At 35.7% G+C, this 72089-nt stretch overlaps 4 protein-coding genes and 1 pseudogene across 8 annotated transcripts; 3 read left to right on the top strand and 2 right to left on the bottom strand.

Moving 5' to 3' along the window:
• The first annotated feature begins 1673 nt into the window (after positions 1 to 1673).
• Positions 1674 to 24672, top strand: LOC113098717 (AMP deaminase 2-like). 4 transcript variants are annotated; one of them, XM_026263752.1, is made up of 19 exons: positions 1674 to 1947; positions 3351 to 3454; positions 8481 to 8611; positions 10121 to 10251; positions 11088 to 11156; positions 11228 to 11333; positions 13694 to 13880; positions 13960 to 14101; positions 15250 to 15339; positions 15413 to 15542; positions 17038 to 17232; positions 17313 to 17444; positions 18324 to 18487; positions 18579 to 18705; positions 20475 to 20638; positions 20718 to 20838; positions 21502 to 21675; positions 21757 to 21867; positions 22476 to 24672. In XM_026263752.1, the coding sequence occupies exons 2-19, from the start codon at positions 3367 to 3369 to the stop codon at positions 22689 to 22691; spliced, it is 2478 nt and encodes an 825-aa protein (XP_026119537.1). In that variant the 5' UTR covers positions 1674 to 1947; positions 3351 to 3366; the 3' UTR covers positions 22692 to 24672. The 4 variants fall into 4 exon arrangements, with proteins under 4 accessions (XP_026119537.1, XP_026119538.1, XP_026119536.1 ...); XM_026263753.1 differs by lacking the exon at positions 3351 to 3454 and having other exon boundaries at positions 1679 to 1947; XM_026263751.1 differs by lacking the exon at positions 1674 to 1947 and having other exon boundaries at positions 3064 to 3454.
• An 8345-nt stretch (positions 24673 to 33017) lies between these two features.
• LOC113098693 (interferon regulatory factor 6-like) lies at positions 33018 to 40043 on the bottom strand (annotated as a pseudogene).
• Positions 40044 to 40772: 729 nt separating this feature from the next.
• On the bottom strand, positions 40773 to 43680 carry LOC113098694 (guanylyl cyclase-activating protein 1-like). Its single transcript, XM_026263722.1, has 4 exons — positions 43395 to 43680; positions 41509 to 41658; positions 41336 to 41426; positions 40773 to 41257 (listed from the first exon to the last, which is right to left on the bottom strand). The coding sequence occupies exons 1-4, from the start codon at positions 43590 to 43592 to the stop codon at positions 41118 to 41120; spliced, it is 579 nt and encodes a 192-aa protein (XP_026119507.1). The 5' UTR covers positions 43593 to 43680; the 3' UTR covers positions 40773 to 41117.
• Positions 43681 to 46441: 2761 nt separating this feature from the next.
• LOC113098708 (gastrula zinc finger protein XlCGF49.1-like) lies at positions 46442 to 53847 on the top strand. 2 transcript variants are annotated; one of them, XM_026263741.1, is made up of 3 exons: positions 47218 to 47277; positions 47494 to 47600; positions 52382 to 53847. In XM_026263741.1, the coding sequence occupies exons 2-3, from the start codon at positions 47525 to 47527 to the stop codon at positions 53062 to 53064; spliced, it is 759 nt and encodes a 252-aa protein (XP_026119526.1). In that variant the 5' UTR covers positions 47218 to 47277; positions 47494 to 47524; the 3' UTR covers positions 53065 to 53847. The 2 variants fall into 2 exon arrangements, with proteins under 2 accessions (XP_026119527.1, XP_026119526.1); XM_026263742.1 differs by lacking the exon at positions 47494 to 47600 and having other exon boundaries at positions 46442 to 47277.
• A 5676-nt stretch (positions 53848 to 59523) lies between these two features.
• LOC113098705 (zinc finger protein 239-like) lies at positions 59524 to 70084 on the top strand. Its single transcript, XM_026263737.1, has 3 exons — positions 59524 to 59606; positions 65005 to 65238; positions 69137 to 70084. Exons 2-3 carry the CDS (start codon positions 65190 to 65192, stop codon positions 69964 to 69966), a joined length of 879 nt encoding a protein of 292 aa, XP_026119522.1. The 5' UTR covers positions 59524 to 59606; positions 65005 to 65189; the 3' UTR covers positions 69967 to 70084.
• The last annotated feature ends 2005 nt before the right edge of the window (positions 70085 to 72089 follow it).

Genomic DNA, 72089 nt, shown 5'->3' with positions numbered 1-72089 from the left:
GAGTACGTTCAGCAAGTCATATCATCAGCTGCTAAATTCAGATCTGTGATCGCTTGCTGGCGCTGAGCCAGAGGCGTCTTTACAGCGCTGTGCATTAACCAATCACACAAGATTCTGTTGAGCTTTTGAATGCAATGGCCAATCAGAGTCGCTCAGATGAGTCATCGCTAAAATGCCAGTGCTTCCTTCACTCGCTCACTGACTGAGTACCTCGTTGTGGCGAATTCTCTCGTCAGAAACAACAAAGTGCAGATGTGTGGACGAATCTATAATTAAGATATTGATTTCACAGTGTTAACAGTTTCAGTGATTTTAATGGGTGTTTCTGAGAGTGATTGAAATCTACACTGTCAGTGAAAATGATCTTTAATAATGTAAATGTTATTTGCTCTTTCTGAACAATGAAAGATAAGTAGCAATTTTTATATCACATTAACTTTCAATGTTAAATTCACATTTAATATAAAGTCAGTCGTATTAAAAATATGTTATGGCATGACACCTATATCTGTTACTTAAGTAAACAGACAGGGTTTTATAATAAATTACATAAATTGGAGTAAAGGTTGATGAAATGTATACATTTATACACACACGCATACATTACATACATTTTCTCTATATATCTAAATAAAAATAGGCTCCGTATATATGACCTAAAGTAAATCGTAACTAACTACTTGAGTAGATTTTTTATCCGATACTCTTTTACTCTTACTCAAGTAACTATTTAGACTAGTACTTTTACTTGAGTAAATATTTTTAGAAGTACTTTTACTTTTACTTGAGTACAGTTTTTGGGTATTCTACCCACCTCTGGCTATACTTCAAGTAGGCCTATTAGCTAATAATAATAGTTAATTAAAAAACACAGAAACTCTGGTTAAAACCCACCAAAATAAAAGTTTGGTCTAACTCAAAGAAATTCTGTAATAAATTGCTTAGTAAAATATACTTAAAAGATATACTAAAACATTATTTTAAAGGAATATCACACAAGTTTTCATAGAAGTTTCAATTTAAGCTTGCCAAAACAATAAAACCATATTTTTCAAAAACAATTTCTAAAAGTACATTTGTATTTGTGCCTATAATGTTTATTTATTTATTATTATTGTCAGCTAATAAAACCTATGCTTCAGGACCATATTCATATAACATCTAAGGTTAAATGTAGCTCTTGACTGGTTGAGTTAGATGGTGATTAACACTAAACAGTAGAAAATCAGTTGAGTCTCCCCAGCTGGAAATGTCATTGGCTGTTAAAGTATTGTGTTTCTTATAATGAATTGACATATTGATAACACTGAACCTTTTATAATGCTCTTAATTACATGTCGATGCATACTGTATGCATTAGTGAGTGTTGTGGTGCTTATGGGGTACGGTCACTTATTCCTTATATGAACTGTTTCATATGCAAGACATTGATTGCATGAGATTAAGTTTGTAAATGGCAGCCTTTGTCCTTTTGCACATATATTTATCATCAAACTGTGATAAATGTGACTAAATTCAGTATATATACGTCTGCCATTATGTTGCCACCCCTCAAAAATTCCTGCTCCCTTCTCGCCATCCCATCAATATTTTTCTGGATACAAGTTCGATGTACTGTTTTAAAATAACCCCTGTACACCAGCGACAGTAGGTTCTAGTAGAATCATTAAATCGCGTTCTGATTGGTCGCGCGTCAAATGTGTCGCGGTCCCTTTAAATGTGACTCCATCTTTCAGTGAGTTCTGATCAGTTCCTGAACGCTCAGAATCTACTCCGAGTTTATCAACGAGTTCAATCTGGATTAACGGGAGAACTCAAGCAGTTATTCCTCTGACATTAAACAACTAAACTACCCATCATTAGACGGTCATTACCACTGATTATCATCATCTTTTCATCAGCAGCAGAGTTTGGATAAAAGCGGATCATAATCTACAGACATGTCGAGTGAGTTCATGTCTAATCATACAGCAGAACTCTGTATAACTATGTGTTACATACATACACACTTATAATACAAGTAAAATGATACACACAAGAAGCAATACACACAAGATTAATACACTGTAATTTCCGCTGTTTACTCTCGACTCAAGCTCATCTGTGAATCTGTAACTTATGTTGTCATTGTCTGGCGCTGTTTGCGCGACTCGATTCGCGTTAATAATTTCTCCAGTACCAGTTTTTAGACGTGACTCTGGGCCACAGCAGATCAGAGGAGCCGAACTGAACTGTTTTCCGATCAGGCGAATGTTTAACCAGGTCAAAGTTCTTCAGTTTCATAGCGATGCAAGTCCTGATGAACCACAGATCTGATAATCGCTTCCTCTTGAACCAAACTCCCGCTATCAGCGGTATGACGTACTTCTTATTGCGCTGCGTTGACTGCTGTGTCGCATCCCTGTTGCCAACTCTCGCGAGACAAACCAGCAACCGCGACATCAAAAACAAGCACATTATTATCTGATGTTTTATTACCTTTACTATTATTTATTATCAATTGTGTATATCCAATAAACGAGCCTGGAACATATTAAACTGAAGCCACTCTTTTATTTGGATCTATTATATTCTTTTCTATTTTCTCACTACTTGTTTTCTTTTAAAACGAGTCTCTAATACTAGCATTCTCTATTATTTTTCCATTTTATCTACTCGTTTTCTTTTTATTTGTAAAAAAAAAAAAAAAAAAAAAAATCGAAAAAACATAATAATTTTACAACACTTACATATTTTTGCCTTTCAGTTGGTTTTGAATGCTTCTATTGTCCTAAGTCATTTTGGATAAAAGCGTCTGCTGGATGCCTAAATGTAAACCTAAAAGAAAAACTTGGATACATAATAATTAATAAGTAATAGTAAATATGCCGCATGTAATTCATACTACATTCTGTTTGCATACTTCCAAACTACTGCAGTATATGAAACCGTATCAAAGTATGCTTTGAAAAAACTTCGCATTTTTAATATTTTGTCAGTTTATTTATTTCTTTTTAAAATCTTAATTTTTGAATGCACTTTTTTTTGTTGATTTATTTGTGCTTTTAAACTGAGCACAGCATTGTTGATTTTAGACGAGGCTACTGAATGCCATTGGGAACACTCGCTCTCTCTATCAGTGATTTCACTCTTGCTGCATGGTTACTGGAGATCAAAATGAGGCTGAGCATGTTGTGGGGGAATCCTAAGCCCCTCCCCCTCTACTGATGTATGAAGGGAGTGGCTCCGCCTCCACTACTGCAGCTAAGAGATCCCCAGGCCCCGCCCCCTGTGCATGTCTTCCTGCTCTGATTAGAGAGTCTGTCTCCTAGCACTCGTCCCCTCTCTCTCTCCATCTGTCCCGTGAGCAGACGGACGGTCGGCAGCATGTCGGACTCCAGCGCAGCTTCAGCACAGACCCAAAGCAAAACTAAACCCTGCAAGAGAGGCAGTTTACACAGCAGGACCAGCCCGGGTGAGTCCAGCCGCAGAGGGGACACAGACAGGCCGAGAGATAGACGGGATAGATGGGTGGGGTGTGATGGGGACCATGTCTTCAGAGCAGTTCAGGCCAGTTTGGAGTTTGTTTTCTTTTTGAGTGTTTTTTTTACTCTGCAAAATGGATGCAATATTAAAACAAATATTAATTATTATTTTTTAAATGTATTTTTTAACCGTGTTTTTTTTTTTTTTTTGCATTTTAATTCAATTATTTTTAAATCATTTAAAATGTATTTATTAATCTCCGTTGCACTGGTCAGTGCTTCTTTCTGATCTGACAGAACAGAAACGAGCAACTTTCATCATTTGTCTGTCAGTTTTGTCTGCTTCATCCCGAGCGCATCAATATATTAATGAAAAGTGCAGGAATGTGGGATTGTGGGTAAGTGTTGGTCCAGGCGTGTGACATGAGAGCTCATGAATTACACAGGAGCTTGTGCTGTTGGTCTTACCTGGGATTGAACCTGCAACCTTCTGGTTCATCTGAAAGAGACGAGAATGCAATGATTTCAAGAAAATTCACTTAATAGTACAACAAAATATGAGTCTACAATAAGTCCTAGTGTATGATTGCACCAAAAAAAAATGAAAATGAAAAAAGCGTATAAACTAATGAATACAAATAAGAGAAGAAAAATTCACAATCAAAAACAAACTACTACTGCTATTTCAAAAAAAAAAATACTATAATAATAATAATAAAATCATGGTAAATTAAAATATTAATATAAAAGATAAAATAATGCAATATAAAAACAACAAATAAAATAAATGAGCGGGAAATAGATTTTAGGATTAAAGATTTGACCATTCAAAACAAAGATGAAAATATATATATTTTTACATTTAAATATAAATTCATTAATACTACTACTACTAATAATAATAATAATAAAATAAATAAATACTGAAATAATAAAATAAACAACAAAATATAACAATATACTCGGCATATAGGTTTAATTGTGCTCTAATGATTATTAGTAGAATTAAAACTGTTTTAATTTCAAATGAGAAAACATTTAATATTTAAATACACGCACACATGTATGAATTATATATTTTTACTCTTTTACTTTTTTTTAATTATTGTTATATAATCTTAATTTACCTGTACTGGACTTTACATACAATATTTATTATTATTACACAACAAATCGTTGTGGATTTCTGTAGAGCTCCATCTGCTGGATACGTGTGTGTGTGTGTGTGCATGGAGTCTAACAGTCTGAGGGGTTTGAGAGTCTAAAGTACAGTTAATCACAGAGATCAGTTAATATCACACACACACACACACACACACACACACACACCCGTCACATTATGACACCTACACATGAGTCTCCTGCAGTCCTGTGCCTTTAAGACTAAAACACACACAGAATACAAACAAATCTCTCATTAGCAACACAATGTGTGTGTTCAGCTTCTAAATATGAACCTGTGTGTGTGTGTGTGTCTCTAAAGCTCAGTCTAGACACTGGGTTACAGACAGTTACATGAGCTCAGTCCCTGTGTGTTTTATTTCACTTCTCAGCTTATTCTGCTCAATAACTGCCTGCATAGACAGTAAAAGACTGAAATAGAACAGCCAATCACAGTCGTTCAGGGGTGGGGCTTATCTGAAACAGAATATTATGTCAGTTTGTGATTGGTTGTACGGAAACTGCAAGAAAAATAAACACACACAATCGGCTTAAAAGGGTAAAAGAACCATAAATTGTAATTTGCTGATGATATTTCTGAATTAAATCCTTATAAGGCAGGTCAATTCACTCTGTGGCCATCTTATTTTTGGTTGAAAACACCAAAATATTATTAAGAAACTATTTGTAACATTTTTAACAAAATGACACATTTTTAGTGCATTAAAAAGACTTAGACTTAATTGAGACTAAATAGAGACTAAATAGAGATAATATTAAAGAAAAATAACAACTTCAGCAGAACATTTTCTAGGTGCGCATAAAAAAAAGTCACATTATGAGAAAAAATTGGCAACATATTCTTCTAAAACTCAGATCAGACGAATAAAACTTTTTTTTGATAGATTGGCTAATGTGCATTTTTGAGTGAAGAGACATGTGATTGGCTCATTTGACTGAGAGGCGGGGCTATTAAATGCTTCAATAATAAAACAAATAGAAACAATATGAATAAAATTAATATAGATAACAAAACAACTCAATATAATAACAACGATTTAAAATAACATAATATAATATTGCAATATTATTATTGTTAATTACATAAAACACACACACACACACACACAAATAAAAACAGTATTTTTCAGGCTGGTGTGCATTCTGGCACTTTTCTCTCCTTCTTGAATAAATGTAATGTAATGAGGTCACGTGTCTACAGTGTAATGTATTGTAGTGCACACTACAGAGTATGTGCTGTACAGTACACATTGGGATGCGGCCACACACACACAGAGAGAGAGAGAAAGAGAGAGAGAGAGAGAGAGAGAGAGAGAGAGAGAGAGAGAGAGAGGCGTGTTCATGCTGGTTTTCCCAGGATTCCTCTGTAAACACAATGGGGTTTAAAAATACAGTGGTGCATCCCGCTACCAAACCCCCCCACCTCCATCTGCAACGTGGTATGAGCCATACACCAGTGTACCCGAGCGTCCAGACACACACTGAGAGAGAATCGCTGCAGGGAGAGACAGACACACACACACAAAGCTGGACAGGAAGTGCTTGTTATCCTGAGCATCCCAGCAGAGATCAGACTACACGCAGGTACTGCACACATCACACACACTACACACAGATAACACACTCATTACACACACTCGTCCTGTCTGCGGCTCTCTCTATTCATGTGTGTTTGTGAGTGCGAGATGGCTTTATTTTTGCATTGGGCTGAGGTGTTTATGTGGAATGTTGTGGAATACGTGTCACATGATCACCTTAAAGTCACATGATGTGTCAAACTCCTCATTGTTTTGACAGGAAGATTGAGTTTTTACCTGCATTTCTGTGCCAATTTTACAATGGTCACTCTCTATTTCTTTTAAATAACTGTGATATCTCTCTTTATATTGTATTTATATATACACATACATTTATATGTGTGTGTGTGTGTATGTAAAATTATTTATATATATATATATATATATATATATATATATATATATATATATATATATATATATAAAATATGAAGAGTTTTGTTCCAAAATGCTATAAATCTATTTAGATTTTTGAGTAAAATAAGGCTTTAACATAGCAGCTTTAGGTTATAATAACATTAAAAATTCAAATCCAGGTTTTGATTTTCAAAGATTTATTTTAAAAAATTATTAGTTTTCCTCAAAATGCAATGTATCAATACAAAATGTATTTTTGATATTGAAACTGTTGAAAGTACACAACAAAGTAAGTTGATCCACATGTGACAGCCTCTGAACTTGCTCAATACTAATCTTATTAATATCGTATGTATCTTCCCCGCTGCAGAAACCATAAATGTCATCAAAATTATTCATTTTCTTAGGGCTGCATGATAAATCACATGTGCATCTCAGTAAAGTCGGTTCTGTGATTAGTAGTGAATCTCTATGCTGCTTTCAGTGCTTTCAGATAGAGCGTCATTTAATACGCAGAGCCATAGTTCACTGACAAGCTACGTAATTTCGCATTCATGATCAAAGGTGATTCATCTGCAATTTGAAACATATTTAGCTATATTAAGTTCATGGGGAAGCTTTGAAGGCAGACCACACAAAAAAAAAGCATCACAATAATACGGGAAGTGACTAAATCACAAAGATCACTGTGCTCTTTACCCAAAAGAGCTGGACGAAGACGTAGCAAACGTAGAGGTAGGTTTGGAGGATAGGTACAGTTGGGTGTCATCAGTATTGCAGAGGAACTGATTGCCAGAATCTTAAAAATATTACCAAAGTAAGGTAGTGAGGTAGAAGATAAATAACAAAATAAGAGAGGGCCCAGAACTGAGCCCTGCAGAACCCCACTAGTAACATGAAAGCTTTGATGTAACTCCCTTCAACTTTAACTCCTCACTAGAAATTGAGTACGACCTGTTAGATAAGATTGAAAGAAACGATAGATATGAAATGGACTGAACATTATAAAAATAAAAAATAAATTAAGTTTAATTGAAGACAAATACATTTTTGTATATTACTGTGTATAATACATAGCGACAGAGAAACAAAAGTAAACTCACTAATACTTAATAAAGCTAATAATAAAGGCTTATAAACAGTGTTGAATCATCATATATTTCTGTATATTTCTTCATATATTTCACAAACAATATTTGAAGAACATTGTATGGAAATTGTTTTGGTTTTCTTTTTACAGACAAAACCCCCAGTTGATTTTCAATATATTTAGTATCAGTAGAAGTGGTTTTTCATCAATATGTAACTGCTTTCTGATTCATCTTAGATGTGTTTCTAATGGAAAACCGAGTGCACTGAAGTGTGAGTGTGAAGCATCTGTTAGTGACACTGATGAATGAGTGTCATCTGCACACGAGCTCTGTGCTTTAATAATGAGAATCAGACACTCCGGCTCGTACTGTGTGATGGTTTCTGCACTGAACACTGCACTGCTGTCATGACCGACAAAAACCAGCCAGTCAGTCGCTCAATTAGCTAAATGTGTCTAAGTAGATGCTAAAGCTTTGCTAGGGTGTTGTTCCTGGTTGCTGTGCGGTTCTAGATGATTACTGGAGCGTTACTAGGTTACTAGGGCATTGTGGATGGTCATTGTGGTTGCTATGCGTTTTTTTCTGTCTTAGTGATCCTCTGGTCACTAGTCTGACACAGATCCCTCCCTCATTGTGTGGCATCTCTCTTAATTTTGTATTTTTTTTATTGTCCAGCAGATGAAAATCAGAGTGAACCCACAGCTACAGTATGAGCCCCAGCCCCAGTGACTGATATAACCAGCACTATTATTAGCATCTTTAATATTCTGTCTGTCTCTGTGTGTGTGTGTGTGTGTGTGTGTGTGTAGATCTGTGTGGCTTCGCTGACGCGAGGCCTTTGATGTCCCAGCGCTCTCTGCCCGGCACACCAGTCACCCACAAACACCTGCCTATCGACCTGCGCACATCCATGGACGGCAAATACAAGGAGATCGCTGAGGTGTGTGATCGCAATACGTGTGTGTGTAACATGTATGATTGTAATGCGTGAGTCTGTAAGGTGTATGTAACGTGTGTGTTTGTAACACGTGTGTATGTAAAGTGTGACTGCAACACACACACACTCACCTAAAGGATTATTAGGAACACCTGTTCAATTTCTCATTAATGCAATTATCTAATCAACCAATCACATGGCAGTCGCTGGACTCCAAACTGAATGTCAGAATGGGAAAGAAAGGTGATTTAAGCAATTTTGAGCGTGGCATGAGCGTGGCAGTCTGAGTATTTCACAATCTGCTCAGTTACTGGGATTTTCACACACAACCATTTCTAGGGTTTACAAAGAATGGTGTGAAAATGGAAAAACATCCAGTATGCGGCAGTCCTGTGGGTGAAAATGCCTTGTTGATGCTAGAGGTCAGAGGTGAATGGCCGACTGATTCAAGCTGATAGAAGAGCAACTTTGACTGAAATAACCACTCGTTACAACCGAGGTATGCAGCAAAGCATTTGTGAAGCCACAACACGCACAACCTTGAGACGGCTACAACAGCAGAAAATCCCACCGGGTACCACCCATCTCCACTACAAATAGGAAAAAGAGGCTACAATTTGCATGAGCTCACCAAAATTGGACGGTTAAAGACTGGAAAAATGTTGCCTGGTCTGATGAGTCTCTGATGATTTCTGTTGATTCAGATGGTAGAGTCAGAATTTGGCGTAAACAGAATGAGAACATGGATCCATCATGCCTTGTTACCACTGTGCAGGCTGCTGCTGGTGGTGTAATGGTGTAGGGGATGTTTTCTTGGCACACTTTAGGCCTCTTAGTGCCAATTGGGCATCGTTTAAGTGCCACTGCCTACTTGAGCATTGTTTCTGACCATGTCCATCCCTTTATGACCACCATGTTCCCATCCTCCGATGGCTACTTCCAGCAGGGTAATGCACCATGTCACAAAGCTTGAATCATCTCAGTCTGGTTTCTTGAACATGACAATGAGTTCACTGTACTTAAATGATCTCAACCCAATAGAGCATCTTTAGGATGTGGTGGAACGAGAGCTTCATGCCCTGGATGTGCATCCCACAAATCTCCATCAACTGCAAGATGCTATCCATCAATATGGGCCAACATTTCTAAAGAATGCTTTCAGCACCTGGTTGAATCAATGCCACGCAGAATTAAGGCAGTTCTGAAGGCGAAAGGGGGTCAAACACAGTATTAGTATGGTGTTCCTAATAATCCTTTAGGTGAGTCTATAATTGCAACACGTGTGTGTGTAAAGTGTGACTGCAACGTGTGTGTGTGTGTGTGTAACACGTGTGCTTGTAACATGTCTATGTAACGAGTGTGTGTCTGTGTGTGATATTATCTTGTGTGTTTGTAACTTACATATGTGTTTATAACACATTTGTTTGTAATGTGTTATTGTAATACAGGTGTATGGTTGCTCTTCAGTGTGAGTGTACTTGTAACATGTATGTGTGTGTTACTCATGTGCAGGAGCTGCTGGCGAGGAGTCTAACGGACAGCGACATGCGTTGCGCTCCGTACGAGTTTCCTGAAGAGAGTCCTATTGAACAGCTGGAGGAGAAACGCCACCGTCTGGAGCGACAGATCAGTCAAGACGTCAAGTACAACACACACACACTAAACATCCTAACTGTGTGGAACGCAACGCAGGTTTCTGCGCACACTGAACAATGCCAATCAGTATACATTTCATCTTTAGGGTTCATTCTGTGCATTGAGATTTTGGAATAAAATATTAAACGCAAGTACATAAATAAAACAACTTTGTAAAGTAAAATAAATAAAAAGGGAACGTTATTAATCCTAAAGATATTTATTAAATTTTTTTTGGTAATATTATTTATCATTAATAATATTCTACTTTCCATATATTTATTAAGCTAAGTAAAAATAAATAAAAAAATAAAATAAAATCAAAATCAAAATAAAGTAACTTTCCCGTCCTAAAGAACTTCGACCAAGGTGTTAGACTGATTTTTTTTAAGCATATTTCAGAATATTTGAAGTCTTTAATTGAGGTAAAATGATGTTTTGGGAACTGTTAAAGTTTCTGAATGTCAAACAATCATTTGTTTGTGATATTTTGGCCCAGAGTGTATTATAATGGCTTTGCACCTGCTCAGGCATTTGTTTGTCGATCTGTGTGAATTCTTTGCTTTGAACACACTGGTCCAAAACACACAGACACGTAATCACACACAGACACAACAGGCCAGAGTTTGGCCGCGTTTCAGGCGTTTGTGTGGGTGTGTTTGGGTTCGTGACACTTACAGATGCATAAACGCACACTCTTTCTGCTCGGGTGGAGAATTTCAGATTCCTTTTGCTGCATTTTAAATGAAAGTGCTTTATTGTGATTTATATCCTCACCTCTGGTGTGTGTGTGTGTATGTGTGTTGCTCACTCAAATCTGCCACTTTGCCTCACATCCTTCAAGGCTTGAGCCTGAGATTCTGCTGCGGGCGAAACAAGACTTCATGAAAATAGACAGCGCCACAGACCTGGAGTGAGTGACTGTCGTCCGTTCGTCTCTGTCTGTCCGTTCCTCCGTGTCTCATCTCACGTGTCTGTCTGCAGGTATCTGAAGGACAGTCATGTGGACCAGCTGTACATGCATCATATGGAGACACTTGTGGAGAAAAACTTCCAGCGCGTGTCCATCTCAGGAGAGGAGAAGTGTGGGGTGAGAACCAGAGAAACCAGATTCACTTAGTTTGCTTGAAAAAATGACAATAACTTTTATAACAGAACAGAACTTTTACAACACTTATTAATCTGAGACATGCACCTTAATACTGTATATGTACTTATACATTTAAACAAGTGCAAATTAACTTCAGGTAGTATTTATTGTAGCACTTTTCACAATGTTAATAATGCTAAAAGCAATCTACTGAATGAAAACGCATAATATTTTAACGAACAAAATTCTTGCTAGGTGTGAATTTTCCATTTTAATTCTGAATTTAAAGCAGTGGAATTAAAATAAATAGAAAAACTTGCAGTATCACTTATGAAATCCCTGAATGCAAATCAATAAATCATTTGAAAAACTTTTCATTTGCAAATTGTTTTAAATAAAATCAAGCAAGCAATCAGCTATTACCTTGTGAATACATTTGATAACTATTGATAAAATCAGTCTAGTCTTACGTTTTTAGTAAAATTTTCCGTGATTGAAACATTAAATAGACAACTTAATTTGCAATTCAAATTTTGCAAATTTTTGCAATTTTTTTTCATTGATAAAGTTTTGCTTTTTCAATTTTATAAATATAAATTAAGTTTTCTCCAAGTTCTTTTTTTTTTAAAATTTTGTTAATGTTAAGTTTCCTCACAGTTTTGTAAGGTTACTACTTTAAAAAAGTCTTATCTTCAAGTTCAGTTTCACTAAGTTTTTAAATATTCTTATTTTTTTCTTAAAATTTTGAGCCTCAAAGATCTAAATATTACCTTTTCTCAGTTTTTTTCAAAGTTCTCTAAGCCTTGGATTAAAAAAAAAAAATCTTTATTAAGTTCTCTCTTAGTTTTTGTTTTTGAAAAAATTTTTTCTCTAAGTTTTGTTTTGTTCTACTCCACGTTTTGCTCTTTAAGCAGTTCCTAATACTGAATTTTATTTTCTGTCCTTTAAAAGTTACTTAAAAATTGTATAAATATTATGTTTTCTCCAAGTTTTGTTCTTTAAAGGTTTGTTAATGTTAAGTTTCCCCACAGTTTTGTAGGTTTACTACTTTAAAAAAAGTTTTATCTTCAAGTTAAGTTTCTCTAAGTTCTTTAAGTATTCTTAGTATTTTTTTTCTCTTTAAGCTTTGTTCTTTAAAAATGGTTAATATTACGTTCTCTAAGCTGACAAATTTAAGATAGACATTTGATTACTGTAAAACACGGCAAATACACGGATTCATTCTTAACTTTAAGTTCAGTTTCACTAAGTTCTTTTAATATTCTTGTTTTGCATTGCCTCAAAGATCTTAATATTACGTTTTCTCAGTTTTTCAAAGTTCTCTAAGCCTTTGATCTTTCAAAAAATCTAAGTCTTTATCTTTCAAAAAATGTTTCTCTACGTTGTTTTTTCTTTTGTTTTGTTCTACATTTTCAATGTTTCGTTCTTTAAGAAATTCTTATTACTGAGTGTTCTCTAAGTTCTGTCCTTTAAAAAGTTCTAAAAATGAGTTTTTTCTAAGTTCTAAATTTTGCGCTTTACATTTATATAAATATTACTTCTTCTCTAAGTTCTCCAAGTATTTTCTTTAAAAGTTTCCTCCTAAGTTTACTTCTTTAAAAAATTCTTAACATGAAGTTCAGTTTCTCTAAGTACTTTAAATATTCTTAGTATTTTTTTTCTTTAAGCTTTGTTCTTTAAAAATGGTTAATATTACGTTCTCTAAGCTGACAAATTTAAGATAGACATTTGATTACTGTAAAACACGGCAAATACACGGATTCATTCTTAAATTTAAGTTCAGTTTCACTAAGTTCTTTTAATATTCTTGTTTTTCATTGCCTCAAAGATCTTAATATTACGTTTTCTCAGTTTTTCAAAGTTCTCTAAGCCTTTGATCTTTCAAAAAATCTAAGTCTTTATCTTTAAAAAAATGTTTCTCTACGTTGTTTTTTCTTTTGTTTTGTTCTACATTTTCAATGTTTCGTTCTTTAAGAAATTCTTATTACTGAGTGTTCTCTAAGTTCTGTCCTTTAAAAAGTTCTAAAAATGAGTTTTTTCTAAGTTCTAAATTTTGCGTTTTACATTTATATAAATATTACTTCTTCTCTAAGTTCTCCAAGTATTTTCTTTAAAAGTTTCCTCCTAAGTTTACTTCTTTAAAAAATTCTTAACATTAAGTTCAGTTTCTCTAAGTACTTTAAATATTCTTAGTATTTTTTTTCTTTAAGCTTTGTTCTTTAACAATGTTTAGTATTATGTTTTCTCTAAGTTGTCAAATTTAAGTTAGACATTTGATGACTGTAAAGCAGGGCAAATACACTTGATTCATTGATGTTGACTGATTCTAGATCGATTATTGTGACGTTTTGTGTGCTCAGGTGCCCTTCACGGATCTGGTGGACGCAGCGAAGTGTGTCGTAAAGGCCTTGTTTATCAGAGAGAAGTACATGGTTCAGTCTCTGCAGACCTTCTATAAAACCACGGGACGATCCCTGCAGGAGCTGAGCCAGAGACCGCTGGACGACGACATGTACAAGGACCTTCACGAGAGTCCCGGAGACTCAGGTGTGTGTGAGCACCTCCACATGTGTACAGAGCCTGACACGAACCAGCACTCATCTCTCTGTGTGTGTGTGTGTGTCAGACATGTCCGTTCACGCGCCGGTGTCAGAAACACACCCATACGAGGGACAGGACATGAAGAACCTGCCACCGGACGCCGGATACAGCTGCAAGATGGTGGACGGGGTCATTCACGTCTACACCGCACAAAGCCCCATGGACAAGTGAGTTTCAGGGACAAACTGACTGCAGACGCCCTCTGAATTAGATAAATTTAACTAAACCTACTTTTGGGGACGCCCTAGAAAGAGAAAATGGGTCATGAAGACACGTGAGCCTGTTTAAACACTCGTCTACATGAGAAATACACAGGAGAAAATATAGTGCAGAAACAGCTCTCAATTAATTACGAAGAAACTTAAAGAAAAACATTGAATTAAAAAATAAATTTAAAAAATGTAAAAAGTACTACAATAATCTATAAAAAAAACTTTATTTTATCACGAAGCAGCAGACAAGTAAATATCCAATAAACAGTGACAAAAATATTATTGGGTTTGTTGAATCTAGTAATAAATTATAGCTCTGAATTGCTGTTCTTAATAATATAATTGTTAATTAAATATATTTAATAAGTAGATCTATTTTCATATGTTTTTTATATAAATGTTCTTGTAAAAATTAACTAAATTTCACAACACAGCGCATTTGAGGATTGTCAGTCAGGATGCTAAATTTCAATTTAATTTAATTTAATTTAATTTAATTTAATTTAATTTAATTTGAATCAGTGTTACTATTGTTACGTTTAATTTAACCAGTAAAAACACATGAATGTTAATTGAAATTCGTAAACAGGTTTGATTCTGTGCCAGGTTTATTATCGCTAACTGCAAATAAAACTATTACAAACATTTTGTTAAACATCTTAACATTAACTGAAATAAAAATATATATTAAAAAAATTCTAACATTATCTTTTAGTTTGTCATAAATTATAGTAAAAAAAGCAAGCAAAAACAACAAATTTACAACAAAACTACTAAAAGTAAAGTTTAAATGAATACAGAAACTATATTAAACTAAAATTACACTTGAGTAGAGGCAAACTGAGCTGAAATTCAGTAAATCAAATCAAGTAATACTAAATGTAATATGACAATACTGAATAATCATGAATACAAGAAGTAGCTTATTCTTATATTAGAAACTACTGATGAAAGTGCTACTCTTCAAACAACAACAGAAGTCTTCATGACGCCTAAAGACGCTCCCTATGAAGACGACTCGCTAGGGTTGAAACAGGCTCGTCTCTTCACTGTGTGTTTGATTCTTAACGTTATAAAGACGTCTGTGTTGAAACGATCCGCAGGAGCACCGAGCTGGACCTGCCGTATCCAGACCTGCAGGAGTACATCGCCGACATGAACGTGATGATGGCGCTCATCATCAACGGCCCTGTGTGAGTGACTCGTCTCCCAGCATGCACTGGGCTCGGCCTGTGTGCCGCGTCTGATTTGTGCGTTTCTCTGCAGGAAGTCGTTCTGCTACCGGCGGCTGCAGTATCTGAGCTCTAAGTTTCAGATGCACGTCCTGCTGAACGAGATGAAGGAGCTCGCCGCGCAGAAGAAGGTGCCGCACAGAGACTTCTACAACATACGCAAGGTGACGCTTCCCTCAGTTAACAGATGGGGAAAAAATCATTATCAAAAATATATCATCTACATACGTAAATAAGCTCAATGAGAGTGAAATATCAACGTAGAGTATTAGAATTTAAAAATACATTTAAAAAAAAAAATCAAAATTTTAATTAAATTGACTAGTACAGTAATAATTATCAAAATGAAATATATATATATATATATATTTCATTTTGATAATTATTACTGTACTAGTCAATTTAATTAAAAAAAAAAAAAAAAAAATATATATATATATATATATATATATATATATATATATATATATAAATATATAAAATTTTTATATTAATGCACAGTGTTAGAGTTCTGAAATAGACTACAAAAATAGTCATTATTAACCATATAAAAATAATATTACAAATTTAAACACTTAATTTAAAATAAATCTAATAATATAATATACATATAATAATAGTATAATTAACGGTTAAAGAATAAAGTATTTATACAGAAAATATAGAACAATATTTTTATATTATAACATGATTTTATAATATAAAACATATAATTTCTAATTATAAATTATAAAAAAAATAATAATTTAATATAAATTAAATTATTATTAGTGCTGTCAAATTATTATTTACGGTTAATCACAATCCAAAATAAAAGTTTTTGTTCAAATAATATATATGTTTGTGTGTACTATGTATATTAAATATGTACATATTTTTTAATGCAAATGTATATTTTTGAAAATATGTTGTTTATAAATTATATGAATATAATTTATCTTTTCTAAATATATGCTGTATGTGTATGTGTTTATATATACACATAATAAATATACACAGAACACATTATGTAAACACAAACTTTTGTATGCGATTAATCATGATTAATCATTTGACAGCACTAATTATTATATAAATATAATGTGTAGCATTAGATTATTTAAATATACAGAATATTAGAATACTAGATAACTATCATAAAACTATCAAATTAAATTACTTGTACTGTAATTATCCTCAAATTGAAATTAAATTGCTGTTCTGTATAAATAAACATAATATAATTATTTAAAAAAAAAATGTTATAGAAACATGTCCAACAAAATGTAATTATATAAAAAGTATTTATAATATTACAAATATTAATAAATACAAAATATTTAAATGAATGCATTTTCAACTCACCTACTGATTTATTTATTTATTTATTTTAATGATTATATGGTTGTTTTGATTCTTTGAGAATTTATGATCATTAAGCAAATTCAGTTGAAATTACTACTACTACAAAAAAAAAAAAAAAGTGCAAGATTTTTTTTCTTAAATTCAAAATGTTGCACCAAAGAGAAAAACAAGCGCAACAACTAGATCTCGCTCTGAATAGATTGCTTTTGAAATGTAAGTGTGCACGTGAAACCGATTGTGTTTCACAGTCTAGCAGAATGAGTGAGTGTGTGTATTGTGATGAATATTATATAGCGTATACTATAACATGACCAGGTGGACACGCACATCCACGCCTCGTCCTGCATGAACCAGAAGCACCTGCTGCGCTTCATCAAGAGCTCGGTGAAGAAGTACCCGGACGAGATCGTGCGCGTGCAGGACGGCCGAGGACAGACCATGATGGAGGTGTTCGAGAACATGAACCTGACGGCGTACGACCTGAGCGTGGACACGCTGGAGATGCACGCGGTGAGACCCGCTCGCACACACACACACACACGCTAGCATGCTAACACACGAGTCACGTGACACCTCCGCTCCCTCCGCAGGACAGGAACACCTTCCACCGCTTCGACAAGTTCAACTCTAAATACAACCCCATCGGAGAGTCCATCTTCAGAGAGATCTTCATCAAGACGGACAACCACATCCAGGGGAAGTACTTCGGACACATCGTCAAGGTACAGACCACGCTAACATCATCATAACACTGTCATATTTACAACTACTGGACTGGGAACGCATTATACAATACTATCTATCATCAAACGTTATCAAACCAATATCACAATTAAGATATTTAATACTATATATAATTATAAATAACGCAATGGAAATAATGCAGTGTATTGAAATACTAACATTTATGTAATATTTATATTAAAATATAGTATTAATAAGAAGAATTGGAATATTTACATACATAATATTAGAATATATTTAAAATGTAATAATATAGAAACAATTGACAGCAGAAAAAGTTAACTATTATATATATATATATATATATATATATATATATATATATCGTAAAACAATATAATGTGTGTATTTCTATCTGCGCATTTAAAAATGTTTAAACTTTTCAAAAGTTATTCAGTACATTATTAGTATTTTTTATAAAAACCTTTTTTTAAAGATATTTTTTTGTTTGGTTTTCTTAATCTATACTTTAAAATTAATTAGTAAAGTTAAATGATAATTAAACTGATAAAATAAATTAGAATAATATATTCTGCTTTTAATATGTTGTTTTAAGAAAAGCAGACAATATGCAAAAATGAATGTTTTATTGATTATGCTATTTATTTTACTTAATTAGTGTTAAATAAAAAATATATTTTCCATTTCAAAGTGTAGTAAAAAAAGAAAAGAAAAAAAGAAACAAAATACCATATAGAAAAGAGATGTTTAATAATGTCTTGATTGAAACGCATATATAGATCTCATAACTGTATGCTTAATTTTGTACGTCCCACTTCAAACTCTAATGATAATTCACTAAACCCCAAACGAGCCCAGATGATGGTGTATGTTCAGTGTGTTTCCTGTGTGCGCAGGAAGTGATGTCAGACCTGGAGGAGAGCAAGTATCAGAACGCTGAGCTGCGTCTGTCCATCTACGGCCGATCCATGGACGAGTGGGACAAACTGGCTCTGTGGGCCGTCTCTCACTCCGTCTACTCCGACAACGTGCGCTGGCTCGTGCAGATCCCACGACTCTTGTGAGACGACACACACACTCACACACACACATCAGACACACACACACACACACAGTGAGTTTGAGACGGTGTGTTGTGTGTTTGTGTGCAGTGATGTTTACCGCACTAAGCAGCATCTGAGTAACTTCCAGCAGATGCTGGAGAACATCTTCCTGCCGCTGTTCGAGGTCACCATCAATCCCAGCAGCCACCCGCAGCTGCACCTGTTCCTGCAGCACGTGAGACACACACACACACAGATACACTAAATTCCTTTACCTATCTAAAGAATAATGCAGATTTTCACCGCTCCTTAGACCACCTGTCCTGTTCACACTAAAGCACCAGACAGTGTCTGGCCATCAGATGAAACCCTCGTGGGCACCATTTAATGGCTTTTACACTGTATTGTTTTGTGCGTTATTAAAAAAAAAAAAAAAAAAAAACTGTTGCACTCCATATATTTAGTACCTTATAACATTGCAACTAGCTAATCTTGCACACAAATTGGTAATTTGCACTTGCCTTTTTATATCGTATTAACCGTCTTTGTTATATCATTTTTTATATGTTAATTGCCTTTGTAATGTAATTTTAACTTTATGTCATTTAAATTGTGAAGGACTATAGATGGAAATTAGCATAATGCTAAATCTGGTGCAGCCATCTTTTCTAATGTAACTGCACATTGTCCTGATATAAATAAACTAAACTAAACCTAGGGTTGCAAAAAGGTGGAAAATTGCAAGTAAATTTCAGAAACATTACAGAAACTTTCTAGGATTTTTTTGAATATTCCAGGAAATTTACCGGAAACTATCCACCCCTTTGCAGCCCTAGTCCGACCTTTTTATTAAAATGACTTCAAATAGAATTAAATACATAAATATCTCAAATAGTGTGTTATTTTAGTATTATTTACATATAAACTTTTTTTTCTCTTTCTTAATTAGCTTTTATATTTTCAGTTTTAAATGTATGTGCTTTTCTTATTGTTATTAGTTTTTAATATTACTGTTTGGGTGTAACCTTGTTTTAGCTCAGTTTTAGTGTTTATTTATTAACAGTTAATTTTTTGTGATTCAACTTAAAAAACTTAGAAACTCTGCCAGCCAACTGAATATATATAATTTTTATTTATTTAATTTTTTTAACACGTTTTTAATAGCTGTAGTAGCTTGTATAGCTTTAGTTAACGATAATAACCCAAGACGACTTTTCTCATTTTCATTAAGTTTAACATGATGTACTAAAAGGACTAAAACTGAAATAAAAATCTATAAAACTGAATAAATAAAGACATAATACACTAATACAAAGTCACTTAAATTAAATAAAATGTCAAATAAATAGGAAAATATAAAAAATAAAAAACAAATTCAGTATATTTATAACTTAAATAACACAGGATCTTTGCAATGATTTAAAAAAAATGCAAAAATAATAGTGATAAATATGTATACTGCATGTATACTGCAAATTAAACATGTAAATATATAGACTATATGAATGTACGAATACAGAAATAAAATATTATTTATAAATGGTCATTTAAAAATGAAATACATTTAATCAATAAACACAAATGAAAATGAGTTGAATCTCTAAAATTATTTTAGTTTTGCACTTCTGGTCCTTCACAAACTGATTCGCAGAGTGAATTCAATGTCCAACTGTTCATAAAGCACAGTTATAAAACATCACTAAAGCGACACAAAATGAATCTCATTAATCTCGTTTTCAAAATCAATCATGTAGTCCTTGTCAACATGAATTTATTCACCAGTGTGAATCATTTAGTGCATTATTCTGATTCCGTGCACGTTAGACACTGTATAAAAACATTTAACAGGGTATTTCCTGTTTAAACAGGAAGCAGTCATTTTAGAGAGTGTCTGATTGGACAGAAATCTAAGGAGTGCAGTATGATGTCATCAGGGCCTCTAGTTCGTTTGAGCTGAGGAGAATAACTAACTGTGAGCCACAAAACATTGATTTGAATGTTCAGGTGGTGGGATTCGACAGCGTGGATGACGAGTCCAAACCGGAGAGTCACGTCTTCAACCTGGACAGTCCGTCTCCGGCGCGCTGGTGTGACGACGACAACCCGCCGTACTCGTACTACCTGTACTACATGTACGTCAACATGACCGTGCTCAACCACCTGCGCAGGTACTCACTCGAGACACGTCATGAGATCGAATCGCTTTAGAAAGAGTCACCTGAGTCACCCGTCTGTCTGTGTGAGCAGGAGGCGGGGCTTCAACACCTTCGTGCTGCGACCTCACTGCGGGGAGGCGGGGCCTATCCATCACCTGGTGTCCGGATTCATGCTGTCGGAAAACATCTCGCACGGACTGCTGCTCAGGAAGGTACCTAGATGCTAGGGAGGAGAGATCAAGAGAGACTGATTTTTTTTTTTTTATTCACTGAAATGGATGTTGACACTGTGTGGATTTGAGTTACTAAAAAGAGCCGGTTCATAAGAGTCGTTTGTTCAGGAATCAGACTAAATGGTTTCTTTTTAGTGAACCAAACACATACAGAGCAACCGATGTAGTCCGATCCCTAAATTAAGTTATTACGGCAACGGATTTCACTAGAAGTCTTGATTCATTTAAAGATTCAGTTCAAAGGAATCATTTGTTCAGGAATCATACTATCCTGGTCGCCTGATTTAAATCCAGTACTTTTAAAAGAACAGTAACTAGATGTTTTTAGCCAATACAGAGCCACTAATATAATCTGATTCTTTAAATTTATGAACCAGTCCTTTTTGGTGAATCAACCACACAGCACAACCAGTGTTTTTGTATTTTGATTCAATAAAACGGTTCAGTTCAAAAGAGTCATTTGTTTAGAACACGGTGTTAATAATGTTGATTCACTGAAAAGAACCGCTTCATAAGAGTCAATCATTATTTTGAACTGGTTCTGGTTTCCTACACTCCTTTAACAGACAGAAATGAATTTATAAGCGGGAAGTGGAGGTCAGATGAGCAGTGATTGTGTACCTGTGTGTGTGTGTGTCGTAGGCTCCGGTCCTGCAGTATCTGTATTATCTGGCTCAGGTGGGCATCGCCATGTCTCCGCTCAGCAACAACAGTCTGTTTCTGAGTTATCATCGCAACCCTCTGCCCGAGTATCTGTCCCGCGGCCTGATGGTGTCTCTGTCCACCGACGACCCGCTGCAGTTCCACTTCACTAAGGTGAGTGGTGCACGAGCATGAGGACACTCCTGTCTGATGACTGTGTGTGTGTGTGTGTAAACGTGTGTGTGTGTGTTTCAGGAGCCTCTGATGGAGGAGTACAGCATCGCCGCTCAGGTGTGGAAACTGAGCTCATGTGACATGTGTGAACTCGCCAGAAACAGTGTGTTAATGAGCGGCTTCTCACACAAGGTAACACACACACACACTCTCACACACACACCAACAAAATGATACCGCAGTATAATGTAGAAACTACTCACCTTATTAAAACTAAATTAACTTTGAAATGTTTGATCATCATTAATTCTATAGTTTCTTTGCATGGTGTGTTGTGTTGTTAAAATATATCTAATCATAATTGTTCTAATTATACTAATCTTATAAATGGTTGGAAAGTGGTGTGAAAAAATTATAAACTTCTAAATCCTTTCCTCTAACAGTAAAGTAAAATAAAATAAAATGGTTAAAAATGTGTGGGAACACATGCAAAAAAAGAAAAAAGAAAAACCCAAATAAATAAAATTACACTGTAATATTTACTACAGTAGAAATGACAGACTAAAATAACAAATGGCGTAAATAACTTAATTATAAAACTTAAAGCTTAATTATTAATTTAAAAAAGGATTCAATTTAGTTTTGTAACTTAAATATCATTAAATATACATTATATTTCAAAAACATGCATAATGATTCACTCAATAGTTATTCATCTATATTTTTCCTGTAAAGCTGCTTTGAAATGACACATGACACATTATTGACTCAAACTGTTCTCTCTTTTCTGCTCGTTTCAGAGTAAGAGTCATTGGCTGGGTCCTGATTACACTAAAGAGGGTCCCGTCAGTAATGACATCTGGCGCACAAACGTCCCAGACATCCGCGTGGGGTATCGATACGAGACTCTGTGTGAAGAGCTGCACCTGATCACGCAGGCCATCCGAACACAGGAGCTGGACAGAATCGAGGAGGAGGAGGGGCTGTCATTCACGTCCAGCCAATCAACAAACTAGAGATGAGCCCTGACCCCACCCACACACCACCTGTCCAATCAACACACTCAAGATCTGATCTGACCCCGCCCACACACCACCTGTCCAATCAACACACTCGAGATCTGATCCTCCTACATTCCACCTGTCCAATCAACACGCTTGAGATCTGATCTGACCCCACCCACACACCACCTGTCCAATCAACACGCTTGAGATCTGATCTGACCCCGCCCACACACCACCTGTCCAATCAACACGCTTGAGATCTGATCTGACCCCGCCCACACACCACCTGTCTCATCAACATGCTCGAGATCTGATCTGACCCGCCTACATTCCACTTGTCCAATCAAAACGCTTAAGATGTGGTCTGACCCCGCCCACATGTCATCTGTCCAATCAACACGCTTGAGATCTGATTTGACCCCACCCACACAACACCTGTCCAATCAACAGGCTTGAGATCTAATCTGACCCCACCCACACACCACCTGTTGAATCCACACACTCAAGATCTGATCTGACCCCGCCCACACACCACCTGTCCAATCAACACACTCAAGATCTTATATCACCTGTCCAATCAACATGCTTGAGATCTGATCTGACCCCTCCCACACACCACCTGTCCAATCAACAAGCTTGAGATCTGATCTGACCTGCCTACATTTCACTTGTCCAATCAAAACGCTCAAGATCTGATCTGACCCCGCCCACATATCGCCCATTCAATCAGCAAGCTCAAGATTCGATCTGACCCCACCCACACACCACCTGTCCTTCCTTTCCTCTCATGTTGCTGCATGTTTAGAGACGTTTTAGCCATGCATCGCTATTGTACGACGTTACACCTCCATCAGGACGTCACGCTCCCGCACGTGCCTTTACTGTAGAGACTTTTATTTTGAAGGCTTTATTTGATGTGTCTGTGATTAAAAAAACCTAATCCTAAATACAATTATTAACTTAAATCTAAATGTAAAACTAAACTGAAATAATTCAAGTTTTTTTTAAATACTATATTAACACCAGTTAATATAAGAAACAATTATATCAATATTATGATAGTAATATATTTTAAATGATAGATTTTAATATATTGATAATAATATTATAATAAATATAGTTAGTTTTAAAATGTTTCTGTAAAAAAGACCTAAAAACTATAGTTCTATATTACATTAATATTTAGTTTTTACCATTAAAGTTGAAAACTAAATATAATTTACACCATTATACATATTTATATCCATAATGATATAAAGTCTATATTATTAAATTGTAATATTAATTATAATATGTTTTCAACATTAATATGTTAAAAACGATATGTAATAATGCTATTCATATAGTATTATAAATAAAATGATTATATATGCTATTATATGAATAGTAGCCCCCCCCCCCCCCCCCCTTATGTCTTTTGCTTTAGCTACTGTTTGACGGTTTATTTTGGGATTAGAATTCACTGTGAACACATCTTTCAATCTTTTGTTCATTTATCCGTTATATTTTCTCGTCAATTTAAAGGGTTTATGTTGTCTGAAGGCTGAACTGTTCAGAAGTGAATGTGCTCCAGTCCTGCAGGAGGCGCAGTTGAGACAAAACCTCTGTTTGTTTTACTAATATTAAACCTACTGAACTCACCAAACCTTCCGTTTCTGTGATGTTTACAAAGTAGTTTATTTAACATATCTTATACGCTCGACATTGATGTTAGTTTTGAGTTTGTAGCATTTTCCGATCCAGCATGTGTTCGGTAGATTGAGTTGACGCTATACTGACTGTTAATCGCCATACAGTGACACTGAACTAATAAATAACACCAAACGTGACTCAAAAAAAAGCCTAATTTATAGAAACTAGCACATAAATCCAGAGCAGAGCATGACGCACAACATGCTAGAAAGCAAGTGATAATGAATAGCTGTACGAAATGTATCTATTTTTTGTGAGAATGAGTGTTTGTTGATTTTAATAAAGCATGTGTTTAATCTCATCTGGGCTTTTGTGCATCTCTGCATCAGAAAAATTCTCCAAATCCAGTTCGTCAAAACCAGCTGAAGGGTCATTTTTAACCAGAAAGATACACATTTAAAATAACAAATGCATTGTTTACAGAACCCCTTTGACCAAAATGATGTGCTTGAAGAGCCCCCTGAGATTTTAAGTAAATATTTCAATTTAACGGCACATTTGCATGTTAAACTTAAAAAAAAAAAACTTTTTATCCGTTTTAAAGTTTTATAGTATTTACACAGCTATTATTATTATTACTCTCTACAAATCATACAAATATTTTTCATTATTATTATTTTATTTTTTATTTATTAATGATTTTTTAATGGTATTTCCTCGTAGGCGTACCATGTTCACCAACTCACGAACCCCCTGCTATTCCCTCATGTGTGAGACTCAAGAGACCTGAATAGTTTACGTGTGTGTGTGTGTGTGTGTGTGTGTGTGCGTAGTCCTTGAAAAAATTAACTAAAAGTCAATGTGCTTGAAAGTCCTGGACTCTCATTTTACAGTATCTGTTCGAACCCTCTGAACATGAATATATACGTGTATTGACAAAACACTGCAGTGTGAAAAACTGATCACTTTTGGCATATGCATGTAAAATGAATTTATTTAGAAAATTCAGAGGAATATTTATACTGTTTTGTTAGAAATAAATAAGTAGGTTTTATAAATATGGACTGTTCTTGAGCAATCATGAGTTATTAATACAATTCCATTCATTTAACTGGGTTAACACTGATAATAATCAGAATATATGATCCTATAAATTTCATACAATCATGGTTTCAAATGTAAATTTGCATCAATGTTGACAAAAAATAAATATATTTTTTTGCATAATTTGTAATTCATTTTGTGGTCTTTTTACATTTCAAAGAATTTCTTCATATTTTAATCTTTTTAAAAGAAGAAATGTCTTCACATTCACTCAAATTGCTGATCAAATACAATTTAGTTTTAGGTGAAAGCTATGACGTTATGACTGTTTTATAAAATAGGGATTCTTCAGGTCCAGAAGGAAGAGGAAAGCAGAAATAGCATTGATATTGAGTGATTGAGCTCAGATCATCGGCCTCACTTCACTGGTCATCTGGAGAGAGTGAGGATGAGGTCAGCGTGACATCAGGTGTTTGTGATGACGGGGTGATGATGTCACACTCACCGCGAGAGCTGATTTGATGATCAGCAGCTGGATGAAGACTCGTCCTCCCTCCTCTGGACAGACGGTCTTGAGCTCGTCTAGAGTCATCCCCAGCAGCACTGAGCCGCTGACGCCTCCTAAACACCGCACCGTACTGACAAACACAGAAGAACAGCCTCAACCTGCTGAGTAATCACATACTGAGTGCCAACACACACACACACACACCCGGTGAAGCACCTCTCATGTGTCTGATGTGTTCAGATGTGTGAATCTGGTGTCTGTACCTGTCCTCAGTCTCCGGCGGCAGTCTGTTGCTCTACACACACACACAGAGAGAGCACTGAAACAGCTGAGTGACAGGATGATCATGTGATCGAGTGTCCGGTGTGTGTTCGTACCGTTTGTTGTGTTACAGGCGCTCGAGCTGGCTCTCGTTTGCTTGTGTTCTGGCCAGCAAACGCCTCGATGTCAGTAATGAGGTGATTCAGGATGTCCTGCACACAGACGAACGCTTATAATCTCTCATAATTACGTCAGCGGCCGGTGAGTTATTCTGTCATCCACTCTAGGAGTGTGCTATATTGACAAAAATAATATCTTGATATTTTCTGGGATTTATCGATAATGATAATCGATCATGATGATATTTTGCTAATATGTTGCAGTTGAACTGACTCCTCAAGTTTTTGATATTCTTCATAATCTGTGGTGGTGATCAATTCACACTCATAGAAATTAAACTTTTTTATCTTTATAAAGCCATTTTTTTTTAAGTGTGCATTATCTTTTGAGTCAAATTCTTACATTAAATCAGTGAATTAAATAAATAAGTCATTTGGGCTTTTACCAAATAAACGAAATCAGAATCAACACAATTCCTCTTGAGGAAACGCAGAAGCTGCATCTGAAGTGGCATGCAGATGTATTTACACACTGTTTAATGCAGGACATGAATGCATTTAACCTACAGTTAGAAATGCAGAAATGATTTATTAAACATTAAACAATGAATACTGATATCTGGAATTATTTCAATTATTAAAAATACTTTAATTGCACAACTGAAAATGCCAGCAGGTGTCAGTAAGTCACTGGTAATAAATGAGTCACTGCGACTGAACCGAATCATTTCAGGATTCACTCAGGAACAAATCACCATCATGTCGCTCAGAGATGCACAACAGCTGTGGGTTTTTTGTTGAAATAGAGCAAAGACAGGCAATATGGTGTCTTAAATATTAGTCTCTTAATTAATTAACTTCTAGTTTATTGAATAGTTGTAATAAAATAAATCAATCATCGCACACACCCCTCATCAACACTTACTACATTCCTCTCCCTCTCTGTGTACGGCTGCGGAGGGGGCGGGTCCGGTTTAATGGGCGGTTCTTCTGTGTGAGGGGGCGGAGCCACTACCTTTATGTAGGCGGAGTTGTTTCTGGAGGTGGGAGGAGTCGGGACCGAACTCTCATCTGTGGACCACAGACAAACCACTGGTTTTAGGGAAGGAAAACTACAATATTTTTCATTTAATACAGTTTCTCTTGAAAACGCATCATGTTTTCCGGACGTCTCACTATAATCCGGAGCGGCCCAGTGTTTCGGGAGGTTTCTGAGGAATCAGCTGAGGTGGAGGAGATGCACCTTTACTGCAGAATCAGATCACAGATCTCATCAGCGTGATACGTCAAGATGATTACCGAGCAGACAAGCTGATGTTCTTCTTCTAACCTGCCGTTCGTCAGTCTGTGATCCTCTCTCTTGATCTGCAGGAGCCGCTCCAGGTCTTTCTTCAGATAATCGGCCTGAAGAACACATGAAAATCTGGTTTACTGTGAGAAGCACTGAGACGCTGGACTCATCTAGAACAGCCTTCAGATCCAGAAGACTGCTTAACTGCCACGACTGCAGGCCCTCCTGAACACACAACAACAACAACACTGTGAGAAAGATGAGCTTCTAGAGCGCTATAACAATAGACAGAAATAATAAAATATACTATATACATTTGAAGATGTTTAGATATCCAATCAACTGTAATACCGTTAAATACAAGCGAATAACTAGATTTAAGATTTAGATATTACATTGTATATTAAAGTTACATTTTTAGCTGTTTTATTATTCAATGTGTAGATTTAGATGTAGTTCTATTTTTTACATTAATAAATTCCTTAATATTATAGTTTAATATTTTGATACATCTAGACTCAAAATGTTAGATGTATTTAGGTGTTAAGATTTTTACATATCATAAATGGCATAAAAATAATGTAATATTTAGACATATTTAAATGTAATATTTAAAATTGGAGGACAAACTGTATAAATTTTTTTATTTTTATTAAAACAAATTTGTTTTTTCATATTTTGTATATACATAAATTTTTTGATGATGCACATAAATGTGAAAAAACACAATATAACAATAATACAAATCTACATAAATATCTATATGTAGATAATAATGATTATTTAATATATGTTAAGATACATTAATTACATAGTGTATAATTATAGACTATTTAAAAATGTGCTTTTATATATATATATATATATCATATTTCATACAGATACATAACATTTATGATAAAATAATATATGATAAAGTTATATTACATTACATATGTATTTTTATCTATTTGTTTTCTATTTATATACTATTACAAAAAGCTAAAAAGGCCTAACTCTAGCTTGCTCTATTCTTTTATCTGTTCAATCTATTTTCTTTTTATTTATTAAATAAAAATTAAAAGTGTCTGCTAAATGACTAAATGTAAATATACACACACACATAATCTCTCTGTCTTTATAGATGTTTGTATAGTCATGTCAGTGTCGATGCCGTCCTGACCTCGGTGTGGATGTCGGTGAGCAGCAGCGCTCCGTCCTTCACCTCCAGCAGGACGTCCTGACCCCACACTCGCCCGAGACACCCGGACACCTCAGCCGCTCCAGTCACACACACACACGATCAAATGTTTTTCTAAGTCACCATAAGTCTGGAGATATGTTTTTTCAGAGGCTTTCTAAACATGCCGCTCTTTTGTCTGAGACACAAGTGCAACGGTGATAGATGTCCCTCTAGAAATGCGTTCAGTTTTGACGTGAACAACATCTTTTCCACAATGGTGTTCTCCTTTCCTGCAATAATGGTAACAACAACAGCAGCAGCGACGCATCTAGTGTCTTCAACGGGATAGGCTGACAAAAACAGTCAAATCTATGACCCTCACATCGTCATCACTTCTCGTGTGATTTTTTTGCATTCAATAAATATTCAAATGTATTTATTTGTAATAAATTTATTTTTTTGACGCCTCTACCGAACACCAAAGTTGCAAAGGTTTCTTTGGAAATGTATTAGGTTACAGATTACAAGTTACCTTATCTAAAATAAAATGAGTATTGCAACTATTTCAGTTACTTCATTAATGTAACGTAACTGATTACTTTTTGATTACTTTTCTACATTTCTAACAAATGTTTTCAACGGTTAATAATTCTGAATCACGCTCAGACTCCTCAAAATCCTTCGTTACTTTAAGATTGTAATCATTTCATTCACCACAGATTCAGATTCTAGCACCTTTGAGATCATTCGGAGGTTAAATACAGACATAAAATCATAACAAAACCACAGTTTTTGAAATTGAATCGTTGCATGGCTGACATCAAAAACACACATTAACACTTTCCTGACCCTGTATATGAGTATTCGTTGAGCTAGCAGCAGTGTGCGGTCGGTGGTGTGTATAAACAGCTTTGAGTTAATGATCATCTGGTCTCAGGGTCAGTCCTCACTGTTTACTGATCCTGCGCTGGGTCTGGATAAACCAGTGTGAGGGTCACACACACACACACACACACACACACACACCCACACACACACACACAGACACGCACACACACACAGACACGCACACACACACACACAGACACACACACACACACAGACACGCACACACACACACACAGACACACACACAGAGCCAGTTCTCACCTGGAGCCGAGTCATTCAGGATAATCTCTGGAGCAGCCGAACGGACTCGAACCCTGCAGCATGAAGACAGCACCTGAACACAACACTGCTCCATCAACACACACACACACACACACACACACACTGCATTTACATTCCACATTCACCACAGGAGACGACCATTTATTACATACCAAACTAATATCGAAAATATTACATCAAATTAAAATACTAGAGATGAAATGTAGCCCGATATTTAAATATCAAATCAATTATACAATAATATTATAATTTATTACAAAACAGTTACATTAATAGTAACATTTTAAACAGTTTTTATTATTAATTTGTTTGATAATTATAACTAAATATTACAAATACATCACACTACAAAATGTAATATGTTAATTAATTAATTAATGTAGATTTAAATGTAACAAATACACAAACATACATGCATACTTACAAACACACATATGTGTGTGTGTGTGTGTAACTTAGGGCTAAATATGACCTTTTCTACATTAAAGTATTAAGTTATATAGACATACACAAAAAAATACCATGGTAATCTCATCATTTACAAAACATATACCATGGTATTATCAGAAATACTACTGAATATCAGGCAATTTTTCAAAACACCACAGTATTACCACGTGAAGCCTAAATGATAAAGTATTATGGTACCTTTGTTCATATACCATGGTATTTCACATGGTACTGTATGGTGAACAATATCATGTTTTCCACCAATTTTCACAGTGCTTGCATAGTAAGGTACTTAAAAAACTATTACAGCATTTCCAAGGACCTTAGGTAACGTTTTATGGTAATAACATGGTACATCTGGTTGTGTAAGGCAGAAGAAAACCAGATTATTACCATATCTTCAGAAGAAAGTACCATAGTATTGTCTGAAATACTGTGCAAATGGCACAGGATCTTGATTTTCATGGTACTACCATTAAACATCATCAATACACCAGTACAGTAGCACTTATACTGTGGTATTTGTACTGTAATACTTGGCAAGTGTGTTTCATGTTCTCATCTAAAGTCAATAATAGATTATTAATCACTGTAGCTGCCGATCATAAACCACGATCTACAGGAACATGACACAACAGCTGGAGAACCACACGAGAAAACCTCAAAGATCCAATCACAGACACACACAGATGAACACACAGACCACACCAGTCCTAACACGAGCAGAAGAGGTTTAGATGTGATACTAACATCCGTTTGAGCTCTTTGAGAAGATCCAGACCCCTGAGGTTCATCTGGAGACAGGAAACACTCAGACGAGCTCGTGGAGATGTCTCGAGATCTTCTCACAGTGTGAGGAACAGCAGGCGCTCCTGAGGTCAAAGTCTTAACGATGGGAGGAGAAATAACAGACTGATAAACACAGCTCCAGATAACAACCCTTTAAATGTCTCGCTTTAACAAGTGAGCAGTTCAGTTTGATATGAGCTTAATCCAGATCTCAGTTACACTAACTTCTGACGCTCTAGCGGTTAATAAACAGAACTGCTTGCGTGTTGCGGAAGAACATCGTAGCCGGTTCTCTCTGTTTATGTCTATGAAGAATCACAAAGGTACTGTGTTACTCCGCCGCGGTACCCCCGAAGCAATCTAAAATAGTCCGAATATAAACACTTAATATAGGTGCACCCTAGTGATTCAGGACAAGCTAAAAACACGGTTTGGAAAATGGATTCATGGTGTACTCACTTATTATATACATTTTGTATACTTTGAACACAAAAAAAGTTACGGACCGCAGCTCTGATTGGTTATTTCTTACCGGGAGCGGACAATGTAATTAAACCCGGATATTATCTAAATACTTGTTTAACAGAGGAAATATTTAGGGATTACATATTCAATTATATATACTGATTTCATATTTTAATAACATTTTATAGACATGTATATCATATGTCACAAAAAACAAGATACATATTAGTTATTCATAAGTGGTTAAAAATATATAAATGATAAAATTTAGATTACATAGTAAAAGTAATTTATTTGATATTTGAAACGTTATATATTACATTATAAGTTGTATTTAAATGTCAAATTATATTATTACACATTTTTATTGTACATTTTAATATTAATTTTGTAATATTTGAATATTATATATTTAATACAATATTGTATTATTAACTTGTTTAAACATATCTTGACAAAAATGTGTATATATATATATATATATATATATTAGGGGTGTAACGGTTCACAAAATTCACGGTTCGGTTCGATACGATACACTGATGTCACGGTTCGGTTCGGTTCGATACGTTTTAGATACAGCAAAATGTAAAAACATCTCAACTTTTCAGAATGCCGCAAGCGCACCGCGGGTCATGTGACAAGAACCAACCAATCAGCTTCATCCTTTCCCGTAACAAGGTTGAGAGCTCAGCCAAGATGAAGGAACAGCTGATCATAGTTGTATATGGATTGCAATTTTGAAATAAATTTAGTAGCAGAGCTACTGCAAGCGATTTTTAGAGCAGGAAATCCATTTATCCTTCGCTGAAATTTCCGCGTCTCATGGAGAGAGCACGTCATTGTTGCTTAGCAAAGACAGACGCCTCATGAGCGAGCCCGAGCGCTTCTGCCCGAGCGCTCTCTTGCCATCACCATTATAGCTTAAAGGGAATCCAAAGTGCACCCAAACACCAGACCTGTTGGTTATTGGAGGATCTTCTAATTTCTAGTCTGTTAAACGCATTGGCTATTTTGCAACGAGCCTTCAGCGCGTACTGAGTGAGCGAGCGCCTGCTGAGTAGCCTAACATAAACATATAAGATGGTGTTTTTTTCTTCTTCGGGAGTGTCAGGGGCGTTGCCTGTTACGTTGTTTGGGTTATTGGGCTACCTTGTTGAACGCATATCATTATATTTCTATCTCTCTCTTTTTTTTTTTTTTTTCCAAATATAATTAATTACTCCAACGAACCGTTCGGTATACATAATGCGTACCGCGTACCGAACCGAAAGCGTCGTACCGAACGGTTCAATACGAATACGCGTATCGTTACACCCCTAATATATATATATATATATATATATATATATGTGTGTGTGTGTGTGTGTGTGTGTGTGTGTGTACAAATAAAAAAACAAAAGTACTCTGGATGAAGGAAGAACAAGAGCTGTCAGTCAGTTGGTGTTTTTCTCTTTATTGTGATAAATCCATACATTAATACATAAATCTACATGACCGGACGTCAGACACATGCTGCGGTTAAAATCACACGAGAGTGTAGGATGCGTCTGCAGTAAAAGCGGAGCTGTGTCAGTGCTGCGTCTGCGACAGCTGCATGCTGGGAGGAAGAGGCCAGTTGTCCTGGCCCTGGTGCGTCTGCAGGAGCCGGTACAGCTGCTTCAGGTGCGTCACGATGTTGTCCTTGATGTCCGGGATGGAGATCTGCAGCCGCACGCTGCCGCTGTCGAAGGAGCGCGTGCAGTCGCCCGAGAACATCTCGCTGATCATCCGCGCCACCACCGGCACCACCTGCACACACACACACACACAGTGACACACACACACAGTGAGTGAGAACAAGCCACGCCCACTGATGCTTCTGATTGGCCCATCTGTTAAGATCTGCATAATTTATGCAGCACCACAGAGACGAGCTATTTTTAATTTGGTAAAAACAACCAATATCAGTGGAGTATATATTTAGTGAAAGGCAGCATAAAAGTGGGACTTTTTAATTTATCATTTACTATTTATTATAAGAACATTGTATTTGTATTTTAGGTGATGTTAATTTGTTGCTTCAACACGATCAATCAATTTACTTAATTAGTAAGTACAAAGTAAAAAAAACAATAATATTTGAAACTATTTGAACCATTTATCTTTTAACTAAGCATAAAAGTAAAGAGTAATAATATATACACACACACACACACACACACACACACACACATATATATATATATATACATATATATATATATATATATATAATTAAAAAGTGCTAAAACTAATGTAATGCATTTAAAATTGAAGTACATTATATCTGCATAATGTCTAGTCGCTATTGATTAAAACCTCAAATTATCATGAATGCTTGTTAAAAATGGGGTTTAATAATTTATCTTTAATGGTATTTATATTTTCGTTTATATTATATATTTAACTTTTTTCCCCCCATTTATTTATAAGTTCATAATTGCCTAAAATATTCAATACTAAACCATCCATATCTTTTATTCATTAATTTATTCACAAGTATTTTCATTTACTTGGTATGTTTAAGTTCATAATTGAATTCCACATATATTTAACACTAAATCCTCTTCGTGTGACATTTTATTTACTCATTTATATTAAATAATTTGATGTATATATTTAATACATTTATATTTGAAGGTTCACAATTCATAATTCCTTCCATTATTGGTCTGTAATGTTATATATTGGTAGGTTCATAATGCACTCCCTGATAACAGAAAGTGCCCGTGTCTGTGTGTTTACATCTGCTGTGTGTGTGTGTGTGTGTGTGTGTGTGTGTGAACGAGGTCTGACCTGCACCATGATGAGCTTGCGTTCACGAGGTCTGCCGTCGGGCCACTCCTCTCCGAAACACAGATGAATATCATAGAGCGGAGACTCGGACGACAGCATCCCGCGCTGGTGAGCCACCACGCCTGCACACACACACACACACACACGATTGATTACACACCAGGCCCACATGACCTGGTTTTATGCTGATGTGACTCACCGCTGAGGAAGGACTCGAGGCAGAAGAGCTTGACCCTGTGCTGGCGCTCGATCAGGTTGGGGGTGTTGGGGTTGGGTGCGCAGGGGCCGGACCAGTACACCTTACACTGACACAGACGCACGGCGTAGATGTCGTGTCCGCTCACCTCCAGGATGAGGCCGCGGTCCATGACGTCCAGCAGGCGGCTGGTGAACACGCGCTGCTTGTCGTTGGTGATGTGTTCGGTGGAGGGGAAGCGCACCTGCTCCAGACTGACGGGGCCGAACAGCTCCTCCTGGTTGACAATGGGCCCCAGGTCGCCGTAGAACAGACGACAGCCCTGCGGGTTACTGACGGTCACCGGAGGACACACCTCCTTACCGCGGTAGTAGAACTGCACCTCCAGGTCCGTCACTAAACACACACACACGCAGGGAATTGTGGGGGATCTCTCAGCAGATATCACATTACAAACATTCACAGTTCAGACCACAGTGTCAATTAAACACGCTGAGCTGTATAAACACATTAACTAATAACTGTAAACAAGATCATTCCGGTCCTTGATTCTGATTGGCCGAGCTGCGTATGAAGCTGTTGTAAAATACTCTACAAACACACGCCTTTGTTTACTTCTGTGTGTTGCTCGGCAACCACTTCACTGGAATCACAACGGTTTCTGAGGAACTTCATTGTTTGGTGGAAGAATACTGTTTTTATTTAAATTATAACACTTTATTTGCTCTGTTTTATTCTGTGAAACCTTACTACGTTTATGGAATAACCGTTTTATAAAAGCAATAACCTCCGTGAAGCCGTGGTTTACAGTCAATTTATGACAGCTGGGGGAAGGGTTACAGGCAACAACGGCCTTTTGATGTTAAAAATTCACCGAACACTACAGCTTCTTATTGCTTTAATCTGATATTATGTCTTATGTAGAGCTGCAAAAGAAAACTTTAAGGTTAAAATATCAATATTTGTATCATATTTTGTACCATTTAAGGACAAATTAATTAATTACCGTTTAAGGACAGAACATATTGAATTATATAAACGTGTTAATTTAAATAACAAAAATAAAGATTAAGATCACATTGTCAATTAAAATGTTCAAAACCTTTACATTTATATTTAACACACTTACCAAATTACATAATGACTAATTTGTTCATATTAATTACATACTTATTTCAAATATTTTGATATTTGTATTTGCCAATAAAACTTGTAAAATCACAATAAATATGCTGAATTTGACATAAAATACAATTTGTAAATAAATTAATCAATTATCCATTAAGATCATAATTTACTTATGTTGAATGTGAAAATATATTATGAATTTAACATTAAGTTGACAATGTTTTATCTTACAAATATCATAATTTAAGATTAAACACGTTTAAAATTGGTCACACGTAACATTATTTATGAATATTATTTGTATTTTTAATATAAAGGCATTTGATCGGTGTATATTTGTTTACTGTTGTAATAAGTGTTTAGTGTAATTAGCTGTATGTTGATGATAATGCAACTTTAATGTGCACTTCTCATGCGGTTTTGTTTAGCTCTAATGGTGAATTTTTGTTTGTTTGTTTGTTTGTTTCTGAGTGAAAAAGCATGCTATAAACTTAATAAAATGTCATTAAAGTATTGGTCATCATTCAGATCAGGTTTTATATTGGCCTTTTCATTTATATAGCTGGTTTAACATCTGTTGTGAATGGAGGAAAAAAAAATTGGCCGATAAATATCGGCGGCCGATAAATCGGTACATTCCTATTTTATATATATATATAAAAAACACACTCACAATCACTATTCTTATTCTATTGTCTCGTTTTTTTTGGTTGTGAGTGTGTGTGTGTGTGTGTGTGTGAGTGTGTGTGTGAGTGAGTGAGTACTGGGCAGCGAGCTGATCCAGGTCTCCGGCGTGGCGAACATGGCCTCCAGGGGGGTTTGCGTCTGCAGCTCCATGGGCGGAGGCTGCATCTCCACGTCCTGCGGCTCCTTCTTGGGCCACACCTCCACCGAGGGAGGAGCAGAGGGAGGGGGACAGCTGGGCGGCTGCATGGGGACACGGAGCCCGGAGGAGTCCAGACCGGCCCCAGAGGAGACGAGCTCATGCCTGCACACCAGACACACACTCAGACAACAGCAAACACAGCAGGGTTCGTCTGAGAGCATCCTGTGACGACGCCGTACCGTGAGGTGGATACGGAGGAGGAGGAGGCTCGGGGGTGTCAGGAACATCGTCTTCATCACCGTCAGACTCGTACGTGGGAACCGAACCTGTGCTCACAATCAAAGACTCACATACTGAATACTTAATTCAAACAGTGTGAGAGATTAAATTAGTTTGTATTGGTACTAAACTCGTGTAAAAAATGTATAGTATAGTAATAATTAAAAAGAAATAATAATTTCAAAGTTGTCTACAACCAAAATTCATTCTACTTTGATTAACTATTTTTGATCCAATTCAAATGTCGACTACCATGTACTTTTTTAAAGTATTACAATTTTTGTTCCTACAGTTTTGGAAATAGCATTTATATCTAAGAAAAAATAAACCATTTCATAGGGCCTTAAACATGTATTTTTTTTTTATACTTTATATAAATTGCTGTGGAAATGTTTCCTGATTTTAATTAATTAGACATCTTTTTTTTAATAAATAAAATTTAATTTAACCATAAAAAAATAGAGAAAAATTTAAACTGAAAAAACAAATTAAAAAATTTTTTTTAACATATTTCATCAGGCCTTATACAAATACATATATATAGTTTTAACTAATAAATAAAGTAATAAAAAAATCATATTTCCAACAATTAAAGAATAAGATCATGTAACAGGACATACTTAAAAACTATTCATAACATGCAGTTAAAATGGTTGATCCTAATTCTTTTAGGAGTATAAAATAATACAGTTTTGGAAACCGGATTAATATATATTTTTTAGTTTTAACTTGTAAATAAAGTAATGTAAAACAGGTGTGTGTGTGTGTGTGTTACCGGGGTTGCTGGAGGTCTGGGGGATGTCACACACGTCGTAGATCTTCAGCGGTTTCATGGGAACCTCTTTGGTCCCGTCGTAGATGAGGTTGAACTCTCGGCTCTTGTTGAGGGCGCACCTCAGCTGCGCTTTCCATTTGGCCGGATCCGGCTCGTCCACGCCCTCCTGATACTTCCCCGTCTCCACGGCCCAGGCCTGACACACACACACACACACACACACACACAGAGGGTCAGATCGGTCCCGTCCCGATCCGGTCACACCCCGGCCTCAGGACCCCTCTCTCACCTTAAAGATGGTGTTCTCCTCCTCCTGCTGCGGCGTGTGGCGCGTGGCGTGTTTCCAGGGGATCTGGAAGCGTTTGGCCTCGCGGTCCAGCCACACCAGACCCGGAAACGTCCCGGTGTCCACCTGAGACACCAGCCAGGGCTTGAGCCGCACACGCCGCGGGTGAGAGGACATCACGGCCTTCTGGAGAACCTCTACAGACACATTCACAAACACATTCACAGTGTGTTTACTTACAACACGTTTTACAATGCTAATAATAGACTAATTCATACACATTTGACCATTTTAACAATAAAATCAGTGGGAGGAATAACACTTAGATGAGGCTAAAAAAATAATGGAACTGAGCCTAAAAACACTAATCACATCTGATTTAAAAATCATTTTTCATTTTGAATACATTTGGTATTATTTATAATGTGATGTTAATTAAATATTTCAATAATTTATTAAAATATGATATTAACAATATGACTTTCTATAGAGGAAAAACACAAAAATGAAGCTTAAATGTTCAAACTGAGCCTAAAACACATATTTTTTATAATACTTTTATTTTAAACACTTTTTTTACGCTTATAATATTGTATTAATACATATTTTATTTAAACGTTATTAGCATTACAATAATAATAATTAATAAATAATATAAAATTAATTATTTTAATAATATAAATACTTATAAATAGTTTAATGATTTAATAATATAAATAAAAAATAATTAATAAAAAATATTTAAAAATATTACATCTATTTTATACATTTATTATTACTAAAATATTATATTAATATGACCCTCTGTAGGAGGAAAAATACATAAATGAGGCTAAAAACAAACAAACAAAATATTTCATAAAACTAACATTTTAGTTTTTTTATTTTAATAGATTTCAATTGCATTAACAAATATTTAATATATTTTTATACCTCAGAAGTGCAGACCATTTGAATAATTACTTAAAAAAATATATCATATTAACTTGATTCTGTAGAGTAAAAACAAATAAATGAGGCCAAAATTATCAAACTGAACCTTTCGATTCATTTTTGATAATAGTTTTATTTTTTATATTTTTTATAACCATTTTATAATGCTTATAATACTGCATAAATTAATACAAATTTTAGCATTTAAACATTTTCTAAAATATTATAAAAATTATAATAAAGTTTTATTTTTATAAAAAATTAGTGTTATTTTGGTCATTTTAAATGATATATTAACAAATGTAATATATATTATTCATTGTTATTATTATTACTAAAACATTATTTTAACATGTTGACCTTCTGTAGTAGCGAAAAACATAAATTAGGCTAATAATCATCACATAATAAGAAAAGAAACTATTCTCTTTTTATTTGTTATACTTTTTAAATATAATGATCAATATTATATTAATAAATACAGTATTTAACCAAATCCTATTAATACAGTAACCACATTCTGCAGGAGGAAAACACTACAAAACTAATATCTAATAAATAAAATGGACATTTTTAGATGACATCGAATTCAATTTTTTTTTATATAAAAAGCAATTTTATACGACCGTGTATATTATGAATATTTGTATTATAAGCAGGAGCATAAACTGCACTGAAGTGACCAGATTTAAGTTTCATAGCTTGATCGCAAACACAGAGCAGATGGAGTTCATTTTAATAATAATATGATTATTAAATCATCGTATAATCAGAAACATGAGTCATAAGTCAATAAACAGAGTAAAAGTAAATAAACAGCCGGGGACTTTCGATACTATCACTGAAATCCTCCTTGTTTTCGATAAAACACTGAAACTTAGGCGGTAAATCACATTCTAGTGTGTTGTGTTTCGGGAGAGAGGGTGAAAGCGTGCAGAAATTAAACATAAATGTGTTTGAAATATTAATGAGTCCCACCTGAGTGTTTCAGGAAGCGTCAAAGCAGGAAAACCCAGCAATCCTGAGGCCTTGACCGCCAAAACGCGCGGATCTCTCGATGAATCCGCGTTAAGTGCTCGAGAACCGGTCGTTAACCGGACAATGCGCTCGCAGTCTCCCCGTGGGTCCGTGAGAAAAGCGCGAGAAGCGAGTTTCTCGAGTGTTTCAATCTCTGCTACAAAGTTTCACCGTCCACCGAAACCCAGGTACAGCCGTGACGTCACGCGCGCGCGCACCTCCGGCGCACACGTATTCATTACTTCTTCTTCTTCTCCTTCTACTGGTTTTATGTCGAGTAATCATAAAAGATCATAGTATTTATAGTTAGCCTTAAGATAAATGCAGTTAAAGGACCTGTTTATTGACTGCTGAGTGTTTATGTAGTCTTCGCTGATACTGAGCACAGATTGAATCAAATCTTTCAGCTAAAAATTACAAATAAAATGGCATACAATGTGATGTTTAGATTTTTCACGTATAAGAAATGCTTCGAAATATTATTAAGAAACGCGTCAATTTATTTTTATTGTCTACAGATATTTAGTAAGTAGGTGCTAATACATGAAAATCGTGATCTGAAATTGAAATAAAGCTGAAATAAATTAAAATAAAATAATATAAAAATTAGATGAAACACTTGAACTCAAAAAAGCATAACCGAATGTTGTTATGTTATATAAATATGTTTAAATCGAAGTAAAACTAAAATGAAACTACAAATTAATGAAAATTGAAATCTGCAATTCAAATGAAACAAAATCTCAATATAAGATAATAAAAGTGAATTGAAAATACTAATACTATCAGTATATATCAAAAATGTTGAAAAAAATAAATATAAAAGTGTTAAAGTTAGTGTAGTTTTACACATAACTGATCATTAGTTTTATTTTGCATGTATTGTATATGAATAAACTTTGCTACAAATATTTGTGACATGAATACCAGACAGCATTGATTGTCTCATAGTTTGAGGTTGTTTATTACTCTGCAAACAAAGAACAGGTTCAATGTTTTATTTTATTTCTAAAAGAGAAACCAAGTGTAAAATGACAGTAACATTATAAATGACATCTACAGTATATAATACTGCATTTCATTAGATAAATAACATATGATTCCCTATATATATATATATATATATATATATATATACACATGCCAGGACTGAAGTGTCTTGTACAGGAGTGAAGGTTGTAGTGTGTGTAAGTGCACTTGAATGAACTGGGCTTCGGTCACTAATGTTATTCTCTGAGATCACTGAGTGGTGAGAAATACAGAAAGACGTCATCCTCGGCAGGTCTGGGGTCAGTGCAGCTGCTGCTCGGGGTGGATCTCGCTGTAGATCTTCTTCACGACGTGAGTCAGGTCCAGACTCTGAGTCAGCATCTTCAGCAGAACCTCGTCGGCCTGGATGCCCTCCATGAACTCCTCCTGCGAGAGTTCACCTAAACACACACACATTTACATCACTGTATCCACTAGAGTAATTCACCTCCGGACGGAGAGATGGATGGATAGACAACCGTCTCCATTGAGGTCGATCCTGTCGAACACCATGTCTGTGAACTCCTCGGCGGAGATCTCCTGCTCTGCTCCACTGATGGCTCGGACGGCCTGCGGAGGAAAAACAGCAGCAGATGAGGGCAGGTGATCCTCTTACGCAGACTCTGAGAGGAAGACGGGTCACGGCAGACACCTTGAAGATGAGCAGCAGCTCCTCGCGGTCGATGCAGCCGCTGCCGTCCACGTCGTAGAGCTTGAAGTACCAGCGCAGCTTCTGCTGAACGCCACCCTTCAGGACCAGGCTCAGAGCCGCCACGTACTCCATGAAATCAATGCAGCCGTCCTGACCACACACACATTACACATGACTATAAACACCCAATACAGACAGACTACACATCACATGACGAAAACTGTAGTCAGTAATGTCATCTAGATCCGTTTCGGTAAAGTAATCGGACTACTTTTGGATTACTTTTGGATTACTTTTGACCTGCTTTGTTTTTTTGGATTACTTTTGGATTACTTTTGGATTACTTTTGACCTGCTTTGTTTTTTTGGATTACTTTTGACCTGCTTTGTTTTTTTGGATTACTTTTGGATTACTTTTGGATTACTTTTGACCTGCTTTGTTTTTTTGGATTACTTTTGGATTACTTTTGACCTGCTTTGTTTTTTTGGATTACTTTTGGATTACTTTTGGATTACTTTTGACCTGCTTTGTTTTTTTGGATTACTTTTGGATTACTTTTGACCTGCTTTGTTTTTTTGGATTACTTTTGGATTACTTTTGACCTGCTTTGTTTTTTAGGATTAATTAAATGGGATCATTGTAATGAGTAGGCAAGGAGAAACAAATTGTACCTCGCTCTTTGTTTTATATATATATATATATATATATATATATATATATATATATATATATAAACATAAACATTTAAAATTCTCCATTTGTTGTATTTTATTTGTTGACCTGCATGTCAGTGACCATTGAATTGAATGTGAACATGCAAATGTGAAATATTAACATAGTATAATTAACTGAAAGGGGATTTTGTCCCCAATTCAGAAGCATTGATCGCAAATTAATTTAGATGACATTTACATGGCTATGCTATATCGTGATTATTCAACGCTAAACAGTAGAAATGTAAACTGTAGTAACTGTAATCTGTTTAAGGGCGTTATAAGATGTTATAGGCTATAATCTAATTAAGTACTACATATATATTTGAAATATAGCCTATAAAACGTTTTCAGGTAAAGTGTGTTTAGAAATACAGAAGCCGGTGTGTTAAGCAGATTAGCGGCTGTGATGGGTTTTACTCAGGATCTTTAGTCTTGTGCTGTGCTGCAGTTTATCTGAGTTTACCGTATTAGAGTAGATCTCATTACCCACAATCCTCAGCTGAACCGAAGCAGAAGGGACGTGAGGTGATCCATGAACTCATTTTACCTTCACCTGTATATATTTGTGTTATGGAGGCCCTTAAAGATATTTTACTTTAGTGCATCAAACGAAATGATAATGAGAAAGGTTGAAATTAAATAAATTCAATATTTTTTTTTGTATATTTTATTTTATTTCAGTTAAAGTGCATAGTATTTCAAATGTATTATTTACCATTCATGAGTATTTATTTGTAGCATTTATTTATTATAATTTAATAACCTTTGGGGTATGTTGTACATTGAGGAATCTGGTTGATAGTTAATAAAATTTACAAACTGCATGAGAAATAAATTATAACCAAATTATATCACACTTGAAATGTAAGGGGGGAAAAATCAAAATCAAAACTAAAAAACACCTTTCTAAAACGTTTTCAATCAATATAACATGATTACTGACAGTAAAATAAAAATAAAATAACTTTTGAATAACACTGAGGATGAATAAAGGCGTAAACAATTGATGATGACATTAAAGAAACAAATATAGATAGCTATTATTAAAATAAAGTAAATATCTAATAGCAGGCTATTTACACGAGAGCGATATTAAAGTTTCTCCAGCTTCGACCTGATCCTAAAACTAACAACACAACAGAGGAGTGGATGATGGAAAGCGCGTCTCACGTCGTTCATGTCGAAGGTCCTGAACATGGTCGTGACGTACTCGTTGGAGGTTTCGGACAGATTCTTCAGACCGAAGAACTTCTTGAACTCGTAGAAGGTGAGCTGACCGGACGGACACTCGCTCATGAACTTCCGGTACCACTGATGAGATTCACACGCGCTCAGCTCCTGCAGAGTCGAACCGGGAGCGTTCCCCATCCTGCCGCCGTTCCCGCCGCTGCTGCTGTGTTACCGGAGGAGGACAGAACCCGCACTGATTCACGAGCTCATAAGCGCGCGGAAAGCGCCCGGGATCACCGCTGACGTCACGCGCCCGGCTGCTGCTTTCAGCGAATCATCGCTCACCTGCTGAATGTGTCAGCAAACACACTGACACTAGTTAATACACTATCTATCTATCTGACAATATCTATCAGGGTTAACCCTTGTTAATCAGCTGTCATTTCCCACTGATTTGAAGAATAAATTATGGGTAGGGTTAGGATTAGGGGCAGGGATTGGGTTAAGTCTATATTTTGGACAATAATGTTGATCCAGGATCATCAGAAGATGTTGATTCAGGAACATGTCTTACTTGGCAAATCACGGCGACCATATATCTTTCATCTTTGCATCACACATATAATTCTGTAATTGTAAAAGGCCATTATTTATATTCAATGATATGAATCTATCAGTTAAGATTATATGGGATACATACAGCGGCTACTGGGCATGTAGACATCAATATTGCAGACATTTTGACAACAATTACTGTTTTATCATTGTTGTAGGGTATAGGCTGTTTTTTTCCCTCATTGGCTGTGATTTTCCCTTGTCACCTGCAGGACTGCCTGTGATTGGACTATCTTTTACAGCCATCATGTATTTTTGGCTGATATTATTGTCACGTTTGTAATATATTTAGTTAACAATGAAGTGAGAGAAGCCTAACCCTAATCATAACTTCATAACCCTAATCAAAGAACTATCTTTCCCGTCCCATTGACCTACTGACAGATGATTATTTACTTTATAATAATCATTTACAGTATAAAACCCTGAATGGTTTAGCACCTCAGTATTTGAATGAGCTCTTTTTACATTATACTCCTCTACGTCCGCTACGTTCTCAAAACTCAGGCAATTTGATAATACCTAGAATATCAAAATCAACTGCGGGCGGCAGATCCTTTTCCTATTTGGCGCCTAAACTCTGGAATAACCTACCTAACATTGTTCGGGAGGCAGACACACTCTTGCAGTTTAAATCTAGATTAAAGACCCATCTCTTTAACCTGGCATACACATAACATACTAATATGCTTTTAATATCCAAATCCGTTAAAGGATTTTTAGACTGCATTAATTAGGTAAACCGGAACCACAGGAAACAGATGATTCTTCTGCACAATCTGACTTTGCTGCAGCCTGGAACTGAACTACTGGTTTCGTCTGGTCAGAGGAGAACTGACCCCCCAACTGAGCCTGGTTTCTCCCAAGGTTTTTTTCTCCATTCTGTCACCGATGGAGTTTCGTTTCCTTGCCGCTGTCGCCTCTGACTTGCTTATTAGGGGGTCACTTCATTTATGGTGGAACTATGGTTTATCTGTGTTGTGAGGAGTAACAGTTTAATACAAATCAGTGTATCTATAATGAGTCTACAGATAATGAGATGTTTTAGTTGTTTACCATATAGTGACACCTCATTCCCATTCTCTATTGATATGAATCTTTTGACGTTGCACATTCATGCCATGTTAAAGCTGTAGTGTGGTCGACAAAACAAGTTTAAAACTCTATTTAATCTCACTTTTAAGGATGAGGTAGAATATTGTAGGATAAAGTAGAATCAAAAACCAGACTGGAGCACTTGAATGAGCTGTACAGCTGTAACAGAGCACACACTCTCTCACACACACACACACACACACACACACACACACACACACACACACACACACGCACACACACTGCAGAGGCGCTGGTGCTGATGTAAATGTAGATAGCTGCACTTATCATTATGGCTCAAAAAAATTTCCTTTCGTTTCATCTCCTTTTTTCAAAAAGGAGCATTTATTTTTTTAAATGACAACAACCAGGAAGTGACATCACTTGAATGTTTTCTAGAGTACAAAAACTAGCTTAAATCATATTTAGTTTGACTTTCTGATGTTGAATGTTTATCAAACCTCTTAACCCAAACTTTATGCAAAGTAAGAATTTAAAAACTGAAAGAACCAATAAATTGAGTTAAACCAAATCTTAATGTATATGTTCTAGCTCTGTTTTATATGGAACACGTTTCACCACAGATTAATAAATAAATGCTGTTGTGATAGTCGAAAATAGCTGATCATGTCGTTAGCTGATGTAAAAAAATAATATATATATATATATAGTGTTGAATTCCATGGCTTTAAACTAAATGAAATGGTGTTTGAGTGGTCCCCCGGTGGTTTAAATAATGCAGACACTTGTTATTTTGTCCCTGCGCGTTCACCGTAGTTCGTCAGAAAACAAGCGAAGCTGCAATGGGTAAGCGCGTCTCTTTCCTCTCTGTACATTGGTTAATAAAATGTAATTTAAGTAATTAATATCATTTATATGATTGTACCTGTGTGGTAACGAGTACGTTAAGTGAAAAAATACCGTATGTTAAATGTTTTGCATGTGTGACGACAGTGATTGAGTAGAGCTTTGCAAAGAGAAACGGTATAATGTTCTCCATTAATTCCACCAACCACTAAAAGTCCAAAATAATGCTTATAATATAAACAATATAATTTAAAAAAATATATATTTATTTAAAATCATAGGCCTCCATTTTCCATTTTCTTCCTGTGTTTGTTGTCTGTACATTCGTGTAGGCCTGGTTGTTTCCGTGTTTGCAGTCAAAAGCTAATGAATTAATCTGTGAGGGAAGACATTTATGTTTGTAAAATATATATATATATATATATATATATATATATATATATATATATATATATATATATATATATATATATATATATATATATATATATGTGTTTAGTTACTTTACGTTTTCATATGCCTTCATTAGTAATACAGAGCTCTACTGAAAAAAAACCATTCTTCTCACACTGACATGACTGAGTTTCTGTTTGCAGTCCTCTCAGATACTCCAGTAAAACAGTCAGAATAAAGTGATCTGATCAGCTGCTGATCCTGAATGTCTTGTTTAATGAGTGTTTATAGTCTGAGACTCATCAATATTATCAGCTGATCAAAATCCTCTTTATTTCATGATAATAGATCCTGTTTTCACATTATTCATGATCTCCTGTAAATTGCAGGTTAAAGTTCATTTCATTCTTATCAAAGACTTAAAACATACAGACACTATTGTGATATCTACAAGACACAGATGTCCTAACAGCCTTTATTTCATTAGTCTGTGTTAAACTGTTGACTGAAAACCAAAAGAAAGGTAAAAACTAATGAACAGAACTTTAAACTCAAATGTAAGGGATTATGGAAACAATGATCTTTTTAAGTTGCATAACTGTACTTCTGTTTCCTCTTTTGATTTTATTCTTACAATTGTAATATTTGCAAATATTCAATGTAAAAATCTAAAACAAACAGAGATGCATGTGTGAATTTGTATTCAGATATTTTACTATAAATAGTAGGTAAATGTAAATGCTTTATGTAAATTTGTAGAAAATCTAACTCAAACGTTTGCTGGTCTGCTCCTCACTTAGTGAAGCTCCTCCCACAACAGGATCACCTTCAGTGAAGCTCCTCCCACAACAATCACACCTTTAAAAAAGCATCAGGAAGAAGTGAAATCTGCAGAGACAGAGTTTATTGAAGAACAGAGAGAACATGAGAGATCTAGAACCCTGCAGAACCAAACACACTGAAGAACAAACAGGTTGGTGTTTATTATTCATCCTTCATCACTGAGATGAAGTCTCATAACTGAAATTATGTCACTTCCTGGGTGTTGCCATAAAAAAACTGTGTTGAGTGAAAACATATTAATGTTAATATTATGTTTATAATGTAGTATTATAATTGTGGATTTGATCAAGCATCGAATAGTTATTACTCCAGAAACATTGGTTTGTGTCTTTGTTTTTTAATATAGAGAATTGCAGGGCTTAAAGTTCTCCGGCACCATGCCGGATTCCCAGTGTGCAGCGTTTGGCTGCGGAAAAAATATCACTTTCAAGTCCATGAGTTTGCCTACCAATGGTATGAGAACAGGTTTCACACTCAACCAGACTAACATTACTAGCCAATCGGAATATTTTACCAGTAAAGACTGTATGTGTGAAAGGGGCTAAACTAGATTTGTAATGTAAATCATTTATAAACCTCTGCCAAAAAGAGGATACATCAACCTATGTCTAAATATGCCATTTACTGTACATCACAATTTCAAAATAAGTTTCTGTTTGTGGCCAAATATTAAAATTTAATGGATTTAAAGGAACACTCCACTTTTTTTGGAAAAGGCTCATTCTCCAACTCCCCTAGAGTTAATAAATTGAGTTTTTCCATTTTTGCATCCATTAAGCCGAACTCTGGGGATACTACTTTTAGCATACATAATTGAATCCTATTAGACCAGTTGCATTGCATTCAGAATTGAGCAAAGCGTTTCTATAATTTTACTATTTAAAACTTGACTCTTCTGTAGTTATATCATGTAGTAAGGCCAGCGAAATATTAAAAAATATATATTTTCTTGGCCAATATAATTAGGAACTATACTCTTGCCACGTTTCCACCAAAATTACCCGGAACATTTGTACCAGGAAACTTTTTTCCCCCAGACCTGTTGCTTTCTGCGTTTCCACTAGAGCTGCAACTAACGATTATTTTTTCTGTCGACTAATCTAACGATTATTTTTTTCGATTGGTCGACTAATCTAACGATTATTTTTATTAAAATAATTAATCTAATGTTCTTTTAATTAGCTAATGAATCCTTTGGATAACTTTACAAAAAAAATATTAGTACAACTTCTAATATAATATTTCAACCTTTATTCATTTTCAACCAATGTGGTTGAAGTTTTTACAGGAGAAAATTATTTTACTATGGTAAATATGAGTTTACGAAATTGTTTATAATTAAACCACATTAGCCATAAATTTACAGTTGTCTGAGACGTCATCAAATGTTCTTTAGCATCACAAACCATAAAATGTAGTCAGGGTTCTGCTGCTATGGTTTAGCATGGTTTCCAGAGATCTGGAACTGATTCGGGGTAACGTTAGCTCGGTGGTTTGTGACTGTTGTCTTTTAAGGGGCCGTTCACATACACGTCTTTTGCGTGCTCAAGTTTGTTATTTCCAATGTAGGTGTGCGATAAGCGCGCTCATAATGGAAGCCGTTCACATACACGACTCGCTCGTTTTTTCCAGGCACGTCCACACCGCATCGAGTTAAAAACATCTTAACTTTTCAGAATGCCGCAAGCGCAAGAATATCAGACCTGAACCAGGAAGTTGGTCACCAGATCATACGGTAACTAGTAAAACCATAACACCGGAGAGCGCCAGGATGTTTTCCTCTGAGGTACTCGCGCATCGCAGTTGTGCTGCTGTGGTATAATATATCAGTTTTGCAAAGGGAACAAAGGGCCTTTTTATTTGTCTTCTGTTTCAATTTTTCCCATACTTTTGATAACAGTGGTCTCTGTTTTTGTGATAGTATGCAACTTTCTCCATTCTCAGTATGCCATTACGCGAGATGTAAACAAACAGTGTGACGTGTGACATTTTTGTAGTCGACGTAATCTATGACGTCGACGCGTCGTTGCAGCACTTCCACCGCGGTGTAAAGTACTGGGAAGATTAGGCAAATAGTCTGGTGACGTAGGTCTGCCAGGGTGTCCGCGGGGTATTAAAAAGTGATAAATCAAAATGGTCAAATTTAAGGCCATTTAAAGTGTTAAATGTGGTCTCAGAGGTATTATTTTTTTCCAAATTAGGTATTATTTTTTCCAGACTATCAGGTGTCTTATTCTGATTGAAATTCTATCTGCGTTCGTGTTAGTTCGTTTATATGGGCTTTAGCATATCTGGGCACATAATCAAAGATCTTCCGTCTCCGTCTCATGCTGACGTCATATTCAGTGGTCGTTCGGCATCATCTCAGAACACTGCGCGCTCAACAGAAGTGGCTGGTCTACGTTTTATTTTAGACTTGCTTCAAGGCATATCTTCAACGACTGGACAACCATCGTCGTCTTCATGGACAAATGCAAGTTTTCTAATAGCTGGGTTAACGACCGGTAGTACCGAGGTCCCGTTCAAACCCGGTTCTTGACGCATACAGCGCTATGATTTCCGCGAAGCAGAAAACGAGTACGGAATCTCAAAATCCAGTCATGCAAATGAAACTTACATTTTAATATGGACAGCCATGGAATTTGTGAAAGCATAAATTAATCAAATCAAATCTCCATATGGACCAGTATCTGTAAATGCTAAGCCGCAAAAGTTGTTTGAAATATGAATCCGTGTTCTGCGCGTCTCTGTGTGAATTAATTAAAATTGAATTAAAAAGACAAATTAAATTTGGGTGAAACTTGTTTACTGTTTTTCATAATTATATAACTTGTAGAAAAACTTTAAACACAATTCTAAATAAGTATAAAGAATGGCATTGGTTTTATTTTTAGTGCTAAAAAGTTATTATTTTTTTTATTAGCAAATTTTTGTGTTTTGCTTTGGTACCGAAATTGGTACCAAGAACCGTGGATTTTCACTGGTATCGGTACCGAATACTTAAATATTGGTACCGTGACAACACTAACAGGCAGGCTTATTGTTCGGTCTATCCATTTTCTCCATTGCACATTTTATGGTATTTGTTTTATTTTTATTTACTAAGTGAAATAAATGTGCAATATGCTGTCAACATCAGTCTCTAAATCTATTATTTTTTGTATGTTATATATGTCAAAATCTGTGTAAATAATAGAAAGGTCGCTGATTAACACTTGCAATTCAGTGTCATGATGGTTTTAAAAAATATTCTGAAGGTAGTGAAAAAGGTATTAAAAAGTAGTAAATTTAACTTAAGGATTGCTGTATATACCCTGCCTGCACGCATTTCTCAATACTATAGTATTTTGGACGTGCGTCCTCGATAGTTCAGACTTTGTGAAATCGTCTCGGGAATGTGATGTCCGCAACAACGCAAATCCGGTAATTCTGCAAACAGCAGCGTACTTTCTATCATCAGTCAGCTAGCCTTGGCTACTGCAATTTTTCTCTCTGTAAATTTACAATAAAACGAAATCGGATGTCATCAGTTGTAATCAGTAGATTACTTGATTACCAAATAATCATTAGTTACAGCCCTAGATTAGTTTTACTTTTTGTAATTAAGACATATTTTGTTGAAAATTTCTTAAAAATAGTATTCAAATATTGTCATGTTCTAGTGAACCAAGTATCTGTATTTTGTCTCATATTGTGTGTTAAGTATATTGTCACACCCCAGTTTGAAAAGTAGTGATATAGCTAATAATTTTCAACTTTACCTTTCAAATGTTAAAACTGCCGCATTCTGCATGATTTGCATGCGCTGCCACACCCCAACCTCTGCTTTACCCTTGCTTTAACCCCTGTAATTGTACCTTATTTCCACAGGTGAATGTCAATAAATTAGAATGTCATTGAAAAGTTAATTTCGGTAAATCAACTCAAATTGTACAACAATAAATCCAGTGCACATAGACCAAAGCCGTTTAAGTCTTTGGTTCAGTTGTAATGATTTGGCTCACATTTAACAAGAACCCACCAAAACACAATCTCAACAAATTAGAATACTCCATCGGACCAAAAAAAAAAAAAAAAAACATATTTTTTAGTGAATTGTTGGCCTTCTGGATAGTATGTTCATTTACTGTACGAAAACCCACCAATTCACTATTTCCACAAATTAAAATATGATGACATGCCAATCAGCTAATCAACTCAAAACACCTGCAAATGTTTCCTGAGACTTCAAATTTGGGCTCTCAGTTTGGTTCACTAGGCTACACAATCATGGGGAAGACTACAGATCTGACAGTTGTCCAGAAGACAATCATTGACACCCTTCACAAGGGGGTAAGCCACAAACATTCATTGCCAAAGAAACGGGCTGTTCACAGAGTGCTGTATCCAAGCATGTTAACAGAAAGTTGAGTGGAATGAAAAAGTGTGGACGTAAAAGATGCTCAACCAACCGAGAGAACCACAATCTTATGAAGATTGTCAAGCAAAATCAATTCAAGAATTTGAGTGAACTTTACAAGTAATGGACATAGGCTGGGGTCAAGTCAGAGAAACCTGTGCTTCTATACCACCTCTGCAGTGCCACAAACTGATCACCTTCATGCCACGCCGAATTGAGAAAGTAATTCAAGCAAAAGGAGCCCCTACCAAGTATTGAGTACATGTGGAGTAAATGAACATACTTTCCAGAAGGCCAACAATTCACTAAAAATTAATTTTTTATTGGTCTTGAAGTATTCTACTGCTGCGTTTCCACCGAAATTACCCCGAACATTTGTACCGGGAACTCCCCCCACCCCACCCCACCCCCCCAACTCTGTTGCTTTCTGTGTTTCCACCGCAGTGTAAAGTACCGGGAAGATTAGGCAAATAGTCTCGTGACATAGATCTGAGCGTATTTCTCAATGCAAAGTACGCTGATTTTGGACGTGCATCGTCGGTAGTTCAATTTTGTTGAGATAGTGAATTGGTGGGTTTTTGTTAAATGTGAGCCAAAATCATCACAATTAAAACAATCAAATACTTTAGTTACTTCAGTCTATGTGCACTGAATTTATTTAATACACAAGTTTCACAATTTGAGTTGAAAAAATGAATGAAAACTTTTCCAGAGCATTCTAATTTACTGAGATGCACATATAAAAATGTCAAAATTATCATAATTTGGTGTAGGTGTTGTCTGCTTTCACTTCTCATTATTTATTTACATGATTCATTTTTAACTGTAATTTCAGATCTAATGGAGGAGAAAAAGCATCATGTCGAAACTGGAGAAGAAATTCTCTCACAGACTGAAAGTATTTCTTTACTGAAAAGAAGAGGCAAGAAAGGTTTTGCCTGCACTCAGTGTGGAAAGAGTTTCACATACAAACAGAGTCTCAAAAGACACATGAACATCCACACTGGAGAGAAACCATACAGATGTGATCAGTGCGGGAAGAGTTTCACTCAATCGTCAAACCTTAAGATGCACATGAACATCCACACTGAAGAGAAACTGCATGAATGTGATCAATGCGGAAAAACATTTGCATGGGCTTCAAGCTGGATTAATCACCTGAAAGTTCATTCAAATGAGAAACCACATTCATGTTCTTTGTGTGGAAAGAGTTTTTCACATCTGCAGAGTTTAAAACTACATCAGAAGATACACGCTGGTATAAAAGATTATATGTGTTTTGAGTGTGAGAAGACTTTTATTACAGATAAAGATTTGAAACGGCACGAGAGGATCCACACTGGAGAGAAACCTTACAAGTGTTCACACTGTGAGAAGAGATTCAGTCGGTCAACACATCAGAAATCACACGAGAGGATTCACACTGGAAGGAAACTGTATCACTGCACTACATGTGGGCAGAGTTTCAGTCATACGTCTTCTTTACGGAGACATACAATAAAGAATCACATTAAGTAGCTTATCTCCAGGTCAGGTCCAGCGTTTTTAAGTGCTACACTGCATCTCTTCTGTAGCAATTGATGTAAATTATATTATAATGTTTTATTAGCTTCATTTTATTTTCAAAATGATCTTCAAATGCTTGTAGATGGTTTTTACAGGTTCAAAATGTTCCTGTGCACAGAGCTGAAAAATAGGCTTATTTATTTTTAATTAAATCTTCACCGTTGTTTTATTCCAACTGTTTTACAAAGTTGTTTCTCAAAATACAGGTGTGAGATTCTGTCTTGTAGGTTTACATCTGATCCATCTTCACTTTTGTTCACTTGAGATGCTATCTTGTTAGTCAATGAAGAGAGAAATACGTCTTTTACTTTACAAAATGTTTTATTTCAAGGATCAAACTTTTGTTGTCTGCTGATTTTTCTTGCATCACGAATGAATAATTTAATAATTCTAGTTACATCTAAAAGCCATGAAATTGCTTTTGGGGCTTAATTGCGTTTCTCGATAAAGCTTTTTAAACTACTTAATAAACTATATTCTCTCTCACACCTGACTATCTTTCTATCAGTAACTGTTTTAACATTATTGTAGTTTGATACGTTGTGTTACAGATGTTTTTGTTAGGCTACAGAGTTTCGTAGTTTTAAACAGATTTTGGCGCGTTTATGATCTATGATCTAACGTTGGTTTCGCCTCGCGGTGATGACGTCATCCGTCGCGCACGGATAGTGTGGAGTTTCTGATGTGAAGAGTTCGCGCCTTTTCACGTAATTGTGAAATATACGTTTCTTATTTTGTTTTAAATCAACATTTTTATGGGGTTATTTCTGTATTGGTCTCATCGCTATTTGTGTGCCTGCTGACATCTAAAGAAGGTTTTGTCTCGTTTCTCTTCACATACAAAACGAGAAAACTATTTTGTTATAAGTGTTATTAGAAAAACAAAGTATATTTAGATTAATATGGACAAATCACAATGTCTGATAAAGATAGTTGTCAATTTCTTTGTATTAGTGTATTTTTTTTTTTTTTACTGTATCTTTTGATAAATATTTGGAATAGTCTACTTTTCAATGGAGTCATCATTCATTGTTTGAGTCCAGTAGTATTTTGGGATTTCATGGAAGGCAGAAATATTCTGAAAATAGCTTATATTGAAAAGTAGTGGACTTTGCCTGAGAAATACTCTTAACAGCCTCTTTTACTGAACGGTAAGATTTTACAATATTTACATTTAAGTGTTAAGAGAGGGTCAATGACTTGTTTACATGTTAATTCGTTATTTTACTTTACTTTAGCTATTATACTTTTTTGCTGTTAAATTGAATGTAGTTTCCCAAAGGAAATGGCGTTATGTAATAAAGAGTAGCTCAATTATTTTGAGGCTGATCAAGGGATAACTGTTAAAGTAATGTTTTGCATGTTCTTTTAGACAATTACCAAACACATATATGGAAATTATCCAAAGATATGGAGAGAAGGCAAATTGCCTCATAATTGGAAAAGTGCTCTGCTATTGCCCTTTAGTAAAACCCCAGACAACACAGGGAATTAAAGCCTTATAGCGTTAACATCTTACTTGTGTACGTAAATGGATGGAAAAGGTAATAGTTTATAGACTGTCATATTATTAAGAACAGAATTGATCTGTGCACAACAAAGGTTTTTCATAAAGGTAGATCTACAATAGATGTCCTAGAGTTATTGATGAAGCTGAAAAAGCAATTAATATGAAAGAGGTCATGGTTATAGTACACTTTGATATAGAAAAAGCATAAAAGACTCGATGTGGAGAGAAGGACAACTGATCAAATAACATAATATGGGTATTGGTGGACGGATGTATAACTGGATTTTAGACTGGTTTTTAGATTTCGTGTTAACATTGGAGATGATGTTTCAAATTATTTGAACTAATAAATGGTATTCTGCAAAGTAGTGCTATTAGCCCAATTCTGTTTAACATCATGATACAGTAAATTACATCTTTACATCAATACAGCTATTGGGTGTTCATTAAATGCAGATGATGGGACAATATGGAAAAAAGGATAAAATATTAGAGGCATGATTAATAAAATTCAGAATACTATAATAAAAATGGAAAGATTGAGATTATGGTTTATTAAGAAATCTCAATGGAGTAATAATGTTAGACAGATTGAACCTAAATGTATAAAGATACTTAATCTTCTGAGATCAGTTTCAGGATATGATTGGGGCGCAGATAAACAGTTATTACTTGATATATACAGAGCATTATTAAGATCATGTATAGACTATGTGTGTATGGTATAATATTAATACAGTAGTGGAAGAATATGGTTTAAAGAGATTTGAGTACGGCCCAAATATGGATATTTCCAGTTCCCAATAGACTTAGTGCAATATTTCTGTTTGAATTTCTTCAAGTTATACCGAAATTTTATTTTGACAGGTTGTTGAAAACACCACACGTGCTTCAGTGTGTGTGTGTGTGTGTGCGTGTGTGTGTGTGTGTATTAGAGCACATATTCCAAGAGACGTGTATAACAACACTTTAAGGGTTCCCATAAGCAGGATTGTATTGTTGTGCTCCCCTTCCTCAAATATGATGATGGAAAAAAAAACACCTACTATAGGGGTGAAAAAATAACTTTAATCAAATAAAAACGAAATGAATAAATTGTATTATTTACAAATCACAATTGTAGCTCTCGACATTTACCTGTGGCTATAACTTTATTATGACTCTAATTTATTTTATAGTCTCAAGCATTCAGAAATCATGCAAAAGGAAACTAAGCAGTTTTACTATGATAAAACCATGGTTTATTTTTGTAAGGGTTGTGATATGCACGTTTTTTTGTTGAAGAAATTATAAAGGCTGTGTCATCTATAGCAAAAAAAGGTATATAATTTAAAAAATGAAAGATTAAGTGAATATTTGAATGAAATGTTTGGTCAGTAGCCTAAACAAGGATTTGATCGTCCTGTAAGTGTAACAGCAGCAATCACATGGCATTTGTAATAATATGTACATCAATTGTTTATACATTATGTATTTTAACAGTGTTATTATTAACCAATCATTATTGCCTCATTATTTTTTTATACAATGCATTTTAAGTCATTTTAAAGGCTATTGATGGCTTAGGTCTGTTTTTATAGCAACAACAACAACAACAACAAAATATTATAGTATATTAATACTTCTTTGTAAATTATTATTTGAAGCAAAAAACCATGGTTAATTTGCAGTTACCATGGCTACAAGAACAATGATTTGTGGTGTTATTGTTAAAACCATGGGTCATTTTCGTAAGGGAACCTGAAAAACAAAACTTTCACAGGAATGTGCCTGAAAGTGATAAACGGGCCTCATTTTTACCTAAATGATTAATACTTTATTTTAATATATATTAAAAATGTGTAAGGTGTGCATGGCCGCGGGAAGTGGGGGTGCTAGTGACGAGAGGGAGATAAAAAAATGTAGGCCTATTAAAATATTTTGCACAATTTATAAATTCCTTATGAATATTTTAGAAAATGATTTTGAAACACGTAGGCTATTACGTATATTTTGGATTTTAATTTAATATTTTGAGGCCTAATCAACACAGGTTCGGAAGTTACGTTGTCAACGTCAGGCAGGCAGGTTTGGTCGCCGAGTAACGAGGTTTCCCGCTCGTTCCAGGCAGAATACATCCATCTTTATTTAATACAGCGCACCTCGACATTTGGACACCTGTAACCAGGGCACCCTGCCTGCATGTAGCTCAGGTAAGAGTATGGTGCTGCCGCGCTTGTAACATTTATTTTTTTGGCAACAAATGGGATCAGCTTTGACTAGCCAAGCAATTGTAAGTAGTACAATATAGTATTTTTGTAAGGTGGTGGGGATGGAGATGGAGAGTATTATTTCGTTCGTGTGTTATTTGCGTAATGGTTGTGGAGAACTATTAAATAACGTTTAAATATTCAGAGATTATTTCCTTGTGGTTTGTGTAAAAAGGTTGGAGATGGAGACAGAAAGCTTTATACTTTGCGTGTGTTTTTTGCGTAATGGATGTGGAGAACTGTTCAATAAACAAATTGCTTAAATAGTCAGTGATTATTTCCTTGTGGTGTGCGTAAAAAAGATTTTGGAGTTAACAGAGTCGCGTGTGACAAACGTGACATAAACGTGCAGTGACTCAAGCCAGCTGACCAAATCGATTGCATTGTTTTAGCGTTATTGTGAAGTTTGATTAATCTTATATTTTGTTGTAATATTATTTGTTGTATCTAAATATGTTGCATGTATGTATAGGCTATCTGAAATTGTAATGAAAGTTATTATTTCGTTTTCTTTCGATTATTAAACTATTATTTCTGATTCTGCTTCTGCTTCAGATTAATAGCGCATTGCGCATATCTGAGAACTGATGTCTGTGTGTTTCAGACCCTGGCTGGCTGTGCACTGAAGTGTATATGACAATAAAGTAGTAAATCTCAATGTATTTATTTTTAAAATGTATTTTAAATAGGCCTATAGGCTCATAGGTTTTTTGTCAAAAAAAAAAAAAAAAAAATTCACAGCACCCCCTGTTCAAAATTACTTCCCGCGGCCCTGAAGGTGTGCATCGTAGCTGACACCTGAATGAACACATTACAATTGTTTATGACTGCAAGTCTTTCTCCTCAAATGCTGTTGAGCTTCAAATTTGCCTTTGAGCCCATGTAAAAGAGTAGCATAATTTACATATGATTTACAGGTTATTTTAATAAATATCAAACATTCAATTCAATTGTGCATTATAGCTGACACCTACATGAACAATTACAGTTGTTTTTATGACTGTAAGTCATTCTTCTTAAATGCTACTGACGAAAAGTGTATACCAATATCGCATGTAACTTTAGAGACAGTCCTTAAATTTGAGACTCGTTCAACGTCAAGCCAACTTTATTATTATTATCAAGCCAATATTATTGATAGATAGATAATCAATTTTTACCTAACTTTTCCTCCTGAGTTTCAGGCCGGTGACACACTGGCTGTGTGTCGTGAGCGTGGCGGGTTCGCGAATCATTTGAGTCAGTTCGGGAGTTCAAAGCGGGTTTGCGAATCATTTGAGTCAGTTTGGGATTTCGTAGCAGGATCGCGAATCATTTGAGTCAGTTTGGGAGTTCGGAGCAGGATCGCGAATCATTTGAGTCAGTTTGGGAGTTCGTAGCGGGATTGCGAATCATTTGAATCAGTTCGGGAGTTCGTAGCGGGATCACGAATCATTTGAGTCAGTTCGGGAGTTCGTAGTGGGATCGCGAATCATTTGAGTCAGTTATGCGGATCGTGAATCATTTGAGTCAGTTTGGGGATCGTGAATCATTTGAATCAGTTCGGGAGTTCGGAGTGGGATCGCGAATCATTTGAGTCAGTTATGGGGATCGCGAATCGAATCAGTTCGGGAGTTCGTAGCGGGATCACGAATCATTTGAGTCAGTTCGGGAGTTCGTAGCGGGATCACGAATCATTTGAATCAGTTCGGGAGTTCGTAGCGGGATCGCGAATCATTTGAGTCAGTTCGGGAGTTCGTAGCGGGATCACGAATCATTTGAATCAGTTCGGGAGTTCGTAGCGGGATCGCGAATCATTTGAGTCAGTTATGCGGATCGCGAATCATTTGAGTCAGTTATGCGGATCGTGAATCATTTGAGTCAGTTTGGGGATCGCAAATCATTTGAATCACGAAAGATTCGCGCTCGTAAATGTTCAAATTGGCCATAAACTTTAATTCCTTGGCAGCAAGGGTGGCAATAAGGCTTTCTTTTAGGGTGGCATATGCCACATATGCGACCCTGGTAGATCCGCTTGAGTTTGATGTAGCCAATTATGCAAAACATTTAATGACAATTTATCTGTATTTACAGCTGAAGTGATATAATCATTAATTAAAACAAAAGTGAAAGAATCATGGCAGAAAAAAGTGGGACATTAAATAACAAAGAAATCAGAAATCAATCAATGTCAATGTTTTTAAAGGAGAATGCAGAAGAGAAGTGATTTTATCAGGATTAAGACTTGGACAGACTGGTTTAAAATCAACTCTGTTTTTAATGGGAAAACGAATATCAGATCATTGTGATGACTGTAATGTTCCAGAAAATATGGAAGGCATCATTATGTGGGGCAAAAAATATAATGCAGAAAGGAGGATCTCGCAAGATAAGATATGCAAGTTGGAACAAGAACGGAGTTTGGAGGGCAGATGAAAAAAATGTGTGTAGTAAAGCTCTCTCTAGTTACATAAGGATACAGGGATAGAGAACAGTATATAGGGAATTATTATTATTGTTAACACTTAAGTATGCTACAGTACATGAAGCCCTGAAGTTGGAAACCCCGGTACAGTAGGGGGTGGTATGCACCTGAACAAGTTGGTTGCGACCCGCCAATAAATCCAGAAAGAAGATAAGAGAGAGAGAGAAAGAGAGAGAGAGAGAGAGAGAGAGAGAGAGAGAGAGTCAGATAGAGTCAGATAGAGTCAGATAGAGTCAGATAGAGAGAGAAAAGCGCGTTTGTCACTTCTGAGGTAAGTTGATCAAGTCAGATAAAGCGCTTATTTATACAGATATGAAACACTCAGATATAATCATACGAGGTCGTTTTCCTCGGATGAAACAATGCGCCTGTCATGTCGTCTGTAGACTGATACAGTTGAAAGGAGCATTGTGTTACATTTGTATAGTTATAATGTTAGCGTTATTGAACGTGGATGATCGATCTGTGATCGCGTGCTTAATATGATTATTTATTTATGTGCTTGGAACATGTAAATCAGGGATCCTCAAATCTCGTCCACGAGGTCCACTTTCCTGCAGAGTTTAGCTCCTGATCAAACACACCTGAGCAAACTATCCGTGTCTTCAGGATCATTAGACATTCATTCATTTATTTATTTTTGAGGTGGGCAATTTACACTTTCGTGTAAATACCCTGTACACGGTTTGTGCAACATTTTTACGGTGTAATTTCTGAATGGTTTTCATTGGGTTCAGTGTTGTTTGAGTGTTTGACGAGTAAAACCTTAAAGTGGAAGGTTTTATGATCGTTTGCTTCCCTTTTCATGTAAAACAGTAAGATGTTAGCTAATGAAATATGTGCATGTGTAATACTTGTTGTGAATGTAGTATGTAAATCTATTAAATCAAACTATAATTAGATTATAATATGGACACATTGAAGTGGTTGATAAAGATGGGCATCATTAGTGTCTGTCTTTATTATAACGATGTTTTACTGTATTGAAGTAGAGAAATAATAGTAGCGTATTTATCTTGCACCTGTGCTTCCACAAGTGTCGTCACTAGAAGTTTATTTATATTATTAAAAAAAGAAAATTGAATCTTTCGCAACTCTACAAGCATAAGCATGAAACAAAAACGTGCTAATTAAAAAAAAGATTGTTTTTATTAATAGTTAAACAAAAATCAAAGCCATTCTTATTACATCTATATTCTTTATTCCTTTCTAACTGTATTTAGTTACCAATTTTAGTACACTTGAACCTGTCTTTCATACATTACACACACACACACACACACACACACACACACACACACACACACAGAGACTGTATGCTAAAATCACATTTTAGTTCATATTCACAGTGTCCCAAAATTGCACAGTTGAGTACAGTTTGTTGATCTTAAGTTAAGTATCTAAGTATTTGAGGTAAGTATCTTTGGCCCGGATTCACAAATGGGACTTAGTTTAAATCAAGACACATCCTCAGTTATATTAAGATATTTAAGCAACTTTTTCAAAACTGCCTTAGATTAAAACATTACAAGTGTGCATCTTGACACAGAACTATGACATTAGAGTAAGATATTTTCAGTTGAGACAACTCAAACATGTATTTTAGTCTGGGACTAGTTTTAGACGGGGGATTAAGTTTTAACTTTGATCTTGAATTTAAGAAGTACTATATAATCATTTTTAGTATATTAAGTACAAAATTAGCGCGCACAAATCGATCACACCATTGTGCTTGCCTTCATTGGCAAAACGCACAATTTGTGTTGATTGCAAGTGATGTCGCAGGTGGCGAATGCAAGTATTATTGTAATATTTTATCTCATCTTCACCACTTTGCTATTGTTGTTAAATGTTGAGAGATTAAATTAGTAGCCTAATCATAATAAAAAGATTCCATGTTAAATGACTTACAGAAGCGCAGGTGTCAGAGAGTGCATGCCTGCAGCCAGACGTTAATGATACTGTTTCTACCAGCAAACACAAATATTAACAGATATTAATGTATTGCAGATATGGGAAGCTTTGTTTCAATGAGAAGGTCTCTTTATATCAGGAAACCCCAGTTGTGTTCCTCTGCTGCCAGATTAAACCTTGTTGTAGCCTATACATTTTACTCTATTCATTATTTTTTAGAAAACTTTTCTTCTAAATTTTAAACTCTGTTCTTGTATTCAAATTAAACGTGGTCCACTGTAGTATGTGTGCACGTGCCACAATATTGTTACAGCTGTATTGATATTTGTATCGTGAAATCCCTGTGATGATACATTGTTGTATCGATGTATCAAGCAAAGCACTAGTAAACACTCAGGGTCGGTTGACACCTGGTAAATCTGATTGCGTAAACCACTGTATAGAAAAAATATAGCTGCAAGCAGCATTTATGGGGCCAAGCACAACAGAAGCAAGCTTCAGACCAATGGTAGGAATGAGTAAATGAAACCATTTTATAGGGCTTGGCGATATATCTAACGAAATGATCATGCACATCTAATCAGTAAAGCTGGTTCTGTGATTACTGCCATTACCTGCTTATAATTGGAGTGGCATTTAATAGACCGAGCCGTAGATCGCTGACAAGCTACGCAATATCGTGTTCATTATCCCAGATGAATTGCCTTCGAACGCAATATTGCGTAGCTTGTCGGCGATCTACAGCTCTGTCTATTAAATGCTGCTCCATTTAAAAGCAGGTGATGGCGATTTAGCGGTAATCACGGAACCAGATTTACTGACTAGATGTGCATGATCATATCGTTAGATATATATCGCCCAGCCCTACCATTTGAAGATTATTTTAGGGAATATGGCTGAAAAACCATAAATCAACTACTAATATGATTAATTGGCTTATCACTGTTGACCAATAGGTGGCACTGTTAACAATTTAATGTGGTGTGGTCGCTTTGAGGTAATAATGGCACATACAAAGTTTGGTGTCAATATGTCAAATATTTGCATAGATACAGACTGAGATGCAGTTTGGCACTATGCCTAAAATTGGTATCGGTGCTGTACAAAAACAGTTTTGTATATCGACAAGAAATCTATTAATTTTGTCAGCATAGTCTGAAGATGATCTGATTTGATTTTGGAGAAAAACGGACCAATGGTTGACGATGAGTTGAAAAAAGTAGGTTTTCAACATAGATTAGGGCTGTCACTTTTAGTTCGAAAATCGATTGCACAATCGATCGGACCAACCAAAAAAAGTTTCGAAAATGAAAATAGGGAATCGATTTTAACCAAATATGTACACTATTAATTTTAAAAGAATTAAACAATTAAAAAATATAGATGTAACAAAACTCATAAGGAAAATAAAATAAAGAATTCCGAAAGTGCAGTATGCGTTGCGAAAGCTAGACACAAAATGCCAGCAATTTTATGCGCCCAGTGACGCTGATGCGTTCACACCAAACGCGAATAGAGCGTCTGGCAAATTATTTCAGTGTTAAGTCAATGTAAAGACTTAAGGTCTCGGCCCGCGGTAGACGCGAATTAGCCTCATTCGTGCATCTAGGTACAGGAGATTCTGTGTTATGAAATTGCAAGCTGACAGCGAGCGGCTTTTGTGGTGGAAAATTGGCAGTAATACCCCCACCTTGCGCAGCTGTACATGAGTGTAACTGGGACATCAGTGCGGTCGGAGCGCGTCTTCTCAACAGCTGGACATATAGTGAATAAAAAACTGCTCTGCTCTGGACTCCTTTTTGCGCATTTCATTATGCCTGCCTAGTGCTGCCTAGCCTAAGTGTCGGTTACGTTCAATAAAAAAACACACATTGCTTGTTCACAAGTCCATTTAAAGTTTCATTTTTTTGAACAGTTGTTTGAAATGGATTGAATCATTATTTAAAATAATCTTGGAGATTTGAGTTGCCTAAATCATAAATGCAGCCGGGTTGAAGCCCGCGGTGATATTTTGTTATGGCAGCCGTCCCCTCTGCATATATATTTTTTCGAGAATGTTGCACTCCTGTTGCTGTCTGTTATCCTGCACAAAACTTCATGCCAATAAATAAGAAATATTGCTGACTTGTGCGTTTCCAGCGCTCTCTTTACGTTCATCCCGTTATTTGACGATGAAAAAGGAAAATCGATTCAATGAACACTTGTCTTAAAAATCGAAAATGATTTTTTTCACAAAAGTGACAGCCCTAACATAAATCATAATGGCCAACAGGAAGTTCGGCTTTCTCTGCTATATTTGGTATCTATGTTGTCAGCATAAGCCCGTGAATATTTTGAGACCAGTTCCATTAAAATAGGTCAATGCAATCATAAGGTATTATAATTTTTGGAAATGTAATTATTAATAGTTAATGGTTTTATTACTCTTGACCAATAGATGGTGCTGTTACCAAATTGATGTGACATGGTCACGGTGAGGTGACAATGGCACATACAAAGTTTGGTGCAAATACATCAAAGCTTTGAAGAGATAAAGTCTCATGCATTTTGGCAATGTGCCTAAACATTTGTAATGGTGCTGTATGAAAACGGTTTTGTCAATTGACACGAAATGCATGACTTTTTGTCAGCACAGTCTGAAGATGATCTGACTCTATTTTGGTGAAAATCAGACCAACAGTTGAGGAAGACTTAGAAAAAGTAGGATTTTACATAAATCAAAATGGCAGATGGGGAGTTCAGATTTCCTACTAAAAAATCTGTCTGTTGTCGGCACGACCCAAGGAATATTTTTAGACCAGTTTCATTACAATAGCCTTATGCAAAAATTCATTGATGCGTTAAATGAGAACAGTTTTGTATATTGACAAGAAATCCATAATTTTTGCCAGCTTGGTCTGAAGATGATCCTAGTCAAATTTGGTGAAAATCAACGTTCTAGGAGGAGTTTTAAAAAAGTAGGTTTTCAACATTAATCAAAATGGCGGACAGCAAGTTTGCTTTTTGTCAAATTTGTTCATGTGGCATTCGAGAATGGTTAGACGAATCAACTTGAATTCCATAACTTTTTGCCAGCATGGCCTGAAGATGATCTGAACCAATTTGGCTGAGAATCAGACAAACCGTCTAGGATGAGTTAGAAAAAGTAGGTTTTTCAAACAATTGAAAATAGCAAAAAAACATAAACCTTGCGAATTTTGGGGTTAATTTGACTTGGAATGAGCCAAGGATTCAGAGGAAAAAATATTTTCATTTTCAGGCTTATGGTTCATATGTTATTAGCATAAATAAATTGAAACTTTAGACAAGTGGTGGTGCTAGAGAGTTTGAGTTAGAGACTCCAAATTTGCTATGACCACTTTTCTCAATGTCCTCTATCAAAGAGCCAAATCTCACAACTTTCCCGCAAGTGGTTCTATGGGCTGACTTAGACTTGCCGCAGAAGAAGAACAATAATAATAGGAATCCTAATGGATACAATATACGGATACTAAAAATAATGTTAATTCATCTGGTTGTTGAAACCACATATGCAAATTTTACTCAAAAACATGAGAATACGGTGTATGTTATAGTCAGATATGACCATACTAATGCAGCACATATTACAGTGGATGAGTATCTGAGTATCTCTTCAGCAACTGACATGCGAATGTACTGCTATTGCGACAATACACACATACAGTACTTTGTGAATTAGTGTAAAGGTGTACAAAGTTATTATTTAATTGACATCTGGTTCTCTTACTGTACAGCGATCACAATCACACCTTCAGTGAAGCTCCTCCCACAACAATCACACCAGCAGTGGAAGCTCCTCCCACTGCAGTTCATCAATAAATGCTGGAATATTCCCATCAGTCTACAAGTGAAGAGGAGCATCAAATCATCAGGAAGAAGTGAAATCTGCAGAGACAATTTATTGAAGGATAGAGAGAACATGAGAGATTCGGAATCCTGCAGAATCAAACACACCGAAGAACAAACAGGTTAGTGTTTATTTTTCATCCTTCATCATGTTATAACGCTTCAAGTAGTTTGACAGATTTTTTTAGTTGTAATAATACAAAGAAAAAAAATACAGTAGTCAACATTTGAAGTGGATCAAAACCTTTTTATGAAAGTTGTCCTAATTACTCCAAAAGATAAAGAAATTGTTTTGTAAAGCATCAAAGAGATATGACAAAAATTAGCTTCAGCAATACATGTTTTGTTGGGTGGCGTTAGGGGGTGTGCTTGAAGCGTGAATCCTTAAGTGAAAACAACTAACGATTCCTAACACGGCATCTACACCGTGTGCGAGCAGTGTGCGGTGACGCAACAAAATACTCTACAACTACTGATCTATAATAGATCATAATAGAATAGAGATTCAAAGCTGATAATGAACGTGGATTTGCACAGCTTGTCAGTTAACAACGTCTCTGTGTAGTAACAGTTGCTCTGTCAAATCACCACGGCTTTACTGATGAGATATGCATTAATCATCGGCCGATATATATCGTGCACCCATAATTGCATCATATAATATAATTGCTGTTAATAGTGTTAGTCATCTGTTTGATTACGTCTTTTAATAAATTTTTCTCTTTCTGCCATATGTACATAAACTGACTGTCACCACTGATAAGCGATTACTAAATATTGTAGAAAATATATTTTCTGTAAAGTTGCTTTGCAACGATTTGTATTGTAAAAAGCGCTATACAAATAAACTTCAATTGAATTATTTTTTATTACAGCTTTCCTGAAAATATATCCATTAGGTGAGAGCGAGAACGCGTGCGGCTGGGGGAATGGCACGTCACTTATGCTTCGATCATCTGCTGTCTTCAAAGTGAAACGCATTTTTAATAATTCTGTTTACATGTTTGTTTACATATACGTTAATATACATATAAAACAAAAGGTGTTTTTTTTTTTTTTGAGCAACTGGGATGATGCCCCCCTGGGAGTTGGTGCATTTCTTCGTACTCTATGTGGGAGCGACTGTACTGGACATAGACATAAATACCTAAATCTGTGGTACTGGATATGTTGGCTGTCGCAGTATATTCATTCGTCAGTGCCAGAAATGCAGCTGATAGAATGTGTCGCTGCAGCATAATACAACTATTTCTTCAAAAGCAGATTGTGGAAACCTTTTTATCATCCACGATCAAAAGTATTCATATCACACACCCCTTCCCTCGGAAGGAATCATGGACCAAGGGCAGACAGAACCGCAAGGACACTTTAGCGTCGGACCTCAAAGGGGCAGGGGCTCAAACCACCACTAATATTTAAGCATTTAGGTGATGGTTTAAGCTAGATTTTCCAATGGGTGGTGTTGGATAGGTATTGGACATAGGTATCAGATCATGTTTTTTTTTTCTCCCATCTGATCTCCGATCTAGCGTTCTGGGGCAGTATCGGCAAGATAACGAAGTTGTGGATCGGATCAAGACATCCCTAGTAACCCCTGTATCATGATACGTATCGTATCACCAGATTCTTGGCAATGCACAGCCCTAGTCAAAATCACACTGCTTCATTCACATACTCTGACTCGTGCTGTGCTTTATGCGTTTACCCACTGTCTATTCATCAATTTCACTGTGTTCTGTATTTAAAATAAGGGTTACCCAAAAATATCAATCCCAGTGCACAAAAACATCCCAGAATATCGAGTGCTCTCTAGGTTACAGTGTTTACTTTTTTTTTATTATATTTGAATTAAATATTTATTTATTTGTGAAAAATTGTCATCTCAACTATAAGCAAAGCATGTTTTCTTTTACACTTTTAATCCATTGTCAAATATCATAAAATTACTTAATAATATATCAACTTAAAAAAAAAAATAATATCGGCTTTATATCGGCTCTCAAAAAAAAAAAAAAAAAAAAAAACATATCGGTCGACCTCTATTTTGAGTTGAATAAACTCAAAACTAGTTGTAATAGAGAAAAGTCTGTGCAATAATATAGTTGGTGCAGTAAATAATGAGAGCACTTTCTATAAACTTGTGGAGTTGATTTCATATACAGGTGCATCTCAATTAATTAGAATGTCAAGGAGTTCATCACTTCAGTAATTCAACTCAAATTGTGAAAATCATTTATTAAATAAATTCACTGCACAGAGACAAAAGTAGTTTAAGTCTTTGGTTCTTTGCATTGTGATGATTTTGGCTCATATCTTACAAAAAAACCCCACCAGTTTATGATCTTAACAAATTTAGAAAATGACGACATGCCAATCAGCTAATCAACTCAACACCTGCCAAAGGTTTCCCAAGCCTTCAAATGGTCTCTCAGTTGGGTTCACTAGTCTACACTATCATTGGGAAGACTGCTGATCTGACAGTTGTCCAGAAGACAATCATTGACACCCTTTACAAAGAGTGCAATCACAAACGTTGTGTGGCCAAAGAAGCTGGCTGTTCAGAGTGCTGTATCCAAGCCATGTTAACAGAGAGTTGAGTGGAATGAAAAAATGAATAAAAAGATGTAAAACCAACCGATAGAACCGCAGCCTTATGAGGATTGTCAAGTTAAATGGATTGAAGAATTTTAGAGAACTTCACAAGGAATGGATTGAGGCTGTGGCATCAAGAGCCACCACACACAGGCGTGTCAAGGAATTTGGCTACAGCTATCGTATTCCTCTTGTTAAGCCACTCCTGTTCAGCAAATTCCTTGACATGTCATGTGTGTGGTGTCTCTTAAAGCCTTGACCCCAGCCCATTCCCTGTGAAGTTCACTCAAATTCTTGAATCGATTTTGCTTGACAATCCTCATAAGGCTGCGGTTCTCTGTTGTGCATCTTTTCTTCCACACTTTTTGTTCCACTCAACTTTCTGTTAACATGTTTGGATACAGCACTCTGTGAACAGCCAGCTTCTTTGGCAATGAATGTTTGTGGCTTACCTTCCTTGTGAAGAGTGTCAATGATTGTCTTCTGGACAACTGTCAGATCAGCAGTCTTCCCCATGATTGTGCAGCCTAAGCATCTTACACACTGGGATTTTGGAAAATACACGGGTAATGTGCCCCGGCAATTGTTCCCGGGTGGCTAGATTTTGCACTTTCACATTGCCAGTGATTACCCGGAATATGTATGTGCGTTCACGCACAACCCGTAAAGGTCCCGGTAAGAACACGTGACATCTGGATGTGACACATAATGTACAAGTCGAAAATGCTAGGCTCGTTAACTTTTCCTCAAGCTGAATGATCTCAGCTTCAGCGTGAAAAGCGAGGAACTAACTGATTTAATGCTTCATTACAGTTTGTGCACTTTTTTTTATCAACGAACGTTGATCTGCCTTCAAAACACCTGGTAAAAGAGTTGTGCGATAATGTGCATCATCACTACGACACATCCTTAACTGCATTGGTTTTGGCTTTTGTTCAGACAGCACTCGTTCCCGGACTGAACCTGGCAATCTTGCTAGGTCCCCATCCTGGGATCAATCCCTGGACGTGTTTGCTTTCACACAGAAGGCGACCCACCAATGTTCCGGCAATTTTCTGGGTCAGACGTGTAGTGTGAAAGGGGCTCTAGTAAACCAAACTGAAAGACCATTTTGAAGGCTCGAGAAACCTTTGCAGGTGTTTTGAGTTGATTAGCTGATTGGCATGTCACCATAATTCACCAAATTTGTTGAAATTGTGAACTGGTGGGTTTTTGTTAAATGCAAGCCAAAATCATCACAATTAAAAGAACCTAAGACTTAAACAACTTTTTATTTTAATACATTTCACAATTTGAGTTGAATTACTGAAATACGTGAACTTTTTCACATTATAATTTGAGATGCATCTGTAATAAGAGGAAGATCAATGTACCTCATTCATGGAAAGTCTCTGTGATTGAACATTAAACATGTTACTTTAATTTCAGAGTTGACTGAAGAAAAAAAGGAGGAGGATGAAGAACTGCGTGAAGAGGAGGAAAAACATCATGTCAAAACAGAACAGAAAGCTTTAAAGAAAATAAGAGACAAGAAATCATTCACCTGCCCTCAGTGTGGAGAGAGTTTGACAAACAAACAGAGTCTCCAGATTCACATGAGAGTTCATGCAGGAGAGAAATTGTTCACATGTGATCAATGTGGAAAACCATTTTTGTGGGGTTCAGCCCTGAAGAATCACCTGAAAGTTCATTCAAAGGAGAAACCACATTCATGTCCAATATGTGGAAATAGTTTTTCACTACTGAATAATTTAAAAGCTCATCAGAAGATACACACTGGTGTGAGAGAATATATGTGCTTTGAGTGTGAGAAGACTTTTATTACATCTTCACATTTGAAACGACACCAGAGGATCCACACTGGAGAGAAACCTTACAAGTGTTCACACTGTGACAAGAGATTCATTCATTCAGAATCCCGAAAAGGACATGAGAGGATTCACACCAGAGAGAGACCTTACATGTGTAATCAGTGTGGTACGAGTTTCAAACTAAAAGCTCAACTTAAGGTGCACATGGGAGTTCACACTGGAGAGAAACCGTTCACATGTGATCAGTGCGGGAAGAGTTTTGCACAATCAGCAAAGCTGAAGAAACACATGAGGATCCACACTGGAGAGAAACTGCATGAATGTGATCAATGTGGAAAAACATTTTTGTGGGATTCAGGACTGAGGAGTCACCTAAATGCCCATTTAAAGGAGAAACCACATTCATGTTCTTGTGTGGAAGGAGATTTTCACATCTGCAGAATTTAAAAACACCATGAGAAGTTACACAAGGACGTGAGAGAATATATGTGCTTTGAGTGTGAAAAGACTTTTGTTACATCTACAGAACTGAAACAGCACGAGAGGATCCATACTGGAGAGAAACCATACAAGTGTTCACAATGTGACAAGAGATTCAGTCTCTCAGAAACACTGAAAAGACATGAGAAGATCCACACTGGAGAGAAACCTTACACATGTGATCAGTGTGGGAAGAGTTTTAGACATAAAGATCATCTTAAGGTGCACATAAGAGTTCATACGGGAGAGAAACCATATCATTGCACTGCATGTGAGAAGAGTTTCGCTCGATTAATTTCTTTACACAAGCATACGAAAAACATTCACAGTAAATAGATTAATTTCAGATCTACCATTTTCGGGTTTGACACCACATTATCGCGAAGTTACACAATAATGTGTTGATCTATTAATTTGATTCTGTACAAATCAGTCCTAATCCATATTACAATTGACAGGGAAAATAAACATCATCTGTTTTTTTCACAGTTGGTCTTCAAGACCATCGGTTTCATCTGTGAGGTTCTGATCAACTTAAAGATTAAGTTTCATATCCAAAGAACAGGATTGTTTCGGCTCTGATAATGGCATTTTCTGTGGATCGGGTATCGGTCAGATGAGACCGATCCAAATCCGATATTGAGTGTACACTATTCTGCGTTATTGTTGAGCTCCACGAAAGGCACAAAAACATTATAAAACACCAAAACGTTTTTGTGTACACATTTCAAGTGTTCTGAAGCTGATCCCGTAGTACAATGTGAAGCACAGATTGATATTTAAAATCATTAAATACAAGTTCACAAACTTTTCTCTCCTGTGTGGCTGTGTGTCATCGTCCATTCAGCAATCATTCTGTTACAGTCAAAACGATGAAACTCTCTTCAAGAGGTGTAAAACCGTTCAAAGAAGAGGCTCAATAAACTAACGCACAGATTTAATACACTATGTATCAATATCTCTTCCCTTTGTACTAGTCATGTCCGGTTTGCGCACGAATCGTTCGATTTAACCGTTTTTTTTCTTACTGAACCGGTTGTACCAGTTCATCAAATCTGTGGTTTGAACCAGTTTTGTCTCCAGTAAGCATTAATCCACTAAGTTTTTTTTTTTTTTTACGTGGCTGATACTCCCTCTGAGTCAAAATGAACCAATATCTCGGAGTAGTTAAAAGAAACGTCTTTGAGATTTCTTTTTAAATGTATATACTTGTTTTTTCATGAATGTATTTTACAACAAAACAAAGTGTGTATAATGTTTAACATTTTACCACCCATGACTTTTCTAGAATTTAGAACTTTTGCAGCTGAATTATCCAATAACCTAATTTATAATAGTATTTTTTTCATAGATTATGATTATATATCTTATTAAAATTGTGTATAAACACAAAAGATTGTGATTAACACAAAAGAATGATGATCAGGTCAACACAGAAATGTGCAATTTCTATACATCAATTAAAAAATAAAGTGTTGGGTTTGGTTCGGTGTTGGCAGATAGTCTGAATTTTCGGTATCGGATCGTTTCTCAAAAAATGGTATCGTTGCATCCTTATTTTTTTTAAATGTAATTTTACTTCATGCTATGTGACTATATCACTTTTAGTTTTTTTTTTTTTTTAAAACCGTTCTTGTTCAGGAAGCTGAAGAAGAGCCTCTAATACTTTCAAACAGATTTACTGACTGACTAGCATGGTGCCACCATTAATAACCAGCTAGCAGATTAATCAAAGTCACCTTTATTTATATAGCGCTTAAAACTAAATACATTGCGTCAAAGCAACTGGACAACATTCATTAAGGAAAACAGTGTGTTAATAATGCAAAATGATAGTTAAAGACATTTCATCATTGAATTCAGTGATGTCATCTCTGTTCAGTTAAATAGTGTCTGCACATTTATTTGCAATCAAGTCAACGATATCACTGTAGATGAAGTGACCCCAACTAAGCAAGCCAATAATTAAAATGATTAATGAAGTATGTAGCCAAGTTAGCAGAGAGTCAACGGGAAAATATTATGATGCATTAATATTATAGAGATGACTGAAAAATTTTAATAAATTGTTTATAAAAGTAGTGTTCATT

The sequence above is a fragment of the Carassius auratus genome, unplaced genomic scaffold (assembly GCF_003368295.1).
Source record: "Carassius auratus strain Wakin unplaced genomic scaffold, ASM336829v1 scaf_tig00216618, whole genome shotgun sequence".
NCBI lineage: Eukaryota > Metazoa > Chordata > Actinopteri > Cypriniformes > Cyprinidae > Carassius > Carassius auratus.
The sequence above is the reverse complement of the archived record's forward strand: the minus strand, read 5'-3'. Positions and strand labels throughout refer to the sequence as shown.

What these genes read in the sequence shown, in the direction of transcription:
- LOC113098694 (XM_026263722.1), bottom strand. Translation starts at nt 43,592, where the DNA reads ATGGGGAACGCTCCCGGTTCGACTCTGCAGGAGCTGAGCGCGTGTGAA. An exon ending in GGACCTTCGACATGAACGAC is followed by an intron (nt 41,659 to 43,394) that starts GTGAGACGCGCT and finishes GTGTGTGGTCAG; the next exon opens with GACGGCTGCATTGATTTCAT. An exon ending in AGCTGCTGCTCATCTTCAAG is followed by an intron (nt 41,427 to 41,508) that starts GTGTCTGCCGTG and finishes TTTCCTCCGCAG; the next exon opens with GCCGTCCGAGCCATCAGTGG.
- LOC113098717 (XM_026263752.1), top strand. Translation starts at nt 3,367, where the DNA reads ATGTCGGACTCCAGCGCAGCTTCAGCACAGACCCAAAGCAAAACTAAA. An exon ending in ACACAGCAGGACCAGCCCGG is followed by an intron (nt 3,455 to 8,480) that starts GTGAGTCCAGCC and finishes GTGTGTGTGTAG; the next exon opens with ATCTGTGTGGCTTCGCTGAC. An exon ending in ACACGCTGGAGATGCACGCG is followed by an intron (nt 17,233 to 17,312) that starts GTGAGACCCGCT and finishes CTCCCTCCGCAG; the next exon opens with GACAGGAACACCTTCCACCG.
- LOC113098708 (XM_026263741.1), top strand. Translation starts at nt 47,525, where the DNA reads ATGCCGGATTCCCAGTGTGCAGCGTTTGGCTGCGGAAAAAATATCACT. An exon ending in CATGAGTTTGCCTACCAATG is followed by an intron (nt 47,601 to 52,381) that starts GTATGAGAACAG and finishes CTGTAATTTCAG; the next exon opens with ATCTAATGGAGGAGAAAAAG.
- LOC113098705 (XM_026263737.1), top strand. Translation starts at nt 65,190, where the DNA reads ATGAGAGATTCGGAATCCTGCAGAATCAAACACACCGAAGAACAAACA. An exon ending in ACACACCGAAGAACAAACAG is followed by an intron (nt 65,239 to 69,136) that starts GTTAGTGTTTAT and finishes CTTTAATTTCAG; the next exon opens with AGTTGACTGAAGAAAAAAAG.